Source organism: Carassius auratus, unplaced genomic scaffold (assembly GCF_003368295.1).
Source record: "Carassius auratus strain Wakin unplaced genomic scaffold, ASM336829v1 scaf_tig00214556, whole genome shotgun sequence".
Taxonomy (NCBI): domain Eukaryota; kingdom Metazoa; phylum Chordata; class Actinopteri; order Cypriniformes; family Cyprinidae; genus Carassius; species Carassius auratus.
The window spans coordinates 67,167-139,255 of record NW_020527707.1 but is presented as its reverse complement, the minus strand read 5'-3'; the positions used below and the strand labels follow the sequence as shown (position 1 = coordinate 139,255).

Below are 72,089 nucleotides of genomic sequence, written 5' to 3'. Positions count from 1 at the left end.
ATATATAATTTCTTGAATCATTCTTAAGATTTTCAAACCAGTAAGTGCACTGGTTTGTAAAAAAAATGTACCCAACGTGTACTTAATTTTCTGAAATAACACCACATCATAAAGCTTTTAAGAGGATTACAAATATGAATATTCAAAATGTGCAGGTCTGCTGTAAACAAGAGCTCACAACTGTCTAAATGAGCAACCTAGATCTCTTGAACAGACATCTTATTTTCTATTACAGTTTTTTTCAGTCGCTAACAAGCATTTGTCCAAGCAGTTGTCATATTTTCAAAACTCTAAACACAATTAGCACAGCATCTGTCTATTGTGGCCATACCATTCACACATTTCATGTCGTTTTTACACAATATGGAGTCATTGAACACATTTCCACAATGCTTACATTTTCTGAACAGACAAGCTATACCTCCCAACAAAATTATGGATCGTTTTTGTAGTATTTACAAATGTTAACACACAACATCCCACAATAGCAAAAACAATGTTCCAAACCTTAGATACAGTATAAAAACCTCTGCTTCTGCAATGATATCAGTTCAAAAACAATTTATCTTAGCTGATTTATGTTGTGTAAATTGGGCCAACCACAGCTGATTCCAATCTGGCTTAGACTCAATTGCAGGGGTTATTTTTTTTTCTATTACATTGACACTTATACAATACAGTAAAAGGAGGACTTTGAAGAGTAATATTTTTGGAAACAGAAAAAGACAAACACTGTAATGTATGGACGAGGAAGAGTAAGAGCAAGGGGGCCAGGGAGAAGAGCAGGAGCAGTGAGATGGATATTTTGTTCACTGTAAGCAATACTCTCAAAGCTTTTCTGTTCTATCATACCGTGTTTCTACTGTACCTCCTGCAGTAAACAGTAAAGGAAAAAAATAGCTTTTTACTGGAATGCTTTTGAATGTGAACATTACTGTACATTTGGGACATACAGTTCCTAACCAAGAAATTTAGTGTAAAACAGTGAATTGCATGTTTTGCATGCAAATATCTGTAAAACTGAAACATAAAAGTCTATGCAGTTTTTGTAATGTCAACAATAGCCAGTATTTTGAAACCTGGTGTACTTTGATTGACTGCATGTACCTTTTGAGGTGAAAACAAGTGTTATTCTTTGACAGAATAATTTAATTTTGAGTCAGATTTCCAGTGTTTTGGTAAAGTTGGTGTGTTGACAGAAAGATGTGTTCTATTTTGAAGTTAAGATTTAGTATAAATTTAACAAAATGTGTTTTCGAGAAGAAAATTATCCATTTGGCCAATTGTGTTTTGTAGGTGTGAGTCTGTGTTAAGAGTTTAGAAAAAGTATCTAAAGTATGGGTAAGCGCTTGTAAGCGATTGAAAAAAAACTGTAATAGCATTTATTAATCAAAACAGTCAATTGAAGTCTGCAAACCCACAGCAGGGCTGATATGCAAGCATCTCATCTGCAGCGAGTCAGAGACAGTGCTGTGGGGGAAGGGCGCGCGCGCGATCAGAGAGTGCTGTGGGGGAAGGGCCGCGCGCGCGATCAGAGAGTGCTGTGGGGGAAGGGCGGCTGATCACAGTATGAGCAGCAGAAGCAGATCTCAGCTAGGGCTAGGGCTGGGGCTATAAAATCAAAGTAAGAAACAAATAAATATGTTAACAAACATTTAAACGTGCCAGCTTAATTCATGATTCTTTTAAACACTTTTTGTTATTTTGTATGACAATAACTGCTCTCTCTCTCTCTCTCTCTCTCTCTCTATATATATATCATTTCTTGAATAATTCTTAAGATTTGCAAACCAGTGAGTGCATTTTTCAAAACAATTGGTACAAACCCAGACAAAAACAAAGCCTGTAACTTGCTCAATATCCTTAATACAATATCAATGAACATCAGTGCCATCAGAATGACAAGTCCTTGTGTCATTGTTTACAAACATGATAGTCAAAATGCTTTGTCATTTTGTCAATATAACAGTGAACTATCATTCAAAAAGTGAAACTTTGTATATTATATTCATTCATTACACACAGACTGATATATTTCAAATATGTTTCTTTTAATTTTGATGATTATAACTGACAACTACGTAAAATCCCAAATTCAGTATCTCAGAAAATTTGAATATTACTTAAGACCAATACAAAGAAAGGATTTTTAGAAATCTTGGCCAACTGAAAGGTATGAGCATGAAAAGTATGAGCATGTACAGCACTCAATACTTAGTTGTGCAGCAATGCGGCGTGGCATGGAGTGGATCAGTCTGTGGCACTGCTCAGGTGTTATGAGAGACCAGGTGTCTCTGATAGTGGCCTTCAGCTCTTCTGCATTCCTGGGTCTGACATGTCACATCTTCCTCTTCACAATACCCCATAGAAGACAAGTTTGCTGGCCAATTAAGAACAGGGATACAATGGCCCTTAAATCAGGTACTGCTTTGGCAGTGTGTGCTGGTGCCACATCCTGTTGGAAAATGAAATCTGCATCTCCATAAAGTTGATCAGCAGCAGGAAGCATGAAGTGCTCTAAAACTTCCTGGTATACGGCTGCGTTGACCTTGGACCTCAGAAAACACAGTGGACCAACACCAGCAGATGACATGGCCCCACAAACCATCACTGACTGTGGAAACTTTACACTGGACCTCAAGCAACGTGGATTGTGTGCCTCTCCATTCTTCCTCCAGACTCTGGGACCTTGGTTTCCAAAGGAAATGCAAAAGTTACTTTCATTAGAGAACATAACTTTGGACCACTCAGCAGCAGTCCAGTCATTTTTGTCTTTAGCCCAGGTGAGACACTTCTGAGTGTTCAAGAGTGACTTGACACCAGGAATGCGACAGCTGAAACCCATGTCTTGCATATGTCTGTGCGTGGTGGTTCTTGAAGCACTGACTCCAGCTGCAGTCCACTCTTTGTGAATCTCCCCCACAGTTTTGAATGGGTTTTGTTTCACTATCCTCTCCAGGATGTGGTTATCCCTATAGAGCTGGTAAGTCCCGCCCCTCCGTAAAAACCCCACTGGACCTCAAAGTTGAAAAACTGTCAATGCAAATGGGATTAATTTCATTAATGGGAGAAAATAATTATTTTCTGGTCCCGTTTGAATTGTGACATGAATGTGAACATATGTTGTCTGTGAATTTTTTATATAATCTTTCGTGTGAAGAATGTTACAATTTAGCAGGTAGAAGTTTGATAGGGGTAGACTTTTTGTGACAGCACTTTGTGGACTACAACTCTTTGCTGCTTTCGACATGTTTGAAACGTCAACAACACTAGCACATGGCTCTAGCTCACGGATCCCGCTAAACATGGCTGTGTCTTTGGTGCACTTCACCACCTTCTTTCAGGGAGAGGACAAAATCTTTGAGGTTGGCGAAAACCACAGGTAAGTCAAATTTATGGGGTGACGTCACATAGGCGACATGTAGTCTTTCTCGTTATGTCTTTTCCACAACTGCTAGCCGATAAATCATACCATATACTGTCACTGTTCACATTCATGGCACATTTCAAACGGACCAGAAAATAATTATTTTCTCCCATTCACTTGCATTGACGGTTTTTCAACTTTAAGGTCCAGCTGGGTTTTACGGAAGGGGCGGGACTTACCAGCTCTATTGCTTGTACACTTTTTTTCTACCACATCTTTTCCTTCCCTTCGCCTTTTTATTAATGTGCCGGGACACAGAGCTCTGTGAACAGCCAGCCTATTTAGCTATGACCTTTTGTGTCTTGCCCTCCTTGTGCAAGGTGTGGTCATCTTTTGGACAACTGTCAAGTCAGCAGTCTTCTCCATGATTGTGTAGCCTACAGAACTACTGAGAGACCATTTAAAGGCCTTTGCAGGTGTTTTGAGTTAATTAACTGATTAGAGTGTGGCACCAGGTGTCTTCAATATTGAACCTTTTCACAAAATTCTAATTTGGGATTTTCCTTAGTTGTCAGTTATTATCATCAAAATTAAAAGAAATAAACATTTGAAATATATCAGTCTGTGTGTAATGAATGAATATAATATAGAAGTTTCACTTTTTGAATGGAATTAGTGAAATAAATCAACTTTTTGATGATATTCTAATCATATGACCAGCACCTGTATACTTTGTATAAGTGTTTTTTACATTATGCCTCTGGGATAGGCAACTTCGGTCCTGGAGGGCCATTGTCCTGCAGAGTTGAGCTCCATCCCTAATTAAACACACATGAACAAGGCAATCAATGTTTTCAGGATTACTAGATATATACAGGCAGGTGAGTTTTTATCTGGGCTGGAGCTAAACTCTGCAGGACAGTGGCCCTCCAGGACCGGAGTTGCCAATGTAAAATGCAAGTAGACTGCTGTAATATATAATGTAAATATGCTGTATTGCACGACTACAGTATAGTGAACACTGTGTGATTGCACACCTGTTCAAGGACTATGCATTAATTGTGACAGGAGAGAAACGGTAGAGCATATATTAATAGAATGTGAAGCATACAGAACAGAACGAATCATACTGTTAGAACAAGTTAAAGAATTAGGTTACACACATTTATCAGTAGAGGGTTTACTTTCCTTTTCTGCATCAAAATCATCAGCATGGCCAGCATGAGATACCTTAAAGAAACAGACTTATTTAATTGAATTTAAGAATAACCAAGAATATATATATATATATATATATATATATATATATATATATATATATATATATATATATATATATATATATCATTATTATTATTATTATATATTTTTTTTCAATACATATTAGTAGAAATCCGCATTGAAGCTCCACACCCCAAACAGTTGGTGGCGGTAATGCACCAAATTGGTATGCCAACCGCCAATAAAAGAAGAAGAAGCACACCTGTTCAAATGTTTTAATGACTGAGGACACACACGGTTGTTCTCCCAACATTCAGCTCACCTTTTGACCCGCTTCGGCCATAAGGTCATGATATTGAGAACATGATAGTGGCCCTTATTTCTTCAGAATCTTGTCCTCTTCTACCTCTTCCTCTGTTTTACCTCTGTATTCTTCCACCACACATACTTACTTCTTCTTCCATGCTGTTCACCCTGTTTGTACCTTGTTGTTCTTAAATTACCAGTGTGTAACACTGTGTTGTGTTGTGCTCTGTCTGTATGCTTCTCAGATGAAGCTTAATGAGATGCACTCTGAGCTATTTTAAGGAACTGGTGGATTATTGGATGATCGAATGCTTTACATTCCCCTTCATTAGTGAAAATCAGAATTCACCTCTGCAATTCAACAATTCAGGACAAAAATGTCTAAGAGAAGTGTATAGAAAATTTGCTTGACAGTTTATGACAACTACTATTCTGCATTTAATGACTTAATGAATTAATACCTAGATGTTTTGGGGAGTAAGACTTGGGAGAATTCAGCAGAGAACCATACATTTTGATCAACATGGCATTTGATAATGTAAGAAACAGATAAAACGTGTACATAATCAGTTGCATTTGTAATTTGTTCAAATGATGAGCAATTGCTTTTGAGGTGCACAAGTAAGTAGATAACGTGGAGGTTGAATAAGAATTTTAGTCGTGATCTGAGAAATGCCCCAAAGCGACTAAGAAAAACTTCAAATATAATTAATAGAATATAAAATAAAAAGATTTTTGCTGTACCTTCTTTCCTCTATATAAAAATATAATATAAAGTAATTTAATGCAATGTAATGTCATATAATATAATTATATAATAAATGAAGGAATATAATGTAATGTAATATAATTAATATAATATATAATGTAATATAAAATAATATAATATTATATAACATAAAGAGAATGTTTGCTTGTTTGCTGTAAGTGAATGTGTTGCTCTGGTTACAGACGCGCGTGCTCTGGGTGGGGGAGGGGCCTGGCTGCGCTGTCAGGGAAATGGCAGGACGCAAAGTTGGAGAAAACACTTAAAACAAATAACATCACTTATAAAAGCAAGCGAATCTGCCTGTTTTCACATATTTTAATTGCTTGTATATTTTTATTGAATAAACTCAGATGTATATCACCACACCCACAATAACAGATTTAAACAGTTGCCCCTCCGCTTTTGGAAGGAAATATGTTACTTTTCAAATTCACATGATGTATTGTGTCTGTCCCTTCCTGCGTCAAACTTGTTCCTACAGCATTAATATCCGATGTAAGTGCTGTAGTCATGGTGACGCGGGGCAGCGCGATCTTTACACACACACGGAGCAGACTCTGATGCGAGAGAAAAACGCGAGGATTAAAAGTTGTAAAACATGCTAATATGAATCGCGAGAGCTCCTGCTGCTCAATGCATATTGGTCTAATCTTATTTAATACTAATTATTGGGAATTTATCTGTAATTTAATGTGGATTATCTGTCAATTCATTCACAATCAACATGTTTTTTGCCTCCGCCATCTTTATTGATGACGTATTGGCCTCTGATTGGTCAGATCACCAAGTCCCGCTCCCATAGCGGCTTCCTGCGCTCTGATTGGCCAGAATCCCCAAAGTGTGTATCTTTTCCGGAAGTGCAGTACTCCTAGAGGGCGCTGTGTTATACACACTTTAGTGGGGGGGCATACACACTTCAGGTACACAAATCAATTAAAAGTGATTTTTTGGGACAAGTGAGATTTTAAGCCTGGAAACCATTTTAGAGCATGCTGAATGCCACTGTATAGTCAAACAAATGAGGACATACAAAATGTCCTCAATTTTTTGGGTGGTCCTCAGTTTACTGGTGTGTATTCTGGTGAATGTACCCAAAAGTGATATAAGTAAGTGCACACACACACACACACACACACACACACACACAAAAGAACAAAAAAATAGGGCAAGTAATACACTAAATCGAAGTATCACAGAAGTTTGATATTTTTATTATTATTTTCAAAGATTCTCTGAGATGTAATAACATTTTTCAGAGAATCATGCTTATGAATCAACTTTTTTTTGTTCTTTCTATTTATGACGAATTATGTTCATACCAATTCTCACAATTCTCAACTTCTACCAATAATTCAGTAAAACTAAACAGTTGATCCTTATTTTTCATCATTACAAAAGGACAAATGTAATCAGTGTTAACATTAACAATATAGAACCCAGTAGGCTACCTCTCGCTATTGTGTTTTGAATGGTCCGTCAAACCAGCAATGCACATCAGGCTGAATGAATTGTGTCATACGGAGGATTCTGAATCCATTTTTAATGGTCTAGTATTTATATGCATTGTGAGTTTTTATGCATTTTTTATTGTAATGCTCATATATGCAATATGACATATTTTTGAAAAGGTGAAACAAACCTTTCCAAAGCTTTGAATCATTTGAACCAATTTCTTCACAAAAGGATTCACTTTGAGGAGATCGGATGAAGACAGAGTGGCTGCTGACACCTGATGCTCAAAACAAAGAAAATGTAACAAAACTGGCTAAAAAAAAAAAAAAAAAAAAAAATGCTTTTACAAACCAATTGAAATGTTTCATTTAAAGTATAATATACTACATGCAACCACAAATCAACAAATACCATTAAATATGAAGTATCTGTATAATATGTACTATAGGGCTTGCTTTGTGTTAATGAGAGTTTGGTTAATCAGGCTTAGACTATTAACTACAAATCTTTTTTTTCATTATATATATGTATCATTAAAATGCCTACAAGTTTATAGAAATGATCTAGGATCAGTTAAAAACCATATAGACATTGGTTCATGGGTTCATAGAGATTGCCCTAGTGCTGAACTATTGACATGACATAACAGTTGTGTTTAGGAATTGTGGTTAAAATCTTCACACTCAATCGTTTGAAATGGTTTTGTGTTTATTGGAAGCACAAGTATCATGCAGACGTATGTAAAAGTATAAACGGCATGCAAACAGCTTTTCAGAAGACTTGGAATATAACTTTGCACAGATTGCATGGAATCTAACTCTCTGTTAACACAATCTGTTTTGTGTAAGGGAAATATGACGTCAATTCTGTACTTATCAAGGAATATTACACAGTCTGGTACTAAACACTTCAACTTTATTAATCAAGAGTGATATACAGAGAAGCTGTAGTGATTTATTTAGCGTCCCACTGTGGAGGTTTGTGATAACTTGAGTGAGAGAAATCTATATTAATTTAAATTCAGAAAATGAAGTTCTTGTAAAATATGCATGGTCATTTATTGACTTTTATATTTACTGTCTTTCTTTCTTTATTTATTCAGCACTTTTACACAACTTGTCATTGAACACAGTGCTGTACAAACACATAAGCAATCATAAAAACATACATCATTAACACCACATATAAATAATGAAATAAACTCTCAGTTTGATAACCTAAAAATGTAACTACTATACCCCATTGAATGCTAGAGCTAGGAGGTATTCTTTAAGCTTATGTTTAATAACAGTAAATGTACGTTCCAATCTGATAGAAAGGGGTAGATCATTGCAGAGTTTAGGAGCTATCACTACTTCTCGGCTTTGTTCTTGTAGTCGTTAAAACCAGCTGGTCAGCTGACCTCAAGGACTGTTTTGGTTCATATCATTCGAAGAATCACTGTGGAAACTTTTGTTGCCCTCTGAAGACATCTGTGCATCCAGGTTATTGGATTCTTTGACATAGACCTGTAAAAGAAGCATGTTAAGGTTTAAATAATTATGCACCAAATAATAATTATAAACCTTAACCAAATAATGTTTTTCAAGAGCTGGGTTGTATAAATGTGTTTACCTTGCTCAGTGTCCCGTTGCACCTCTTGCTTTGGAGGTTTTGTCCAGGACAGTTTGACATTTTGGATGCCTCTTACTTCCAGAGCAGACTGCAACTAAACAACAACAACAACAACAACAAAACCAAAAACATTTCCATTCATATTTTCAGATAAGTTAATTGTACTTGTCAAACATGCTGTATTAGGATTACTTCTAAAGGGCATTTATGAAATGGATCTGCAAGCAGCTGACCTCTGATTTTAACAGTCTGAGGTTGTTCAGTAATTTATTCAGCAGATACTTTTATTCAAACAAGGAACACTATGAGTAAAACAAGAGTTAAATATAGTAAGTGACTCAGTTAATGGTTGTGGATTAGTTAGAAGAGATGTATTCAGTTGTTTCTGTAAACTTTAAATGGTCTCAGCAGATAAGGTGAAGCAGCTTGTTTCACCACAGAGGAACAGAGAGAGTGCTGCTCCAGATGACCTGGCCTCCACAGTCACCGGACCTGAACTCAGTCCAGATGCTTTAGGGGTGAGCTGGACCGCACACAGAAGGCAAAAGGGCCAACAAGTGCTAAGCATCTCTCGGGGAACTCCTTCAAGACTGTTGAAGACCATTTCAGGAGACTACCTCTTGAAGCTCATCAAGAGAATGCCAAGAGTGTGCAAAGCAGTAATCAAAGCTAAAGGTGGCTACTTTGAAGAACCTACAATATGACATATTTTCAGTTGTTTCTCACTTTTTTGTTATGTATATTATTCCATATATAATTCCACATGTTAATTCATAGTTTTGATGCCTTCAGTGTGAATCTACAATTTTCATAGTCATGAAAATAAAGAAAACTCTTTGAATGAGAAGGTGTGTCCAAACTTTTGGTCTGTACTGTATGTGTGTATATATATATATATATATATATATATATATATATATATATATATATATATATATATATATATATATACATACACACACACACACACACACACACTGTATACACACACACACACACACACACACACACACAAACACAATATAATATAAAACATTACATTAGAACATTTCTGTAATCTATAGCCTACCAGTCAACAGTTTTTGAACAGTAAGATTTTTTATGTTTTTAAAGAAGTCTCTTCTGCTCACCAAGCCTGCATTTATTTGATCCAAAGTACAGCAAACATTTTTAAAGTTTTTACTATTTAAAATAACTATTTTCTATTTGAAAATATTTTAACATGTAATTTATTCCTGTGATCAAAGGTGAATGTTCAGCATCATTACTCCAGTCTTCAGTGAAATCAAATCATTCTAATATGCTGATTTGCTGATTATCAATATTTAAAACATGAGTACTTTTTTTCAGCATTCTTTAATGAATAGAAGGATCCAAAGATAAGCATTTATGTAAAATAAAAAGCCTTTGGAACATTATACAGTATATCATTCAAAAAAAAATATATATATTTTAGAAAATAACTTATAGATATGAATACTTTTATTTAGCAAGCTTTAAAATCTCAATAAATAACATTTTGAAATATATTCAAATAGAAAACAGTTATTTTCAATAGTCTAGTAAAAATATTTCAGTTTACTGTTATGCTTTACTTTGGATTAAATAAATGCAGGCTTGGTGAACAGAAGAGACTTGACTGGTAGTGGATACTATAGGCAACTTTAATTATTCTCTAATTTCTAGCTTTTAATTTGCTTAGAAATCTATGTCAAACTGCTTGACAATAACAAATAATAATATATTTTTTAATATACTACAAACACTTAATAACTTAATAATTCACATAATAAGGCAGAATAGTTTCTATACTGTAATAAATCTATGTTAATTAGCACTGTTTTTTTGATATACTGTATTTATCACCTGCTGGAGATTACTTGAAAAACCATATATTGTCGCAATCGTATATTAATGTCTTCGTGTTTCCAAAAGTTTCAGTTATTCTCTCACACCAGCTCTTGAAATCATCTATGCAAACACATTTGACTGAAAAAGTGCGGGGACGAATTTCTATGATATTAAAAGTGGGGTTGGGGGGGGTTGGGGCACGTCCCCTGCGTAATCTACGCCCCTGAATTGGTGAGCTTGTACGTTCTAACCTGATGGAGGAGTTTGCTCTCGGGGCCAGCTAAATCAGAAGTGGAGGCAAATTTCATCCTCACAAAGGTTTTTCTCACTGAAAAGAAAAAAAAAAAAAAACACGCAATAAGTAAACACAAGTCGTGGAACTTTTATTAATTCACTTTTATTTATAGAGTACTTTACAACTACACCTGCAGACCAGAGAGCTGGACAATCAAGAAACACTTCATTAAAACACACATCTTAAAACAACACACATCCTATTAAACAACAAAGACTAGTCCAATCTCTCAAAGGCTGAAGACAAGAAGTAGTTTTTGACTTTAACCTTAAAAGCATTTAAAGATGAGACCTCTCTCAGTTCCTGAGGAATATTATTCCACAGCTTCCGCCCTGCAACAGCAAAGGTCTGATCCCCTTTTAACTTTAAATGAGTAGGAGGGACAGTAAGACATAACTTATTATTCAATCTTAGAGACTTAGGTACTTGACGAACAACAACGAGCTCAGACATGTAAGCAGGGGCCAACACATGCTGCTGCATTCAGAACTAATTGCAAACATGAAATAGTGTTCTGGCAGGACTCCACATACAACACATTACAGTAGTCCAGATACAAAACAATGGCATTAATAACCTTATCTAACCTTCTCTTTACAAGATAAATAAATGAGATTCTGGACTCCTGTAAAGATGGACATCAAACTTAAATGAAATCAAGCTTGTGAGACATAGAACTGGGTCCATTTAGAGTTATACTGTTGTAAAGGATAACTTTGCTTCTAAATGTATGTGTACTTATGTTGAAGTAGTTATTGTGTATGTCTTCTACATGTACAACACAAAGACATATTTGTAACTCATAGCCTATATATTGTATGTATTTATTAATGTATTTATAGGGTGCTTTCCCGCCTGGCCCATTGTTTCGGAACCTGGCACGTTCCCCCCTTAGCTCAGTTCGTTTGGGCATACAATATGTGAATACGGCAATCATGCTCGGATCCGCGCCAAAACAATTGGTCCAAGATAGCCTGAATGAGGTGTTCTCAACTTGATGAAAACAAACTCTGGAGCAGTTCGGTTGCAGAGAGAAAGCAATCCGATCCAACGGACCAACGAACCAGGTTGTATTACAATGTATAAAGTGTAACTACAGTGAAACACAGTAGATGATGTCTTTGTTGAGCATGTCTTCGCTATTCAAAATCAAAGTGCGCCTTTTCCTTTTATAATGCCGTCTTATTGCTCTTCGTAGTAGGTGCACTTTTTACAACGTTTTCCAGACAAATCCTAAACTCCTGCTCAAACTGATAAACTAAAAATTTATATAACGACAGCCATACACCCACACACACACAAAATATATATATATATATAAATATACAAACATCAATAAGCCATGTAAGCTGTTGTAGTTCCATCAAAGCTGGTTCCATCCTGATGGATGAAGGCTGATTTATACTTCTGCATCAGACATACGCCGTAGCCTTAATGGCGTAGGCTAAGCGTCAGTTTTCATACTTCTGCATTGTTGTCCACGTCGACGTTATGTACACATGCAGACCGCTAGTCTGCAGTGTTCACGGGCATGTCGCTGGTGTAACCTGCAATACCATGACAAAAGCCAAAGAAGAAGCGGCTCTTCAGAGAAGCATTATAGCCGTGCCGGTGTTCTGTCAATTTGTCCTACGCTGTCAGATTTTCCTACCTCACACTAAAACAGTGGGTAGTACAATTCGACAGCGAAAAATGCTACTGTAAAGTTATGGTTTACACCTACCACAACCTAAACCTACCCTTAAAGTACTGGTAATACAGTTATTATGTGTTATATTCGCAGTTGTAGATAGAAGGGATACAGCTAAAGGAAACCAACAATAAATATTATTTTCTACCAATTAGATTGCGTTTTTATTAAATTCTACACCTACCCTAACCCTAAAAACTACCCTTACAGTAATGCAGATACATTAAATATGTTTGTTTAGCATGAGAAAAAGGATGTGATATTTATGTGCATATGCGCATTAAACCCGGGTAGGAAAATCTGACGGGTAAGATAAAATGTCAGGACACCGGCGGCAACTAAATATCAAATCATTATTTCAAACTACAAAAAGAGGACAACAACAGAACAGGAGAAGATATGGCATTCTTTCAATCTCCACATCAGATCAACACTGTAGGTCGCAGACAATTAGTGATATTTATGATATTAATTTAATTAATAAATTAAAAGACACTTGTTATTTTAGAGAGTAGCACATCCTGCTATGCCATACTACACACAGCCTACAGCGTAGGTTCAACGCAGAAGTATAAATCAGCCTTGACAGCTATGAGAGGAATTCCGGAAAATAAACCGTGGAACTTTGACCAGAAGACAGTTTCCTCGCCCATGACATGTATTAACAGATTTCGCCCATTTAGAAACTTTGATCTGAGAAAACAAACTGCAACAAAAATAAAAAGCAACATTGAAATAATTTTAATTCCTACAGTATTTTGGAACAAAGCCATCGATCTACAGGCGTGAAAGAACCCTTATATTCATAGTGATTTACCTGGAAAACCCCCATAGACTTCAACCTCACAGAGCGTGAGAATCTTCCCATCTCCAGGAATAACAATGTTCACGTAACGTCCCTCCATATCGGGACACGCGTAGCTGTAGGACACTCCTAATGAAATATTAGCAATCACAGCACATCTAGAGAGAGTCAAAGAGATTATGGAAACGTGTCAAACATTTCAAACCTAATTAATATAGAGGGTAATAAAGAACCACGTGGCTTTCTGAGCAAGTCTGAAAAACATTAGTAAAGGAGATAATATCTACTTAGAAAAATGAACTAAAGATAAATATGTCTGTAGTCCAGTACAGAATATACACAATGCAACAGCAGGGTATTTGCACTTATGTATTTGTATATCACAACATCATTTTCATGCCACGTAATGCTACTTCTAATAATACGATTAAGATAATTAGTAATAAAATAAATACTATTGAATAATGTTTTGTGAATAAAGTAAAAATGAGGTTAATAAAACAAGCTATTTGTTATTTTTATTTTAATATTTCTCAAATTATGTCAGTCTTACAACTAAATACAAACAATGTGTTACATATTGCATTTTTCACCATCTTTAATCTGGTTTCACAGATCACTTTGGCCTCAGTTTAAGAGCTATAAGAAACAATATTTTTGTCTTTATTTTCAACTAATTTTGACTTTTCTCAACTTTAATCTCATTTGATTTATTTTACAGTTATTTTTTATTATTAATTTACATTTTATGTGACAACGTAACTATTTTACCTTTTGACAAATTGGTAGCTAAGCATACTTCACATCAACTCATCACCTCTTAAAACTTATGGCTAAACAGAGTAAATTTCTCACATGGGATTGTTGTTGCCATTTTCTTCGAGGGAGTTTCCGATGTGAATCTCTGCTCCGTTGAGTCGTTGTGAACAGCAGTCAGCTCTGCCTGTGATGGTCACGCTGCTGATATAGTAATTATCCAACAGATCCAGCCTCCACCATGGATCCGTTTGTGATTGTGTATGAGTACAAAATGATGCTGTTCCCGGGGCATATTTTATTCCATCGACAGCACGATCAGCCCGAAAGTATTCAAGTAGAGAGGACTGAACAGCACGACCCCTTATTTTCAAACTATCTGGAAAGTGATCAAGCTCTGTGTGAGTTTACATTTAAGTAAGTTATCATAAAATTAAGCAAGCAGACATACACTACCAATCAAAAGTTTGGAATAATTCAGATCTTCTAATCTCTCTCTCTCTCTCTCTCTCTCTCTCTCTCTCTCTCTCTCTCTCTCTCTCTCTCTCTCTCTCTATATATATATATATATATATATATATATATATATATATATATACAAGGCTGAGTCAAAGCTGCATTTATTACATCAAAAATTCAGTAAAAACAGGAAATATATTTCCACAAAATATGAGGCAGTTCAACTGATTTAAACATTGATGATGATCAGAAATCTTTCAGCAAATCAAGAGATTTCATTATTGTAAACTATTTTATTACGTCCTGTGACATACTTTTTGTGTATCTTGGGATATGGTCATGTTTTTCTCTCTCTCTCTCTCTCTTTCTCTGTCAAGCAGCACTCCACATTCACAGCTGATTGCCATTAGCGGCAGCATGGTTTCCCAGTTACACAGCATGCAACAGATATAAAGCAGCAAAGGGACACAATTCAATTCAGTTCAATTCAAGTTTATTTGTATAGAGCTTTTTACAAAACAAATCGTTACAAAGCAACTTTACAGAAAATTGTGTTTCTACAATATTTAGTAGTAGCTAGTAGTTTGTGCACATTTGACAGGATTTTAGAAAATAATAATAATAATAATACAAGACGTAGTCAGCTAGACGATGAACTATCAATATTATTAATTAAGTTATTATATGATTCAGTCACACATTTAGCATAATTGTTAGTTCTGTTTGTTGATTCAGGGTTAGCATCATCTGAGGTCCTCTGAGGGTCAGCATCATCTCTTCTCAGGTTTTTCTGGATCCAGACTGGAGCTTGTGTAAATCCTAGTTACCATGGGATGTAAAAATAGAAACAAAATAGAGACATCATTAGCATAGCTGCTGATCCAACAAAGTAAAATTAGTTTAACCCAAGCTAATGAATAAAAATGCACCTTTGATCAGATGCAACTACACTCACAATTAAAAAGAAAAATTATTCGAATGCTTGGCGAAAGAGATGTGTTTTTAATCTAGATTTAAACAGAGAGAGTGTGTCTGAACCCCGAACATTATCAGGAAGGCTATTCCAGAGTTTGGGAGCCAAATGTGAGAAAGCTCTACCTCCTTTAGTGGACTTTGCTATCCTAGGAACGACCAAAAGTCCAGCGTTTTGTGACCTTAGGGTGCGTGATGGGTTGTAGCGTGGTAGAAGGCTAGTTAGGTACGCTGGAGCTAAACCATTTAGGGCCTTATAGGTAAGTAATGATAATTTGTAACTGATAACTGAACTTAATAGGTAGCCAGTGCAGAGACTGTAAAATTGGGGTAATATGATCATATTTTCTTGACCTGGTAAGGACTCTAGCTGCTGCATTTTGGACTACCTGTAGCTTGTTTATTGACGAAGCAGGACAACCACCTAGAAGTGCATTACAATAGTCCAGTCTAGAGGTCATTAATGCATGAACTAGCTTTTCTGCATCAAAAACTGATAACATGTTTCGTAGTTTGGCAATGTTTCTAAGATGGAAGAATGCAGTTTTTGTAACATTGAATATATGATTTTTAAAAGACAAATTGCTGTCTAAAGTAACACCCAGATTTCTGACTGTAGAGGAAGTAACAGTACATCCGTCTAGTTGCAGATTGTAATCTACAAGATTCTGTGTAGTGTTTTTTGGTCCAATAATTAGTATCTCTGTCTTATCTGAATTTAATTAAAGAAAATTATTTGTCAATCCAATCTTTTACATTTTTAACACACTCTGTTAGCTTAGATAATTTAGAAGTTTCATCTGGTCTCGTTGAGATATATAGCTGAGTATCATCAACATAACAGTGGAAGCTAATTCCGTATTTTCTAATAATATTACCAAGGGGCAACATGTATATTGAAAATAGAAGGGGACCTAGGATGGATCCTTGTGGCACTCCATATTTTACTGATGATAAATGAGATGACTTCCCATTTAAGTAAACAAAATGGTAGCGATCAGACAGGTAGGATCTAAACCATCTTAGAGCCTGCCCTTGAATACCTATATAGTTTTGTAATCGATCTATGAGTATGTCATGATCTATGGTGTCGAACGCAGCACTAAGATCAAGTAAGAGTAGAAATGTGTCTGACGCAAGGAGCAGGTCATTTGTGATTTTAACAAGTACAGTTTCTGTGCTATGGTGGGGCCTAAAACCTGACTGAAATTCTTCATACAGATCATTTTTATGCAGGAAGGTGCTCAATTGAGCAGACACAACTTTTTCTAAAATTTTAGACATAAATGGAAGATTTTAAATAGGCCTATAATTTGCCAGTAAACTAGGATCTAGTTTTGGTTTCTTAATAAGAGGCTTGATAACCGCCTGCTTGAATGGTTTTGGGACGTGACCTAAAGATAACGACGAGTTAATGATTTTGAGAAGCGGTTCTTTGGCTACAGGTAGCAGCTCTTTCAGTAATTTAGTGGGTACAGTATCTAAAAAACATGTTGTTGGTTTAGATACAGTGATAAGTTCATTTAGCTCTTCCTGTCATATGGTTGTAAAGCACTGCAGTTTATCTTTGGGTGCGATGGATGAAACTGAAGTGTTAGATGATGTAGAATCTACATTCGCTATTGTATTTCTAATGTTATCTATTTTATCAGTGAAGAAATTCATAAAGTTATTACTATTTAACGTTGGTGGAATATTTGAATCAGGTGGCGTCTGGTAATTTGTTAACTTAGCCACTGTGCTAAATAAAAACCTTGGATTGTTTTGGTTATTTTCAATGAGTTTGTGTATATGCTCTGCCCTAGCAGTTTTTAGAGCCTGTCTATAGCTGGACATACTGTTTTTCCATGCAATTTTAAAAACTTCTAAGTTAGTTTTTCTCCATTTGCGTTCAAGACTACGAGTTACTTTCTTGAGAGAGTGAGTATTACTGTTATACCATGGTACAGTACGTTTTTCTCTAACTTTTTTCAATTTGATCGGGGCAACAGCTTCTAATGTACTAGAGAAAATAGTGTCCATGTTGTCAGTAATTTCGTCTAATTCATGTGTATTTTTGGGTACACATAGCAGTTGAGATAGATCAGGTAGGTTATTTGCGAATCTTTCTTTGGTGGCTGGAACAATAGTTCTGTCCAGACGGTATCGCTGCAACATATAGTTAATATCAGTTATACGCAGCATGCACGATACAAGGAAATGGTCTGTAATATCATCACTCTGAGGTACAATATCTATAGCAGTAAGATCGATTCCATGAGATATAATTAAATCTAGTGTATGATTAAAACGATGAGTGGGCCCGGTGACATTTTGCTTGACTCCAAAGGAGTTTTTTAGGTCAGTAAATGCAAGTCCTAATGTATCATTTGCATTATCAACGTGAATATTAAAATCTCCCATGATTAGCACCTTATCAACTGTAACTAGAAGGTCTGAGAGGAAATCTGCAAATTATTTTAGGAATTCTGTATATGGCCCTGGTGGTCTATACACAGCAGCCAGAGCAAGAGATACATTAGATTTCTTTTGCATGTCTGACAGAGTAACATTTAGCAGAAGTATTTCAAAAGAGTTAAACCTGTATCCTGTTTTCTGGGTAACATTGAGAATATCACTATATATTGTTGCAACACCCCCGCCACGACCAGTCTGACAGGGCTCATGCTTATAGCAGTAGTTTGGTGGAGTAGACTCATTTAGACTAGTGATGGGAAGTTCGGATCATTTTACCGACTCAGACTTTTTGAGTCTCGTTCAGCAAAATGAACGAATCCTTTTTCGAGTCATTTCGTTCATTTCGTTCATTTTAGCAAAATGTTATTAAAATATTAAGTGCTACCTCCCCAACATATCTAGTACTTATGCAAACGTTAATCACACTACAAACAATACAAAACTAAAATGCTATGAGATAAAGAAAAAATACTCATTCTTTACCTGGGTCTGCAGTCTGTGATAAGCTCATCTCACCTCTTATCTGACAAGAAGTCTTCGGGTTTAAGTCATTCCTTAATCACGTGACAGCCCCATACGCAAAACTAACGCGGTCTTGAGCCGGAAAGATAATTGATTAGTTCATCTCATGAGTCTTTTGGGTCGAGTTTGACTCGTTCCTTAATCACGTGACAGCCCCATACGCGAAACCAACGCGGTCTCGAGCCGGAAAGAGAATTGATTAGTTCATCTCATGAGTCTTTCGGGTCTCGGGTTGAGTTTGACTCGTTCCTTAATCAAGTGACAGCCCCATACGCAAAACTAACGCAGTCGTGAGCCGGAAAGATAATTGATTAGTTCATCTCATGAGTCTTTCGGGTCGAGTTTGCTTTTGCTTTTCCTAGGCAGACTTGACATATTCGTGTAATATATGTATAAGAAGATTGCTCAAAAAAGGACATAATGACACATTAAAAGCAAATAACATTTTGAATTTGAATTATTAATGTTAAAGACAAATGTTAAAGACATTAAGGTTATGATAACTTCAGCTTTAACAGTTTTAACCCAGCTCAGAGTGAGGAGTTTCAGATCCTGGTGCACTGCCAGTGCAGGGGCCATGTTTTGGGAAGACTTTGACGAGAGGGTAGCAAGCTTGAGGCCTTCTGCTACCTCTTCTAAGACCTCAGATGCTATGATGGCCAACCTTGCAGAGCCACTCTTACCCCGCACATCAGACCCTCTGGCCTGGTGGAGGAGATGTTCACCAGTATACACAAGCCTTTCTGAAGTCACAAAGACAAGACTTTGCATTGTTGCCACATCCGTGCCATCTGAATTTTTTTTTCTAAAACTGGGCAGATTATCTCAGATAGAAGAACTCACAGACTCAGCCCATCCAAGGTCAGGGAGCTTGTTTTTTTTATAATGTAAACATGCCTTAAAGCAAGTCCTAAAAAATATAGCCACAAATATAGATTTAAATTAACTTCAAATATAGTTTAAATTAACTTCAAATATAGTTATTTATTTTAAAGCTTATTTATTTAGAAAAAGACTAGCTTGTTGTGCAATATTTTTGTTGTTGTGATTTTAAAAGGTAATTTGTTATTGTTATAAGGCTCCGTAGCTTTAGTATTCTTAATTTTCATTTATTTTTTATTCAAATGGTTTAAAATTATTTTGGGAATAACTTGTTGTGCAATATTTAGTTTTTCTTTTTTTTATATTGTACTTTTAAAGTTCATTTGTTAAGGTTATTAGACCCTGTGGCTTTATTATCTTTTAAATTTAATTTAATTTTTAATTATTTACATTTTTATTATTTTAATTTATTTTGGAATAGTTGTCCTCTTTGTTACAAAGCTTTTCTGTAATAAACAATAAACAATTATGCAAAAGTATGTACAGTGTTTTTAATGTTTATAAAGTGTCATATGTTACAAAAGTATGGTTTACACAGACAATCTGATTTAATAACTGCACAACTAAACAAAAACAAACAAACAGACAGAAAAAAAGATCAACATTTTAAGCATAACCAACTCTTTATTTCCACATTCAGTGTTATGGAAAAGTATCACCATGACAGAAATTAAAAACAATAATTTGAAACCAGAAATGCATCACGTTACTGTAAGAGTAAATAATACTACTAATAAATAAGTACTACGCACCCATTTTGTAAGGAAAGTTGTAAATGAACTAATTACTCTAGCCAATAAAAAAAAAAAACGATAGACTCGAACTATGAACTAATCAATTCTCTTTCAGGCTCATGCTGCATTGGGTTTAACGTATTGGGCTGTCACGTGATTGAGGAACGAGTCAAAAACCCGATAGACCCGAACTATGAACTAATCAATTCTCTTTCCGGCTCAGACTGCATTGGGTAAGCGTATGGGGCTGTCACGTGATCAAGGAACGAGTCAAAAACCCGATAGACCCGAACTATGAACTAATCAATTCTCTTTCCGGCTCAAGACTGCATTGACTGACAGGTGAATTACTGCTACTAGAAAAGAACCCATAGAATAATGCGCATGCGCGACTGAACGAATCACTCCCCGAGACGACTCGTTCTTCCCGAGTCACATTAAAGATTTGTTCAAAATGAACGAATCGTTCAAGAACGACACATCACTAATTTAGACCAAAATAATCATTTGGTTTTAGCCAGGTTTCAGTCAAGCAGAGTAAATCAAAACTATTATCTGTGATAATTTCATTTACAATAACTGCTTTTGGTGTGAGTGATCTAATATTTATGAGCCCAAACTTAAAAAATTGTTTTTGTTCATTTACTTTACATTTTTCTGGTTTAATTACGATAAGATTTTTTCTAGATCCTACATTATATTTATATTTTGACCTCACTATTCGGGGAACAGACACAGTCTTGATAGTTTTTACAGCGAAAGTACTTTTAGCATTTAAGCGGGTGGAACAAAACTCATCATAATGGTTATTTGACAATTGTTTTACTAGTCACATGGAGCGAAGTGTCCTGGAGATGTTGTCAGAGAGAAGCTCCGCTCCGATTTTAATGGGGTGTAATCCATCAGCGCGAAACAGTCTAGGACAACTCAGTAGTAATCCCTCCACTATCCCAGAGATGTTGTTTTATAGGCTCTTGAGCAACTTGTGAAATGTAAACTTAAAGTGTGATTGCAATTAGGGCTGTGCAGCAAATCCTTTATCTGTATCAATCAGACAGGCTGTATTTACACTTGGCATTAACATGTGATCAAGCCGATCGGATCATCAGTCAATCAGAACTCTGTACGTTTACACTTGGTAACATCAACTGACTTATTTTTTTGACTGACTTATGAATACAGTTTTTTTACTGGATAACTGATCGGATCTGTCTTTCCGCACAATATTACAAAATAAAAAAAAATTGCAGAGTACTGTATATCCCATACTCGGAATTGGTGCTCTCCATTTAACCCATCCAGGCGCACATACACAGCAGTTAGTAGGGAACACTTACACACCGTGAACACACACCCGGAGCAGTGGGCAGCTATTTATCCAGCGCCTGGGGAGCAGCTGGAGGTTCAATGCCTTGCTCAAGGGCACTTCAGCCATGGGTATTGAGGGTGGAAGAGAGCGCTGTTCATTCACTCCCTCCCACCTACAACTCCTGCCAGCACCGAGACTCAAACCAGCAGCCTACGGGTTTCAAGTCCAACTCTAACCATTGAACCACAGCTGCCCCAGTAAGTCTTCAGAGAATGGCCAGGTGCAAAGTCAACCTGAAGTGGCGGGTTTTCTTTTTAAAAGCATTTTCAGTCGCAGGGCATTTTACAAATCAAAGATAAGTGTAGGAGTTTCACTAGTCTCCACGGGTGTTCTCAGTCTTTTTTTCTGATGATTTCAATGCATCCTCAACTACCTCTGGAGCAGGACATGCTGATCAGATAACATTTATAAACTCCTTGTTTACACTTTTCTTTTCAATGTGTATCTGGAGAACATACAGATACAGGTTGCATGTTAATGGGAAGTGTAAAACGGAAATCTGAATGCTGTACAGTTACTTGATAAAACAATTAGACTATTTGATTTAGACTGTTCTTTTTGCGATTAGACTATTTTTACTTGTGACATACAATTATTTTATGATTATAACATTTCTCTGAAGGGAATGAGAGGCTGCGTCCGAAACGCTACGGCGTGGACCGCCCGGCTGCGTTGCAGATATCCTGTATATACACACCTGACAACAAGGCCTTGGAGGCTGCCATACTTCTGTTCAACTGAGCCTTGACTCCCAATGGTGAGGGGAGATCATAGGACTCAAGGTTTTAGGATAGCATCTTGATCAACCACTTAGCATAAGCTTCTTCTGGCCGGAGGCCTCAGCCTCAGTGCACCACAGAGGAAACATATAACCATAGCGTGTCTGTCCACTGAATGGTCACCAAGAGGGGCGCAGTAGATTGTAATGGCCGCCAAATAGACCCTCAGGGTGGATTGGGTCAAACCTGGAGAGAGAGGGGTCTGCAGGAACTCCAGAACTGTCCCAACTGCAAAATTAACTGGGTCGTGCTGGCAGTCTTCGCACCAGGAGGTGAAAGGTTTCCACCTCAAGGTGTACAGTTTCCTCATGGATGGAGTTCTGGATTGAAGGATGATCTCAGCAACCTCGGTTGAGAAGCCAAAAGCTACGAGATGTGCCCCCTCAGGGGGCCACTCCCATAACTTCCATAGCTCCGGGCGGGGATGGAATAACGGGTCCTCCGCCTGTGAGAGGAGACCCCTCCTGATGGTAATCTCCAATGGAGCGCCGTCGAGGAGAGAAATCAGATCCGAGAAACATACTCGGCCCACCCAGAACGGGGCTACTAATTGAAGATGGACCCTGTCCCAGCATACTCTCAGCAGAACTCCTGGGAGCAGAGTGATCAGGGGAAAAGTGCACAGACGAAGCCTCGGCCAAGTCAGCACCATGGCATCTAGCCCCAGTGGAGCCGGATGAGTCAGATAAAACCAAAGGGGACAGTGCAATGTTTCTGAGTCACAAACAGATCCACCTGACTAAATATTCTCCATATCTGTTTCACCACCTCGGGGTGCTTCCATTCCCCGGGCCTCTTCATCTTCAGGCAGTTGATATGCTATGTCAGATGGCGGTCACTCCACAGACCGTGGGCAGGGTGGCAACTCATGACCGCACCCCAGCCGGTGAGAGACGCATCTGTCGCTAGCATTACGCGGCGACATATTGCCCTTCCAGTGTCAGCATCCCAAAGTCTTGCTGTTGCTTCTTCTTTTTGACTTGTAGACTCCTGCCAAAATGAGCAACCCAATGTAGGCTTGCAAGTCAGTCACATCGAAGTCTTTCCCCATACACACGCCTACCCTCTAAGTTTATCATTTAAAGTACATTCTTTTCAATTGATGTCTGATGAAAAGATAAAATGCTGATTTTATATCTTGGACATTGCTGACAGCATATCTAGTGGGCCCTGGGACCATTTTCATGACATTAGCAGCACTAAGTCTACCCTGTTGTTCAGTTGGTGAGCTGGACCATGATAACTTTTCATTTTTGGAAGGTAATGGGTTTGTGGGTGGTTGACAAACAACAGTAGGGTCAACATTAGAAGTCTCCTTCTCATCTGAGGAGTTTGCACAAATACACAGATACACGATACACAAATATTAAAATATCTTCTAATTAAAACAGTAAGGGTTCCTACACAGTTTAGAAATATGGAAATTGATTTAAGTAATTTGCAGGTCTTAAAGTATGAAAACATGACTGAATTAATTCAAGGCACACATTTTCATAACATAACTATGTCTCTTTAGAGCGAGTCTTTTTTTAACTGTATAATGACATGGGTATGACACAGAAATTACAAAGAGAGGGAGACTTATAAAGACATAACCCATGTCCCCATTTTTCAAAACGCTTATAAATCATCCAGAATACGTTTTTTTGAGAAAGTAAAAATGCAGAAAGTTTCCTGTGAGGGTTAGGGTTAGGTGTAGGGTTGGTGTAGGGCCATAGAATAGGTAAGGTAAGGTAATTTATTTATAAAGCACAATTAAAAACAACAGGTAGTTGACCAATGTGCTGTACAATTTGAAAACATACTAACATACAATACTATACAAATATCTAGCTACTCTCATAAAACAAACAATAAACTTACTCAGCTATTTAATTTAGACAGGAAAGCCAGAGAAAAAAGATGAGTTTTTAAAAAAAGATTTAAAAGATACCACTGTGGAGGCAGTTCTAATATGCAAAGGCAGACTATTCCAGAGTTTCGGTGCCAACACAGAAAAAGAATGATCACCCCAAAGTTTGCGTCTAGACTTTTGGACAATTAACATTTTCTGGTCAGAGGACCTAAGTGATCTTGATGGAGAATATATCTGCAATAGATCTGAGAGATAGGATGTTGCCAGACCATTTAGAGATTTAAATACAAACAACAAAATCTTAAAATCAATTCTATAGCGGATAGGCAACCAATGTAAAGAAAATACAATCGGAGTAATATGGCTCCGCTTCTGAGATCCTGTCAGCAATCTAGCTGCGGGATTTTGAACAATTTGCAAACATCTAAAAGTCGACTGATTAATTCCTGCATACAAAGCATTACAGTAGTCTAAACGTGATGTCACAAAAGTGTGCATTACTCTCTCTAGATCCTCAAATGACAAAAATGACTTGACTTTTGTCAGGGTTCTTAATTGAAAGAAGCTTGATTGCACTACAGCGTTTACTTGTTTGTCAAATTTTAGGGAGTTATCAAAAATTACCCCCAAGTTTTTCACCATGGATTAACAATAAATAGATAAAGAACCTAGATCAACCCAGGGTGGCTCAGAAACATTAGAGGGTGCAAACACAACAATCTCAGTTTTACCTTCGTTTAGATGAAGAAAATTTGCAGCCAGCAAAGTTTTCAAATCATTCAGACATGTTAAAAGAGGCCCTAATGAATGATTATCTTCCTTTTTTTAGAGGCATACATATCTGTGTATCATCAGCGTAGCAGTAAAATGATATTTTGTGTTTTTGAAAAATAGCACCAATTGGAAGCATATATAATGAAAACAAAATTGGTCCCAAAATAGACCCTTGAGGTATCCCACATTTAAGAGGGGCAGACGAGGATGTAAATTCCCCCATGGTAACTGAAAAACTTATGTTTGTTAAATACGATTTAAACCAATTTAAAACAACGCCCTGAACTCCTACCAACCTCTCTAGCCATGAGAAAAGAATCTCGTGGTCTATAGTATCAAATGCCGCGCTCAAATCAAGTAACACCAAAACTGCTGCCTTTCCAGAATCTACAGTCATTAAACATCATTAAGAACTTTGAAAAGTGCATATTCTGTACTATGTTGTTCCCTAAAGCTAGACTGAAATTCTTCATCAAAAAGCAAATTTTCATTTAAAAAAGATTCCAATTGAATAAGAACTGCTTTCTCTAGTATCTTTGAGAGAAATGACAATTTTGAAATAGGTCTAAAATTATTTAACTCATTTGAGTTCAGACTAGTATTTTTAATTACAGGCTGCACCATAGCATGTTTAAAAATATCAGGCACAGATCCTGGTACCAAACAGCTATTTATTATATTTAAAACACGAGGACCAACTGTATCAAAAGCCTGTTTGATTATCTTTGATGAGACTATATCAAGTGGGGAGTCTGATGGCTTTAACTGATCTACTATTTTTTTCAAACTAGGAAGATCAAGAGCATCAAAGTGATCAAACACCACAGGAACAGGTGGTATAGCTGTGATATCATAAGTAGCCCAAGGAATTTGAGACCTAATTTTTTCAACAAAGAAACTTTTGAAATTTTCACACATATCCATTGACATATCTGGCACAATTTCAATGGACGGATTTATAATAGAGTTTATAGTGCTAAATAGTACTCTTGGTATAAAATAGTTTATCTCAATTATGTTGGAGAAATACTGTACCTTTGCTGCTCTAATAGCACCTTGATATATTTGCAGAGAGTCTCTTAATATATCATAGGACACTTGGAGTCTGTCTTTCAGCCATTTACGCTCTGCCCTCCTACAGATTTGTCTGAGTGCACGTGTATTATCATTTAACCAAGGTTCTATCTTAGTTTTTATACGCCTCACCTTCAAGGGTGCAATATTATCTAAAATAGTTATGCATACAGAATTAAAAGAAAACAACAAAGACAAAGGATCTGAAAAGGATAAAAGTGGATCATTCACATTATAGTTATTTTCAAACATCGTGGCGAACTAGTTAATGACGCTAGTGTTTATCCTACGACATAGGCGTACACTTGGAAGAGGTTTATCAGTCTGGCATGGAAGAGAAACCCCAAAAATAAGTGGTTTGTGGTCAGAAAATCACAAACATCCACTTAACATACAGAAATGCCATATGACAAAACTATATCCAGTGTGTGTCCATGCTCATGTGTAGGTACATTTACAGATTGCACAAGATTAAAAGAGTCAATGAGATTTAAACCAGAGGGTCCGCTGGACAACACACATGAATGTTAAAATCCCCCACAATTAGAAACTTATCAAATTTCAATAATATTTCCCCTAAAAATTCAGAAAACTCCTGAATAAAATCTTTGTTATATTTAGGAGGCCGATAAATCAGCCCACAAAACACTGGCTCATCCAATTTAAGATGAAAAGTTTACAGTTCAAAATTGCACACACAAAAAAGAGTTCAGTTTCCACTAGACGACAATGAAAGCGGTTTTTGAATACAGTTGCTAGACCTCCACCCTTGGCTGTAGACTGAGGAGAATTTATAAATTTACAGTGTGAGGGAACAAGGTCTGCAAACGGACTTAAGTCACCAGTAGATAGCCACGTCACAAATAAAACATCCAGTGATTTCGATGTAAGGAAATCTCTCAAAATAAACGTCTTAATTCAGAGTGATCTTGCATTAATCAGTGCCAATTTGATTAATAAAGAGTCACCTGCTGCTGACTGTGATGCATAACACAGTGGTCGAAGGTTTTGGAAATGTACTCCCCTACCTTTACGGAGATATGGTGTCGTATGTATAAGTTGTTGATTGGTGATGATTGTCGGTACAATTTGCTGAAGCGATACATATGCTGTGAAAGAATCGATGATCGTCCCACAAGCCACAGCCACAACAGTCAAAATTAGACCTAGACTCCATCAACAGTTTTGCCTTGAGTTTAACAGAACGCCCACCGTGTTTCCCACGTCTTCTTCTTCGCTTCTTCAGCGGAAAAGCGCAGGGGACTGAGAGCCGATACAGCGCCCGTGGCACAGCAGACAGATCTGGATGAGAGTATGAACACGATCCTCTTCGTTCCTAACCCGGCGATATATCCACACGCCGATATGTTAATAAGCATTTGCCGATCATAAACCAAAATAGCAGTAACATCCTTGACCAGGAGTAAGACGAACAAAATATACACAAATAGAACAGGTAGCAGACGGCCAGCCACACACAACAACGCCATCTTGGATGCACTTGGATGCATCTATACAGTTTGTACAGTATAAAAACCATTACGCATATGGGATTAACACACTTTTCACAAAAACGTGTGTGTGTGTGCGTGCGTGCATGTGTGTGTGTGTGCACAGAAAAAAGAAAAGAAAAGCTACAAACATTCATGTCTCATATTGTAACCATGGGCGGAGTTTGGGGGGGGGGGGGCAGACCAGAGCCAAATAATGCCTCTCTTGTGCTTTGAAAAATAAAAATAAATACAGAATTCATATTTTCTAATTTTATTTTTCCTATCATATAATTTTTGTGGATATAATGAGTAAGTTTAGAATTAATTATTTTTAATTACTATATTGAAAAAGAATATTATTTTGGTGGACTTCAAAGTATCGCGGTAAGATACGTGAGTGGACTCTCTTCTCATTCGGTTCCCGCTTTAGTCTACATGCTAAAGAAACAATATGGACATTCATCTTTTTTTTAATAAACCCACTAGTAAAAGTGTGGAGTTTTCTAACTCTGGCACTTCAACCATCAATTCCACTGCTGCTACTGACACAGCAACCGAGGCCGGTGTAGCAGTCGATTCTGTTCCCCTCTGAATGTCTGGTTCCCATCGGGTTGCCAGGTCCGTGTAATAAACCCAACAAAATAGTTAATCAAACATTTAGCCAAAGTAGCCTAAATTCCACGGATTTGGCAACGTACCCGCATGCAAAAACACCAAACACACATGGATGTAGGAAACCAAAAAGTGACAAATTTCTTGCTACACTGCAGCATAGTAAAATGATTCTCACACTCCCGTTTATGTTCTTTTTTTAAATTATTCATCTTGCAGTTGTTCCGTTATTTTTGTCTTATGTTTTTACATTTAAAGTTGAAAAACCTCTTGTCTTGAATTTATTTTCAAGTTTAAGATTTAGGACGGTATTTTGAATTATTTGACTTGCCGTACATCCAGTCACGCTTCTTGCGCACGCTAGTTCTGATCGTACGTATGGTAACTCGGCAACTATGCAAGAATTGTAGTAGGCTATGTTTGCGTAAAGGGAAACAGACATTCCGAGGGGAACAAAATCGACTGCTACACCGCATATGGTGGTAGGTGCCCCCCCCACGCACAAAAGTGAAACTCCGCCTATGATTGTAACCGCTAATGTTTTATTAATTGCCTTTTAAATATAGTAATAGTAGAATGTGTATGATGTAGTATTTTAGTTGACATTACTCTTGCCAAGTTCTGATATCTGAGAGATGCACGGAAAGGCAACCGCAATGCTGTAGATTAGCTTTTTTATTTACATTCGTTCATTCACTTTACACACTCATTGCATAACCTTAGGTGTTTGTGCATAATAATATTGTGCTATTCCCCTGGCTCACCTGTGAATTTAGGTTTATGTAAGGCCCTTATTAATATATATATATATATATATATATATATATATATATATATATATATACAGTATTGTTCAAAATAATAGCAGTACAATGTGACTAACCAGAATAATCAAGGTTTTTCGTATATTTTTTTATTGCTACGTGGCAAACAAGTTACCAGTAGGTTCAGTAGATTCTCAGAAAACAAATGAGACCTAGCATTCATGACATGCACGCTCTTAAGGCTGTGCAATTGGGCAATTAGTTGAATTAGTTGAAAGGGGTGTGTTCAAAAAAATAGCAGTGTGGCATTCAATCACTGAGGTCATCAATTTTGTGAAGAAACAGGTGTGAATCAGGTGGCCCCTATTTAAGGATGAAGCCAACACTTGTTGAACATGCATTTGAAAGCTGAGGAAAATGGGTCGTTCAAGACATTGTTCAGAAGAACAGCGTACTTTGATTAAAAAGTTGATTAGAGAGGGGAAAACCTATAAAGAGGTGCAAAAAATGATAGGCTGTTCAGCTAAAATGATCTCCAATGCCTTAAAATGGAGAGCAAAACCAGAGAGACGTGGAAGAAAACGGAAGACAACCATCAAAATGGATAGAAGAATAACCAGAATGGCAAAGGCTCAGCCAATGATCACCTCCAGGATGATCAAAGACAGTCTGGAGTTACCTGTAAGTACTGTGACAGTTAGAAGACGTCTGTGTGAAGCTAATCTATTTTCAAGAATCCCCCGCAAAGTCCCTCTGTTAAAAAAAAGGCATGTGCAGAAGAGGTTACAATTTGCCAAAGAACACATCAACTGGCCTAAAGAGAAATGGAGGAACATTTTGTGGACTGATGAGAGTAAAATTGTTCTTTTTGGGTCCAAGGGCCACAGGCAGTTTGTGAGACGACCCCCAAACTCTGAATTCAAGCCACAGTACACAGTGAAGACCGTGAAGCATGGAGGTGCAAGCATCATGATATGGGCATGTTTCTCCTACTATGGTGTTGGGCCTATTTATCGCATACCAGGGATCATGGATCAGTTTGCATATGTTAAAATACTTGAAGAGGTCATGTTGCCCTATGCTGAAGAGGACATGCCCTTGAAATGGTTGTTTCAACAAGACAATGACCCAAAACACACTAGTAAACGGGCAAAGTCTTGGTTCCAAACCAACAAAATTAATGTTATGGAGTGGCCAGCCCAATCTCCAGACCTTAATCCAATTGAGAACTTGTGGGGTGATATCAAAAATGCTGTTTCTGAAGCAAAACCAAGAAATGTGAATGAATTGTGGAATGTTGTTAAAGAATCATGGAGTGGAATAACAGCTGAGAGGTGCCACAAGTTGGTTGACTCCATGCCACACAGATGTCAAGCAGTTTTAAAAAACTGTGGTCATACAACTAAATATTAGTTTAGTGATTCACAGGATTGCTAAATCCCAGAAAAAAAAAAAAATGTTTGTACAAAATAGTATTGAGTTTGTACAGTCAAAGGTAGACACTGCTATTTTTTTGAACACACCCCTTTCAACTAATTGCCCAATTGCACAGCCTTAAGAGCGTGCATATCATGAATGCTGGGTCTTGTTTGTTTTCTGACAATCTACTGAACCTACTGGTAACTTGTTTGCCACGTAGCAATAAAAAATATACTAAAAACCTTGATTATTCTGGTTAGTCACATTGTACTGCTATTATTTTGAACAATACTGTATGTATGTATGTATATATATATATATATATATTAGTGCTGTCAATCGATTAAAAAAAATTAACTAATTAATCGCACAATTTTTTAAAATTAATCGCGATTAATCGCGATTAATCGCAATTAAAAGACTGAAACTTTTTGGATATGTAAATGTAAAATGTAAATAATTAATGTAAACTCAAGACAAAGAAACTATTTAAATTCAAAATATGATTGTTTATTGGAATTTTTGTTTAACTTGTAACACAGATTTTCTCATGTAAACAACATACCTGCAATAAACCATCAATATCCTCCAAATTAACTGTTGGCTTGAAAGCCATATTTATTACAGAAATAAAAACACAGGCATGTAAGTACCATTTGAATTTCAAAACAATCAATGCCAATAATAGACAAAAATGATTTCCATGTTGAATTCTAAGTGGACTGCAAAAAAATTCCAAAGTATAGTCATTGCCAGTGCTTTAAGTGGGCCGGTACACACTGGTACTCAGTACCGCCACTTCCAAATATAGCTCTTGAGCGTACCGCCACCTCTCCGTGCGCCCAGAACGTGCTTGTAGCGTACCGGTACGCTCATTTGGCCATCTGTTTTAATAGAGGTTTTAATCTTTTACCTTCACTGCCGATTTTCAGAGCGCCCTTCACAATGCAAGCTTCCTAATTCATCCCACCCAGAGCAGAAACTACATTACCCATTCACCCTTAAGTTACACAAGTGAATAGCGCATGTGTCGCTTTTCCCACTGTTAAGTGTCAACAACTCAACGTGGCCGGAGAAGGTGTGTGAAACTCGTTGTGAGTTATACTAAAGCAAAATCTTGAGTATTTATTGTCTGATAAACATTAAAAACTGTCTGCGGAGGTTGAGTCGTCCTGCAGCCCCCGCTGGCTGCTCATTGGCTGCAGCATCTTTTTTCTAAGTTCTAAAAAAATACCGTAGACGGCAAGGCACAAATTTAGATATTCATTTATCTAATTAATCTATAGCCTATGCACAAAAACAATATGATCTTTTTGTCCCCTTTTTGTTTTAAAGCTTGATGAAGAGAGAGAGCGCAAGTTGCTGCAGCTGCGAGGAGGACAGTGATGCACGCGCACAGGAGTGATTGACAGTTCGCGGCACTGTGTACAAAAAATACTCCGCTACACAATTATTTCGTTTATTTTCGTTTAAGCTTATTAACGTTAGCGTTACAGAAAGGTCTGATTTACGCACTGTTACAGTCATTGTTTTTTTTGTTTTTTAAACAATGACATTTGAGTTCATGATTTTAATGTTGCTGTTTCTTGTGGCAGACTAAATGAAGAGTAATGTTTCTTGTGGCAGACTGAAGAGTAATCTGGCAGAGTTTTATACTGAAACTTTCCGTCTAAAAGTCCTTCCTTGGTCTTATCCATATTTCTTTGCACGTTGAACACACATAGGCCACAACTGGAAATAAAAAAAACTGCAACCGCGTTAATTGCGTTATTTTTTTTTAACGCGTTAAATATTTCAAATTAATCGAATGCGTTAACGCGCTAATTTTGACAGCACTAATATATATATATATATATATATTTTGGTATATGGTATTCTTTTGTTTTATAGTGTTAAATTGAGGGTTTTGTAAGACAACATTAAGATTTGTTCAAACAGCAGTTTAATTCGGAACTAAGTAAATGGCTCTCTTTATGAATGGAAAATTGAATAATTGGCTTCTGATTCATTCATAATGCAGATTTATTCAGAAATGACTCACCATTGTGTGCTGCTCGGAGACACTCAACAGTTCTACTATGGCTTTAAATACGTATATAGCCTTATAGTTTTGTTTGCAAAATTGGCCAAAAACAGACATAGCTACTTTTCTGTAAGTGTTGTATAAAATCAATTTTGCATTTGCACCCGTTCTATCCGGGGAGAAAAAATCAAAAATAAACAACAAAAAACCGGCACTGTGATACTGAACTCGCTGCATGCGTGTTGTCATTTTCCTTGATAATATTCCATGTCCTCAAAAAACTATGTGCATTCTATAAGCTACATCATGAATGGAGTTGTTGCCTTGCATCATGTTTTTCACTAAATAACTGTAAGTGAGTGGGACTTGAAGCGGCACTGCTCAGACCGATCTAGAGAGCAGACGTTCCATATGCTTTTCAATCGCTGTCATCGTTGGACTTTTGTCATATTCTAAGCGGTCTGCTTCGAGTCAATCACTTCTCGTGTGGAATGACGTATCTAGTGTTCAATAACTAATTAGATTGATTAGATTTTCTAAGATTTTTTAGGTGTCAAGAAGTACCGTTTACGAAGACTTCAACTTCACACAGAGAGAGATTCTTCGAATCTCCAGGAATGACCATATTCACATAACGGCCTTGCATTCCACCGCATGAGTAGGAAACAGACTGACGTGCTGAAATACCAGAAATTTCTGCACATCTGGAGAGAAAGAGAGAATATGAAACAATCATTCTACATGAACTTAAGCAGTATCACATGAGCAAGAGTCTCATTCTCGTTTTTTAAAATCCTTTTATATAACATTGTACAATATGTTCCTATTTTACAATTAAATAACTGTTTTAAATTGTTACATTTATATATGTAAAGGCAAATTGTTATCACTTGGAATTGTTGTTGCCGTTGTTCTCCAAGGACATTCCAATGCGAATCTCTGCTCCGTTGATTTGTTCAAAGCAGCAGTCCATCCTGTTAGTGATGATCACTTTTTCAATGATTTGTAAATCCTTCATATCCAGCCTCCACCATGGGTTCGTCTCGGTTTTAGTGTGTGTGCAGTAAAAATCTATATCATCAATTGCAGCGTCAGCCTTTAAGTAATATGTAGATGACTGTACAGCCTTTCCCTTGGTTGCAATATTCTCTAGAAAGGATAACAAGAAATGCAAATACCCATATTATTCTCTTTTATAATACATCTGCACTGGTATTTTTAACATTGCATTACAAAATAATCATACTGTACATAATAAGCATAACATTCTTAGAAATGTATTAGTAATCTAAAATGCGTTGGTTTCTTCAGAGAGCATGTCCTTATAATAAATGTATTAACAGATTAAAGAAACGTTAAGTACCTTTCAAGTTGTTTGTCATGGCGTGAATGGCAACGGTGCCTGTTTCAGAAATAAATAGAAAATGGTTATATATCTGGAACATTTTTTACAGTAAAGTTTATTATTAATTAACTGAATATTATTATAATTTTTTTTTCTTTTTTTTTTTTACATGACACATCAATGTACAGATAGTAGTAGACCAACTTTTATAAATGAATACTCTAAACAAGATGACATAATCAGTTTAAGGTGCATCTGTGTAGATTTATCCAAATTTGTTATAGTATTAAAACCAAACCTACGCTCAGGGTTAACCATCAGCCCATGCAAAGAAATAATTTGCTTAAAACCTTATTTGAAAAAGAGATGATAAGATTAATCAAAAGAGGCACAAGCAAAGGATGCACTCTTATTTTATATAATAGAAAATCTGTTGTGTTAGAATATGGACTGAGCTGTCATAGTAATAAAAACGTTAATTACTCAGCTTCACAGTATTAGTTTATTTTTTTAAATATTTTTTTACTGTAACTGTAAGTGGTTACCAGTCAAGACTTTAAGAGAAAACATTGTCTATTATTAGTAAAAGAGATACTCACCAAGAAGTAAAAACAGGTTTAACAGGATCAACATCTCACTTTTAAGCAGGACTACACTCCTAATAAGAAAGATTATAATAATTCATCTTTAATTCCAGTCAGCATGACCAATGATGTAGAAAGGACGCAACCTACCTTTTGTTTACTCTTTCTTATTTTGTTGGCTTAATTGGTTCCATAAGATGTTTCCCTTCATCTCTTCTCTCATCAGCTTTCTCTTCATGTCTGTATTTTATACTCTTCATCCTTTAACTCCGCCCTCCGCCTTCTTGAATTAGCTCAAGTGAAATTGGCCATAGCAAAAAGTGTCATCACGAGGGACATCTATGCAAACATGGACGAGTATTAGTCTATAAGGCCATTTCAGATGCAAAAGGTGCTCATTTGTAAAGCAAAATGAGCTGGGACTGATGTAATTGCTTGGATTCTTATTGTTGGTCATCATTAGTTTGTTTTACGGCTATCAGATGGGGATGTGAGTAAAGTCCAGCATGAAAAAAGTAAAAGTTTGCATTTTAATTGACTGCTATTAGACACTGGAGCTTTAAGGTTTAATTTACTCTGTTGTATGTACTGATTGGAAGAACAATGTTACACTAGACTTTTGAGGGGTTGGGACTTTTTATAGTATATTAACCATATCATAATATGATTAATCTCATTGCCCAGGGATGTGGTGGTCTCAACTTTTCCACCATCTGTCCATCCAATCCTGAGCATTTCAGAAAGATTGTGTTGGATACTTAACTAAGGAGCCTGCTATGGCCCAATTCTTTGGTCTATCCAGTTCCAAGGAACTTTCAACCAAAACCACAATATATGCACTTATATTTCTGTGCATGACCAGGCTTTACGAGACATAAAAGGGTTGCTCTGAAAATGATGTGACTGTTCCACCTGAAGGCCAAACATTGTATATGAATGGTTGTTAGTGATAACATTTAGGTCAAAAATCATCACACTGATTCTTAGATTGAGTGTTGTTAAAACATATCTGCAGCAACTTACCGGGAACGTTCTCATAACTAAAGTTCTTGCAGTAACGTTAGTTGAATGTTTTCTTAATATTATCTGCCATTGATAAACTTTCAAAAAATATTAACATAAATAAAAACTTATCCTTGCATTGTAAGTAGAAAGTTTTAAAAACTTTAAAAACGAATGTTGCCAAAATGATTCTTACATAATTGTGTATCCAATGTCAAAAAATGACATAAATTGCATTTTTTTAAGTAAAATTGTATGTGTGTGTGATGTGTGTGCGCCATGTTAATCAGACTAATCAATTTATACTATTATAATTATATTACTCTATTTTCAAACTCAATATCTCTTGTTGTAGAATCGCTGCTGTCTCTTTATGAATTAATGGAATGTTAAAGCCAGACAATGTAAAGTGATAAACTGCAGTGAATACTAAGCGCTAAAGTAAAAAAAGCTAGTGCTAAAGCGCTAAACAAAAAAAAAAGAAATGTATATATATATTTTTTATAATAAAATGTTTAACTTTTATTAAAATATGATAATTTTATAAAATGCGGAAGCAAAATTCTATATATATTAAAAAAATATTCTGAAAGCAGTACATGATATCCCGTAATATTTTAATATATATTTTATTATAGCCTATAATTTAATTAATGTCATATTTCTTTATATATATATATTTTCATTATAAATATGATGATTATCTATAAGGTGAACACCCAGTTTGATGCTTTGTCTCAAAAAATAAAATAAGTCAATTTTAGCGATTCTCATTTGCTTTATAAATCTAGACCATTTTAAAAACATTAAACATACCATCATACCATACTATATTTATTAAAGGTAGTGTAATAGATATATTACCTGTGCCTCAGTGGGCAATAATAGTATTTTATTCAACATATATTCATTCACAATTTTCACAGTCTTGAATTTCCGTTATCACATTTTTATGTTTCAGGTTGATATACACATTCTGTATTTAACTGACTCTTCAAATATTGCTCTTTCCCCTGAGCTAAACAGAGATTTTTGCAGCTTGGACCTAACTGACTGAGGGCATTATGAGCTTCATGGTGATGAACTTCAAGACCGAGTAACAGCTTTGAATCAGAGTAGTTTCTCATTTGGTCAAAGGGCTTCGAGTTCACCATTATGTGTTGTCCTAGCTCACATGTGAAGGACAAAAACACTGGGGGAAAGACAAACATTAGCAGTGCATTTGTAATTTTGAGGATCTTATTATTGGAGGCCAAACTTCCAAATTCATGCGGTGGAAAGGGCTTCATTTAGACAGTGGCAGCACAGTAGGAGTCTGAGGTTTTGCAGTGAAATTATTATACATTTCCTGCAAATGAAAAAGCTTTTCAGCTACCCTTGTCAAAACATTTTTTTGAAAATGTGAATATTTTATTTTAAGGTTTGTCACACTCACTTCAATTGCGTTATTGCAACCCAAATTTATTTTCAAAAATAAGTTTTGATGTAAGGAGGGATAAGTGAAAATATTACATGTCGTAATCTTTCACAACATACATCTTTGAATTCAAAATGCGTATTACATGTGGAACCCCTCTCAGATACTCTTAATACATTATTATTATTATTATTATTTTTACTATTACAGCTGTCGAGATTATTGAATCGTGGAAGTGTTGATTATAGCATCATTTTTTCGATCTTTTCCCATCACATGAAAGTCTGCAGTGATGAGCATTGAGTGGACAGAGTCTGTTTATCGAGTGAATGCAGTCATCTTGTTATTATTGCAATGCGTTTTCTCTCACAAAATGCTTTCACCACAACTAACAGCAAACACAATATCGACATGAATACAGTAAGAGCTTTGTTGTGCAGCATAACCGCATCCGTCATTATAACAGCAGTTTGGGCAAGTGTGCAGATATCCTCGCGATGTGTGATTGACAGCTCCGAACCATATAAAAGGAGATTCTCTCATCGCTCTCTGTAGTTATATCACAATTTAAATAACAGATTTGTTTCATGCTGTGCTACTAAGAGAAACAACGTGAAGTTGATCGTTTAGTCACTGGCTTGATTCACTGATGCATAAACTGTATTAAACAACTAAGAAAGAAAGTCTGTGTGAAATTGAATAATTAGCTACCCATCAGAAATCACTGATCACAGATCAGGCATTAATGAGCACTGTTACTCACTGTTTGTGACGGTGCTGTCGAATCCTAAAAGTCTGTTTGTAACGCCTGTGCTGACATTGTGACAGAATTATATGTAAATATTTGGGTGGGCAAAGCAGAGAAAGGGGAGGTAACCTTTCCCAGTATGACAACATGAGTGGAAGATTCCAGATCGGCCCATCTGAGCTCTCGTTTTCTTAAAGGAGGAGCAGGACACCAAGGGCTTGGTGCTCTCAGCTCTCAGCTCTCAGCTCTCAGTCCCTCCATTAAAGCTGTGTGTACGGTGTACTGTCCATGTCCAGAAAGATAAGAAAAACATCTTCAAAGTAGTCAAATGAATGTACTAATATAATTATATAAAAGGTGACTTGGAAATTACTAAGCATTTTATTTTATTTTTTTGTTACAGTCTGATGGCTGAACAGAAAACAAACCTGATCATGGGAGCAGATGAAGAAAGATCGCAAACATGTGGAATCATCTGAAAGCCCACCACGTCCCGGCTTATAAAGATACAAAGAAAGAGTGCACGGATTTGAGATATCTTTGTTCAATAAATGTTTTATTTAAGCAACTGTTTGTATCACTTCTTATTACTTAGCTGTAATTAACACGTTTTTAATTACATAAGGGTGAGGAAATTAAGAATTTTCTAGATTACATATAGATGACATTATATGATTTACAAAATTTTGGGACACTGTACAGATTGTGAATAAAAATAAAATGCAAAGATGTGGAAGTTACAAATTTCAATATCGCAACAGAATACAACATAGATGCATATTATTGATGGATGCGATGTTTATGTTTTTCGACCCTGCTTGAAGAATTCATCTACAGGTCAACTGAGAGAAGGCCCACTTTTGGAAAAGTGTGAAAGCCCTTAGGAGCGCAAACTGTTCTTTTTCTGAATGCTGTTTGATATAGCATAGTGTTATGTTATAAAGGCTTGATTTATTCATTTATTTAATTTCATTTTCTTAACAATTAAGATGCTGCATGTGTTTAAAAGGTCTAATCGAAGTGTGCGTATGTCCACCGACTTCCCCACAAAAAATCACGGCCCCTCTACATAAAACTGACTTTACTGAGCTATATGCGTTTAAAAGTAGCATATTACAATGGTACAATGGCATTGCTCAGTTCAATGTGTTGGAAAATCTGGCATTTTGTTCCGTGTCAGCATCTAAGCTTATCTAATATCGTCATTCTCTAAGTTCTTTAAATTACATTTCGCTTGTCACACAACATGTAGTTAAGATGTTGACTCCTAAAATAAAGGCTCATCACCTATTAACAGTGTTCGTACCTTGAAGGCCACCCTTTGTGAACACCCTCCAGAAAGAATGAGAAGGCAGTTGATCCCTTGTTGTTTTAAGCAGCATCAAGTTATAGGATCTATGAAAATAGGGGTTCAGGAGAAATATTTTAATATTTTTTAAATAAAACTTTCACTTTAAATATGCATTTTAGTGACCAGTGTTGTAAGCAGTATCACAAATTTTGCCCAGTTTCTCAGACAAGGCTTAAGCCTAGTCTCAGATTAAAATGCATATTTTACCTGATATATTATATTTTTGGGCAACTTAATGGATTGTTAATAGTTTACGAGGCTGTTGTATAGCAAATGTCTTTGCTTGTGTTTGTGTGTTGTTTACAAGGCAAGGCAAGGCAAGTTTATTTATATAGCACATTTCGTACACAATGGTAATTCAAAGTGCTTCACATAAAAGAAAGTAAAATAAATATAAAGAAAAATAATCACAAAAATAAAACAAGCAATTTAAAAACTTGAAAAATTGACTTTTAAGACAGTTTAAAAATAAACATTGATTTACAAAGAATTAAACAGTTAAAATAGAAAATGATTTTACATAAAATACAGTGAATACATAAAATATAGTGCAATCAGTTCGGACATTGCACCGTGCTCATTCAATAAATGCACAGCTAAACGGGATGAGTTTTGAGTCTAGATTTAAATGTGACTAGTGTTTTAGCACATCTGATCTCTTCTGGAAGATGATTCCAACTGCGGGCAGCATAGTAACTAAAGGAGGACTCCCCTTGTTTTGTGTGAACTGACTCTATCCTAATGATCTGAGTGCTCTCTGTGAGAGCATATCTGTGTATTTCGGTCCTAGATCATTGAGTGATTTATAATCAAGTAAAAGTACTTTAAAATCAATTCTATATGTAACTGGTGTGATATGCTCAGATTTTCTGGTTCTAGTCAGAATCCTGGCAGCAGCGTTCTGGATGAGCTGTAGCTGTCTAATGGTCTTTTTGGGAAGGCCGGTGAGGAGTCCATTACAATAGTCCACCCTGCTGGTGATAAAGGCATGAACAAGTTTCTCCAAGTCTTGACTGGAAACAAAACATCTAATTCTTGCAACGTTTTTTAGATGATAGTATGCTGATTTAGTTACTGCTTTGACATGCCTACTGAAACTAAGGTCCAAAATCATTATTAACTTGGTGAAATGTTTGCTGCTATAGTGCTTGTAACGCGCTATCACAGTAAAGGTGGATCTTAATGAATTAGAATGTTGTGGAAAAGTTCATTTCAGTAATTGAACTCAAATTGTTGAAATCATTTATTAAATAGATTCAATGCACACAGACTGAAGTAGTTTAAGGGCCATATTTTAATCATCTAAATGCAAAGTGTAAAGCGCACGCCGCAGGTGCACTCAGGGCGTGTCGAAATCCACTTTTGCTATTAAAACAACGGAAAAACGGTTTGCGCACCCAGACACATGATCTAAACGGGTTGTCCCTATTCTCTTAATGAGTAATGGGTGTTTTTTGGGCGTAACATCCAATAAACCAATCAGAGTCTCATCTTCCATTCCCTTTAAGAGCCCGTTGCGCTTGTGCCATTACGGATTTACTATTTACACGGCGGAATTTGGCAAGCGCAAATGCATTTGCTAATTAAACGACGTGACGCTGGATGGGAAAATGTGAACGGCACCGGACTGAAACTAGCATTGCGCCGGGTGTATGATAGGGCCCTAAGTCTTTGGTTCTTTTAATTGTGATGAATTTGGCTAACATTTAACAAAAACCCACCAAATCACTGTCTCAACAAATTAGAATACATCATAATGCCTATAAAAAAATTAAATAAAACATTTTAGTGAATTGTTGACCTTCTGGAAAGTGTTCATTTACTGTACATGTACTTAATACTTGTTAGGGGCTACTTTTGTTTTAATTACTGCCTCAATTCAGCGTGGCATGGAGGTGATCAGTTTGTGGCACTGCTGAGGTGGTCTGGAAGCCCAAGCTTCTTTGACAGTGACCTTCAGCTCATCTGCAGGTCTGGTGAGTTTGTTGGCCAGTCAAGCTTGCCAACACCATGGTCATTTAACCAACTTTTGGTGCTTTTGGCAGTGTGGGCAGGTGCCAAATCCTGCTGGAAAATGAAATCAGCATCTTCAAAATGTAGGTCAGCAGCTTGAAGTATGAAGTTCTCCAAAATGTCTTGGTAAACAGGTGCAGTGACTTAGGTTTTCAAAAAACACAATAGACCAATACCAGCAGATGACATTGCACCCCAAATCATCACAGACTGTGGAAACTTAACACTGGACTTTAAGCATAGCTTGGGCTATGAACTTCTCCACCCTTCCTTCAGACTCTAGGACTTTGGTTTCCAAATGAAACAAAACTTGCTCTCATCTGAAAAGTGGACTTTGGACCACTGGGCAACAGTCCAGTTCTTCTTCTCCTGAGCCCAGGTAAGACATATCTAACGTTGTCTGTGGTTCAGCAAATTCCTTGACACGTCTGTGTGTGGTGGCTCTTGATATCTGACCCCTGCCTCAGTCCATTCCTTGTGAAGTTCACTCCAATTCTTGAATCCAGTTTGCTTGACAATCCTCATAATGCTGTGGTTCTCTCGGTTGGTTGTGCATCTTTTTCTTCCACATTTTTTTTTCTTCCACTAAACTTTCTGTTAACATGCTTGTGAAGGGTGTTGATGATTGTCTTCTGGACAACTGTCAGATCAGCTGTATTTCCCAGGATTCTGTAGCCTAGTGAACCAAACTGAGAGACCATTTTTAAGGCTCAGGAAACCATTGCAGGTGTTTTGGGATGATTTAATGATTGGCATGTCACCATATTCTAATTGGTTGAGAGTGTGAATTGGTGAGTTTTTGTTAAATATGATCATATAATCATCACAGTTAAAAGAACCAAAGACTTAAACTTCTTCAGTCTGTGTGCATTGAATTTACTTAATGCATAAGTTTCACAATTTGAGTTGAATTACTAAAAATAACTTTTCCATGATATTCTAATTTATTGAGATGCATTTTTATACAGCTTCAGCAGCCCTTGTCGTTTAAAATGTGTATCTTGATTTGTTTAAGTCTCGATCAACTTGCATCACATGTTTGCATTGATTTTCAACCGACTCAACCAATAAGTACATTGTTACATTCCTATTACTCACAAAAGCAGCATAGGGAAACTTTAAACCAGAGGTGTCTAAACTCGGTCCTGGATGTCCACTCTTCTGCAGAATTTAGCTACAACTTACCTTGAAATTTTTGTTATGCCTAATAAGACCTTAGTTAGCGGATTCAGATTAATTTAATTAAGGATGGAGCTAAACTCTGCTGGACAGTGACCCTCAGAGCAAGATTCGATACACCTGCTTTAAACCATCACTTTTTTATTCAAAATATTTAATGTTTCTTAATTTATGCATATTGAAGTCTGTCTGTGTGTAGTGTACACAAATTTTTCCTGATTTTATAGGCCCATAGTGAGACACTTCATACACACAAGAAGGGCGAGCAAGCTGGCCTCCTAATACCAACACTACGATCATTCACTGCAGGACACCTTTCTTTTTTAAAATGTTCAAGAAAAAAAGTAATTGACTGTAATTGACAATATATATATATATATATATATATATATATATATATATATATATATATATATATATATATATATATATATATTATTATTATTATTTTATTTTATTTTTTTCAAGCTTTGCTCAGCGGTTGTTTCTCATGAGATATGAGTATATTTTCAACTTTGTATGGCAGTTTCTTGGCACCTTTTTGCAATTGTTTTGCCCTGATTGTATACATATACTGGCATTCACACATTAGCATGCACAGGCAGGTTCCGTACTGTTCTTTATATTTAAAATCTTTTTTATAAACACTCCAAGAAAAAAACAAAAAAAACAAATGAATGTTTCATTTGAGGTGTTATAAAATAAAGTTTACATTATCATTACGAGAAATTTAATGTAAAAACTTTTGAACTTAAGTTGAAACAGCAAATATTGTAAAGTCAATTTAACTTCAATAAAGCACTTCAGCACTCGGCAAGATTTAAATGAGTTGAAATTATTTGTACTTTTAAGTTGATTTAATATCAAATTTTAAGGCTGCCACAAAACGTTAAAATTACTATTATTATTGAAACGGCTGGAAAATGTTTATCAAGACAAATGATTAAATAAATATCTAATAAATACCTACAAAAAAAAAGTCTTCTTTCCCTGACAACCCCTACCCACAACAGGTGTTTGAACTCTCAGTGACATTTTCCCACAGTCACATGACATCGCACATGAATGAACAGCACTCTCTTCCACCCTCAATACTCATGACTGAAGTGCCCTTGAGCAGGGCACTAAACCCCAGCTGCTCCCCGGGTGCTGGATATATAGCTCACCACTGCTCCAGGTGTGTGTTCACTGCTGTGTGTGTGTGTGTGTGTGTGTATGTGTGTTCACTGCTCCAGGTGTGTGTTCACAGTGTGTTCACTTCTCACTGCTGTGTGTGTGCACTTGGATGGGTTAAATCCAGAGCACCAGTTCTGAGTATGGGTTACCATACGAGTCAAATGTCATGATCACTGCAAAATGATCAATTTCTCTGGATTTATTATTTATATGAATTGTTTCAGTATCCTGCAAACGATTGACATTTCTTCCAAATTTCAAATAAAACAAATATTGTAATTTAGAGAAATTATTTCAAGAGAAACAGACGATCCAAAAGTGAAAGCAGGTACAGAAACATAAACTTTATTGCTCAAAGAGAACAAAGGCAGTCTGCCGTTCACGGTGGACTCAGATCTGGAAGAAACTCAGGGTAAACTACCCGTTTTAGACTTACATTCTACTCATTTACTAACTACTTTGTTTTCTTAATACCCTGCTCTATTTTTTTTTCTATTTTATCAGATTTCCTTTTATTTATTATGTAATAATAATAATAATAAAAACCTTGCTACATGTACTGTGTTAAGCTAACTGAGACTTGTAGTAGCACTTGCATATCATTGCTCTCTTGTTGATTTTGATGGCTTTCATTGTCCTCATTTGTAAGTTGCTTTGGATAAAGGTTTCTGCTAAATGACTAAATGTAATGTAAATGTGAATTAACTTGTCAGGCTAAGTCAGTAGAAGAAAGTCTAGGGTTGGCAGCCACATGCAAAGAAATAAAGAAACATCAAAGCTGATCCGAAGAGAGTTGTTAGTTTAGGTTTCCCCATCATCATCATCATCATCATCATCATCATCATCATCATCATCATCTTCTCTTTCTTACAGCACATTAAACTGCAAATAAAAGAGTTCATTAAATCATAAAAACATCACTTTCCAGTTCATTTATAATATATGCATTTCCATTTAAATAGTTTTAATTGAAAATCAACATTCCTTTTCAGTTTTCCAGTGTTTGTATGAACACACTCACCTGGGTCAGCTTCCTTCTGCATCACTTCCTGTTCTGGCGGTTGAGTCCATTGCAGCTTCACGTCAGAAAACCCTCGTTGCACCAAAACAGACTGGAGCTGAAATGAGCAGATCTCTTAAAAGTGCTCTCAGTGAGCTCAGATATCTGTGTTTCCTGAGCTCTCTCACCTGTGACAGGAGCTGGACTCTCACCGCAGGATCAGACAGACTCCAACTGGACTTCAGTTTCATCTTCAGGAAAGTTCTCTTCAGTAAAGGACCTGAAAGGGCACATGAGAGTGAACATACAGAGAAAGAAGGGAATTTTGTGTAATTAGAGGTTGTGTAGTGATCCCCAAAAATCTAGAACAAAAGTAATCTAAAACAATACCAACAAAAAAGACCTAGACCTAGATTAAATTAAATACAGGTACAATACAATAAGACATGGTTTAGTGACAAATAAATGTGTTTCATGTAGTGAACTAATGAAAGCTGAGAGCATGCAACTGTTGTAGTTTCACATTTTCAACTAATAAATTGCATAAAAAATAATAATAAAGCTGTTAGTAGCCGTTTCCCAAAACATTAAATCTGTTTGATCACACCTTCTCCATAGACCTCCACCTCACACAGAGTAAGAATCCTTGAATCTCCAGGAATGATCAGATTCACGTATCGACCCTCCATATTGTTACAAAAGTAGGTGGAGGAAACACCAGCTGGAATGCTAGAAATCACAGCGCATCTAAAGAGAATCAAAGAAAACATTATTTAGACTTCTAGTCTTTCTTTATGTGTATTTTCAGGGATTTTTATGGATATTAAGCCACTGAAAGAGGATCTCACATGGGATTGTTGTTGCCGTTGTTCTCCAGAGAGTTTTCGATGCGAATCTCCGCTCCATTTATTCGTTCAGGACAGCAGTCTAGTCTGTTTGTGATTACGACACTACTTACTCTGTACACAGAACTCAGATCCACCCTCCACCAGGGGTTAGTCTGAACATTGGTTGAAGAACATGCTGATGACTGTTTTATGATTCCTGGATTGAAATCAATGGCCTGTTCACTGATCCAGCTGCCATTGGTTGACGACTGTTTGACGTTTCTTCCAGTCGCCAAATTACCTGGACGATGTCATAGTGTCAAGAAACGATTTTAGTCTGCATATTTGATACTCCTTCAATTCATTTTGGGAGGAGATTTTCTTCAATCAGTCATCTAAAGGCGGGCGTACACGGTGCGATTTTTGCTGTCGTACGAGTTCGCATGCGATTTTTTTTTTCAATCGTGTGGAAATTGCATATTCTTGTATGGTCGCAGCTTGTATCATTTGCGATGAATTACGAGTAGAGTGGCTTACGAGCACTTCCCGACCTCCCGATCATTTTTAAACATGTCCAAAAAGTTTGTGAGCTATCGGTTTGAATTTGTGCCATTTGTGTGGTTGAACGAGCCGATTTGTTGATTTATCTGAAGTTGACCAATCACGAACTAGGAAAACCACAGAAGAAGAAAGACGAAGACGGCAGCGCCACAGCGAATGTGGACTATTTACCAGGAGGATAAACTCGCTGAAGTCTGACAACAGCAAGCGCTGTATGATGTTTCTAGCAACTTATTCCAATGCCTTTTTAGTTCTCTCTCGCTCTCTCTCTCACACACGCATATGTAGTTTACAGGGACACTCCATAAACGTAACAGTATTCTATACTGTACATCCCCGTACACTACCTCTATCCATCACGGAAAATGCATGTTTAAAATTTCTATTAAACACCGTATAATATTTTTTAAAGCCATTTGGTTTACGAGGGCACAGTAATTGTCCTCACAAACCATGTTTACATTTTAATACCTATTTCAGATATATAAACCATATACAAGAACACACACACACAGGGTAAACAACCATCCCAGTTTCCTATTGCTGAAAAATAACCTGTACGTGTAGGAAACAGTCATGGCTCGTATCAATATTTTATATGCAGTTATGAGAGAGGGAGAGCAGTTATATTAGGTGCGTTCGACTTGAAGCAGCGCTGCACAGAATGATCACCTGTATGACATCAAAGTACCGCGAGAGTGATTCGAATGCATTGGGTATGTGTGCTTTCTTAACACTCTCGCGGTACTTTAATGTCATACAGTGATTCTTCTGTGTGTGCAGCGGTGCTTCAAGTCGAACGCGTCTATCGACTTTGTGCAATTGCTTCTGGAATTCGCAGGTTGTAAAATCGTGTCGTATATCAACTCGTCCGTACGATTTTCAGATAAACTCACTCGTGCCGTATGCATGGACCTACGATCTTCCAACCATCCGAATTTGCACCGTGTACACCTGCCTTAAGACAAAGTCCTATCTACCTGAGTGGAGAAATCCTGAAAACTCAAAAACTGCCTGCCACACATGCATTTAAATAACATTTAAAATCAGCAATCTAACACGACTGTCCCATAAATGTTGTGATATGCTCAAATAACATTATAAAAGCTTTTATTCCAGGCTGGTCCAGTCAATGTGAATGTGTATCCTGTCTCAGGAGTAAAGACAGATGCAGTGACGTGACGATGCTTATTTATGTGTGTCACATCCACACAAGGAGAGGAGAAGACGGGTAAGTACTTTCGTGAAGCTTTATTAACATAGGATTTCAACAGAGCAGGTAAGTGTGGTCACAGACGGTGAATCTTCAAGCACTGATCAATAGGTGAGTTCAAGCACAAAGCTAGGCCTGACAACAAAGAGTCACTTCCCTTAATCGCTGTAACTGAATCTCCACAGAGTCACAATACGGTCCACAAGAAGCAGGCAGAAGATCCACAAAGAGCGTCCATGTAAGCTTGATTCCAGCCGGTGAGTGAATGAGTGAGGTGAGTATTTAAAGGTGTGGTGATTGCTGGTGCAGGTGCAGGTAATCAGTATTCAGGTGACGGTTCACGTGAGCGGTGCATGGGAGATTGAGTGGATGGTGACTGGCAATGGTGACTGGGGCTAAGGGAACGAGCTGAGGGTGTGACACTACCCCCCGCCCCACGGGTGACTCCAGGCATCCTAGAGCGGCGACGGGGACGACCACGACCTCTGGGAGCCGGGCGGTCCGGGTGTTGTCGGTGGAAATCTTCGAGGAGAGCCGGATCCAGGATGTCATTGCGTGGTATCCACGACCTCTCCTCGGGACCGAACCCCTCCCAATCTATGAGGTATTCCAGGTGGCCGTTCCGCCGCCGGGAGTCGAGGATCTCTTGGACCTGGTAGATGTTGTCTCCGAGGATTTCGGGTTGGTCTGGAGGGGGAGGCGGTTCTGGTTCTGTGGAGGAAGGAGAAACTGGATCAGTGTGACGTTTTAGCAGTGAGACGTGAAACGTGGGTGAGATCCGGTAGTGTGGTGGTAGGTCCAGGCGGTAGGTGACGGGATTTATCTGAGAATGGATGGTGAACGGCCCTATGTAGCGGGGACTCAGCTTTTTGCAGGGCAGTCGGAGGCGGATATCCCGAGTGGAGAGCCAAACCTTGTCTCCAGGTAGATAGACGGGATTAGGCGATCTGCGTCGGTTAGCGGTCTCTGTATGCCTCCGAACTGCCCGCTGGAGATGGACGTGAGCTGAGTCCCACACCCTCTCGCTCTCCTGGAACCAGTGATCTACCGCGGGCACTTCAGAGACTTCTCCTGACCAGGGAAACAGCGGTGGTTGATAGCCTAAAACACATTGAAAAGGGGTTAAGCCTGTAGTGGTTTGGCGAAGGGAGTTTTGGGCATACTCAGCCCACGGCAGATACTGGCTCCAGGTATCCTGGTGTTGGGAGCAGTAAGTACGGAGGTACCGTGAGATCTCTTGAATCTTCCGCTCGGTCTGGCCGTTGGTCTGGGGGTGATATCCAGAAGATAAACTGACGGATGTTCCGAGGAGTTGGAAGAACGCTCGCCAGACCCTGGAGACAAACTGAGGTCCTCTGTCCGAGACAATGTCCTCTGGAGTGCCATAATTCCGGAACACGTTGGTGAAGAGGGCTTCGGCGGTCTCGAACGCTGTGGGAAGACCCTTTAATGGGATTAGTTTGCAGAATTTAGAAAAACGATCAACAACAACTAGAATGGTAGTGTACCCCCTTGAGGGGGGAAGGTCAGTGGCGAAATCCACCCCTAGATGGGTCCAGGGTCGGCGAGGAATGGGTAGGGGTTGTAATTTACCCACGGGGAGTTGACGAGGTGTGGTGGTAACGGCGCAGACCGAGCATCCGAGGATGTACCGGGTAACGTCACGAACCATGTTAGGCCACCAGTACTTCTGCTGGATGAGCGAGAGGGTTCGCCTGCTGCCAGGGTGTCCTGAGCCAGGTGACGTGTGCGTACTTTCCAGTAGGGGGAGTCGCTGGTTGGTGGGCACGTACATTAGACCCGTGGGTACCTCCGGAGGTGCAGGCTCCTCGAGGGTGGCGGCTCGAATTTCCTCGTCGATCTGCCAGAGGATAGGCGCGAGGAAAACGGAGGGTGGTAGAATTGAATCAGGCTTGTTGGTGTCTGGATCTGGTGAGTACATACGGGACAGAGCATCTGCTTTAGTGTTCTTGTGACCGGGTTGATACGTGATCTGGAAATTAAAGCGAGCAAAGAAGAGTGACCACCGAGCCTGACGAGCATTGAGTCTTTTGGCATTCTGCAGATATTGGAGATTTTTGTGGTCGGTGACAACAGTGAATGGGAACTGAGCTCCCTCTAGCCAGTGCCGCCACTCCTCAAGGGCAAGTTTAATGGCCAACAACTCACGGTCTCCGATTCCATAATTGCATTCGGCAGGAGAGAGTTTTTTAGAGAAGTACGCACACGGATGGAGTGAGCAAGGTTCACCAGACCTTTGAGACAACACGGCTCCAATGCCGTGATTGGCCGCATCAACCTCTACGACGAACGGCTTGGACGGGTCAGGATGTCGAAGAATGGGTGCCGAGGTGAAGAGGTGTTTAAGATGGCTGAAGGCCTCTCGAGCTTGGGGTGTCCAGCGCAGCCGGCGTTGACCTCCTTTTAGAAGGGATGTTAGAGGGGCCGAGTGCAGGCTGTAGTTCTTGATAAAGCGCCGATAGAAATTGGCAAAGCCAAGGAAACGCTGGAGTTCTTTCACCGTTGTGGGCTCCGCCCAGTTGGCCACAGCATCTACCTTGGCTGACTCCATCTGAACTCCCTCCGCAGAGATCACGTATCCGAGGAAGGAGACGGTAGTGCAGTGGAACTCACACTTCTCAGCTTTTAGGTAGAGGTGGTGGTCTCGGAGTCGTTGTAAGACGTGGTGGACATGAGTTTGGTGTTCTTCTATGTTCCGGGAGTAGATCAGGATATCGTCTATGTAGACAATGACGAATTGGTGGAGATAATCACGGAATATTTCGTTCATGAAGCTCTGGAAGATGGATGGACTGTTAGCAAGCCCATAGGGCATGACCTGATATTCGTAGTGCCCGGCAGGGGTGATGAAAGCAGTCTTCCACTCGTCTCCCTCTCGGATACGGATCAGATTGTAGGCACTGCGGAGGTCGAGTTTGGTGAACACCTTGGCTTCACGCAGTTCCTCCAGAGCCGCCGGAACGAGTGGTAATGGGTAGGCGAACTTGACGGTGGCGTCATTTAGCACTCGATAGTCGATGCATGGTCGAAGTCCGCCATCCTTTTTGGGGACGAAGAAGAAACTGGACACAGCTGGAGATGTGGACGGTCTGATGAACCCCTGATCGAGAGCCTCCTGGATGTATTCCTCCATCGCCACCTGCTCAGGACGGGAGAGTGGATATATTTTCCCATGTGGTAGCTTGGCCCCTGGCAGCAGGTCGATACAACAGTCCCAGGGCCGATGTGGTGGTAATCGGGTGGCTTGTTCCTTGCTGAACACATCGGAGTAGGAGGAGTAAAGGGCAGGTCTTCCTATGGAGGTGGAGTGCAATTGAAGGTGCGGTGGCTCGGACTGTGAACTCTGGATTGGTGAACGGTGAATGTGACTCTGGCATCCCGGATCCCATGCCTGGATCTCCCCTGTGCTCCAGTTGATTTGTGGGTTATGTTGGACCAGCCACGGCCTACCCAGGACGACGTCCACGGTAGCGCGAGGAAGTACGAGGAGGGCCAGTTGTTCCCGGTGTCCGTGGGGCAGAACGAGTTCCAGCTCGTGTGTCCTTCTAGTTATTTTGCCTCCCCCTAACGGTGATCCTTGGATGGTAGTGATACGGTAGGTGGTCTCATTCTGGGTGATGGGTATACGGTGCTTGGTTACGAAGTGAGATGAGATGAAGTTGCTTGCGGCTCCGGAATCCACCAGGACATGGATGGAAAGATTACGTGAGTTAATTGTTATCAGGGCTTCGATATGAGGTATGTGAGATACAGATGGGGTAATGGAAACTGTACTCACCATTGGGCGAGGCGGACGGACTGGGCAGGCGTGGATCAGGTGAGTGGCCTCGCCACAGTATAAACACAGCCGCTGCTGGATGCGGCGTCTCCGTTCAGAAGCATCTAGGCGGTAGGAGTCGGTGATCATGGGCTCCTCCTGGTTTCGTTGAGGCGAGGGCGTTCTGGCTGATGGAGAGATGGTATATGAAGCCGGGGAGGCACAAGCCGAGAGGTGCTGAGCAACATTTATAGTTTTTCTGATGAATGTCTCGAGATTGACATTATCGTCGTAAATGACCATTTGCTTTCTGATCTGGGGCTTTAAACCTTTACGGTATGCAGCTAGCAGGGCAGTTTGGTTCCAACCACTGGTGGCGGCTAATGTCCGGAAACGGAGAGTGTAGTCGTGAATTTCCGTGGCTCCCTGGCGGAGATTTAAGAGTTCATCATGGGTTGAAAGAGGAGTTAGAGCCATCCCGAACACTTCCTGGAGGTGGGTGGCGAAGGCATCGAATGAGGATAGAACCGGACTCTGGGAGTTCCAAAGAGCCTCCGCCCATTGTAGCGCTCGTCCGGTGAGGAGAGAGATCACAAAGGCGACTTTGGTGGCATCATTGGGGAATTTACTGATATTCGCGTTGACGAACAGTGAGCACTGCAGTATAAACCCACTGCAGCCACTCGGTTCACCCGCATAGCACGCGGGACGTGCAAGGGGCGTGCTGTTGGTGGTGGTAGCACTAGTTTCGGTGGGTGGTGAAACAGACTGTAATACTTGGCGGAGAGCAGTCACCATTTCGGTGAACGGGTCCGAAGCCGCTCCCTGAGCAGCAGCGTTAACATCCATGGGAGATATGAAGTTCTGTTTTCGGGGCTGGAATCCTGTCACATCCACACAAGGAGAGGAGAAGACGGGTAAGTACTTTCGTGAAGCTTTATTAACATAGGATTTCAACAGAGCAGGTAAGTGTGGTCACAGACGGTGAATCTTCAAGCACTGATCAATAGGTGAGTTCAAGCACAAAGCTAGGCCTGACAACAAAGAGTCACTTCCCTTAATCGCTGTAACTGAATCTCCACAGAGTCACAATACGGTCCACAAGAAGCAGGCAGAAGATCCACAAAGAGCGTCCATGTAAGCTTGATTCCAGCCGGTGAGTGAATGAGTGAGGTGAGTATTTAAAGGTGTGGTGATTGCTGGTGCAGGTGCAGGTAATCAGTATTCAGGTGACGGTTCACGTGAGCGGTGCATGGGAGATTGAGTGGATGGTGACTGGCAATGGTGACTGGGGCTAAGGGAACGAGCTGAGGGTGTGACAATGTGGAACTATATTAAAAAACACTTTAATGAAATGAGAATTTCTTAAAAAGTCAAATTTGCATGGAAAGGGTTTAGACAAGGGCCCTTAATCACAATAATAATAATAATAATAATAATAATAATAAAATATATGGCTGAGAGTAACTCATAACTCTCCTATTTAAGATAAAACCTTAAAAATAATGGGCGTCAGTCCTAAATGTATTACTCCTAAATTTTTGCTCTAATTCACATTGATCATTTGCTGAAGAAGCTTAAATCAAAACTAGGGTTTTTCTATCGTTTAAAAAATTGTTTTCCCTATGAGGCCCGAAAGAAGCTGGTTGAGAGTACTTTTTTAACAATAATTGATTATGGTGATCTTTTTTACATGTATGCAGCTTCCACTGTACTAAGGAAATTGGACTCTGTCTATCATGCAGCGTTACGTTTTGTATGTGGTGCAGAATACCGTACGCATCATTGTATTTTGTATGAATCTTTATCATGGTCCTCTTTGTATCATAGGAGAAATTTACACATGTATGTATTTATTCCAAAGGCACTCCTTGGTAAATTACCATCTTACATTACAAACTTTTAAACTTTTTATACTAATGGTTATGGTACCAGATTGCAGCTGCATCTTTGTTTAAAAGTCCCAAGAGTATTCACTGAATTTGGAAAGCATGCTTTTTCTTTTTATGCCCCTTGGGTTTGGAACGACCTACAAAATGTATTGAAATTTGAGTCTTTGCCAACTTTGAGCACTTTTAAATTTATTCTGTATTCTACATTTAAAGAGTCTTGTAAATGCTTTTCTTGAACTTCGATCTATTTTTGATTTGTTGGATTTTTTGTGTTTTAGTTATTTATTTGTCTGAAACTATGTGTGCTGCCGTTTTTGACCAGGTCTTCCTGGAAGAAGAGATTATTATATCTCAATGGGATTCCTGGCTAAATAAAGGATAAATAAAAATAAATAAATAATAAATGGTTTTTCACAAAGCATTTTAGTGCTAAAACTAGCTCCTAAATATGTGTAACGGTAGGAGAAGTGAAGTGAAAACTCCTAAGTCACTAAGACCAAAGCATAAACTATTCCTAAAATGGCTGTTGCCTTGGATTGTTAACATTTTAGAAACATTTGATGATAATGAGCTTTTAAAAGGGTATATCACTTTGAAGAGATACTCCACTGCAAAATGAAAATGTTGTCATAAATCACTTACCCACATGTCGTTCCAAACCTGTAAAAGCTTCTTTCATCTTTGGAAAACAATTTAAGAAATTTTGGATGAAAACAGGGAGGCTTGTGACTGTCCCATAGACTGTCAAATAAGTAACATTGTCAAGGTCCAGAAATGTATAGAAAGCATCGTCAGAATAGTCAATCTGCCATCAGTGATTCCATCGTAACATTATGAAGAGACGACAATACTGTTTGTACGCAAAGAAAACAAAAATAACAACTGAATAAAGTCGCTATTTTTGACAAAACAATCATTTTGCAGTTGAGTATCCACCAGCCATTCCTCACTCAAGCCAACCATGTGTGACACTGTGTGATGCATTTTATGGAAGACTGTTTCCTGAATCTGCGGACTAGCCTACAGTGGGTCTGTGATCTAAGGCTGCTCTATAAAGTGGGGCAGTTCCATCTTTGCAAAGACAATCTGGCTTTTCTGGCTCACAGCTTGTAAGTACATTTTTTATTTAAAGAATTTACAACTGATGATTCAAACATGAGTTTTGGGCAGTGTAGAGTAGCACTGAGTACGGTGAGGGGTGTAACATTTCCGTGACATGCTTTAGGTATTCAGCAAATCAGAACACACCTCGCTTCTCAGAATGATTATCTTTGTAAAAATCAATGCATTTCAGAAAGGAGGGCCATAGAGGCACAAATGCACAACAAAATGTTAACAGCTCTTCTTGCATCCAGTTAGGTTTTAATTTACATTGCGTGTCTTACTATCAGCCATGATTATTCCACTCTGTTAATTAAAAGGCTATTCATATGCATATCTACTAATTGTTTAGAAGAAGCATACATGTAAGATGCTGTGAATTATCTGAACATATACTTGTTTAATTAGTGACACTTAGCCTTCATTTTAAAATATTTATTTGAATGTGACAATTAACATTTTTATTTGAAACCTTTATTTCAATCTGGTTATAAAATATTGTGTTCTACACTATTTCCATGAATAAATATCACTATATGCATAGTTATTAAACATGCTGACAACATCCATAGCAATGAGGTCAACCCTTTCTTCCTTAATAAAAGTTTGTCTCAGCAGCTTTGTGAATAGGTTTTAAGAGAAAACTCTCTTAACTAGCTAAACTAGCTAAAAACCTTCACTGTTATTTAAGATAACTCTTTGTGGTAAGATAAAATGTTTTGTGAATACAGGCCCAGGTTGTTAAGTAGCTCTGAATTACCTGGAAAAATAACATAGACTCCCACTTCACAGGGAGTAACACACTTTGAAGGTCCAGGATTATTCACAATAATATAACGTCCCTCCATCCCATGACACGAGTAGCTGTAGGTAGCTCCTGTTGGAATAGTAGAAACTACAGCACATCTGGAGAAAGATGAAAGAGTGAGAAGGCTGTTATTCATTCTGTGATCATCACTGAATACCCGGTCTAGTGCTCTGAGAGAATTACCTGTGTGACGCGATCTGACATTTTAGAAAGATATTACCCTAATAGCACACTTCCATCATATGGACATACTGTAAATGCAGACATCAATAGGGCTGTCACAAAAATAAAGTCTAATTTCAAATATTTGTTGAATTAAAAAAAAGGCCAATTCAAATGCAAAACCTGTGCATTGAAATTTGATGTGTGTCAAGAGCCGTGCGACATGATGATGATGTAACTGTTGCAGTTTGTTGTAAGTTCGTTATCTGGTACAGCACGGTGTGGGTGCTATTGATAGGAGAAACAAAACATTTCAAAGCTTCGAATCAATTGAATGAATTGAATTTTATAACGGGCCAATGCATTTTTAAAATAATTATTATTAATTTGCAAGGGCTATTGTTTGTTTTCAGGAGAGTTTGTCTAAACATGCCCGTTAGAGATGATTAATTACTACTCCTCTTTTAATTACACAAATGTCTCATTTAAAATGTCTATAAATTGATCAGACTGATCTGAGATCATATAACCATAGACTCTACCATCTGGTTATAAAATAAGATCGTCATCTGCTTGGAATAAATTGGACTTAAGAACAAGGTATATATCCAACATATGTAATTTTAAGAAGACTCTAAAACAGATTATTATTAATAGCATTACACCAGTTAATTTGTGACTTATATAGGTACTGACATTTTCAAATGTTGTATGTGTGTGAATGTGTATATGTGGATAAATGTATACATGTGGTTATGTTATATGTAAGTTATATGTATATTATATTTGTGTATTTTTAATTGTACATACGTTTCAGCACATTATGGGCCCCAGGAAGACTAGCAACCACATTGTGGAAGCTAATGGGGACCCAAATAAATAAACAAATAAACAAATAAACTCTGACACAGTGGTTCTGCGGGGCGATCTCAGTGAACTCACATAATTAACGGGTTCACAGAGATCGCCCCCTAAGGCGAAATAATGAAATTTCTAAACAATTGTGACGTGACGAAGTCTCGTTTATTGAAATCACGTGACTTTGACATTTTGATATGCGCTTGATATACCACTGTTTTGAAACAACTGATTCACAAAGATTTCGAAGTTTCATAAAGCAGTGTTTCAAAAGCGGCCATCATTATCAGGTGCGTTGTTCATTTGAAAAATGGTGGGAAAAGACTCTGATTCTGAGAGAATCTTGCTTATGCCAAAACATCTAAAAGTGTGTGGTGTTTTCTGGAGCATCAGAGGTGAGAATATTGACAAAACCACACCCTTTGTAAGTTGTGTAAGAAACTGTGCTAATTCACTCCACAACATCTAAAGCCCCCTTTCCACTGCACACAACATTCGGACACGATTGTCGAATTTCTCCCTCTAGCGGCAGTCGCGCAGAACTTTCAAACTGGTCGTGCAGCAACCGTTACCTTGGCATATTCACCATGGTAAAATTAATCATTTTAATGAGCATAGTTAATGTATGAATGCATCGTCACAAATCAGGTGACCCCCAAAATAAAAACAGTAGGTTATATGGGGCTAATCAAAGTAAATAATGGTTTAATAATTATTAAATAATTATTTCTGCCATAAGTATTATAAACCACCATTTTACAGAAATAGTGTTTAAAGGATAATGTTAACAAAATATAGGTAATTCTGACCCTGCACCGATAGTTTTGATTAGAATACATCACATCTGGCGGGCGTACGCATATGGTCTAGTCGCAGAAGTTCAAATATTTGAACGTATCCGAGGCTTCCGGTTTTGGAAAATGACTAAGTTCCACTTCGTCCTTTTTTTTTTTAAGGTGTTCATGTGGAAAGTGCAGTTTGATGACGACATCGCATGTTGTTTACTTGATGTGCTTACGCGCCGATAGCTAAGTTAACAACACAGAGATATTTGAAGCAGTTTTACTCACCGCCTGCGGTTCCAACACACGATTGTGACCCTTTTTCGTTGGGACTGCATTCCCATTAAGAAATAAACGATATGCAAATCCGGCGTCAAACTGGGCCTTGTTTGTAAAACAAGCATCTTCGAAATGCAGGGAGTAAACAAAAACACTTGCACAACTCCGTTGATGCTCTGTAAAAATAAACTCCATCCACTGGTCACTTAATGCTGTTTTTTTGGTAATCTGTGCAGGGTTGTCTTACCCTGGCAACCAAAAACACATTTCTTTTGTGACAATTCGGTCTCTCACTCTGATCAGTGAATGTCTTTGCTCTACTATACGGGAATGCGCGCTCTTCCGGGAGAAGTGCCCTTAGGACCCATATAAGGAAATTCCGCTCCATTTAACGTCACACAGACCCATACTCAAAAAAAACTTTCCGAAACTTGTGACAAACCGGAAGAGATATTTTTGGAACAAAAATACTCCTTCAAACGTACAACTTACTTTTTGAAACTTTGTCCATGTTTAGCATGGGAATCCAACTCTTTAACAGTGTAAAAAACTCACTATGCATGAAATAGCATTTCTACCAGAAAGACTCGGGAGATAAAATGTACGAAGCATATATTTATTGACAGCTCAGCAAGCACAATTATAAATTTCTTTGGCGGAAGGCCCGTCCAAGGTTCGTAATCCGAGGGTAGCGGATCTGCATTTCCTGCCTGAAGACGAAGGCAGGGGCGCAGCCGACCCCCAAAAGTAGGTGGATTATGAGACCTCCAGACGGGACCAGTCTTCCCCCCAAAAATAGATGAAGTATACCCACCAGTTGTGAATCCTAAGGTTCCTGGAAGAAAATAAAAAGAGAGTTAGCATGATCAGCATGATGACGTAAGATTAAGCCTCTTATAAAGTTTTTTTTTATTTTTTTATTTACAGAAATAGCCGCAATAGGCCAGACACAGACAGCCACGATAGGCAGACACGGACAGCCACAATGGGCCGACACAGACAGGCCTTGATAGACCAACAGAAATAGCCACGATAGGCAGACACAGACAGGCCTCGATAGACCAACATATGTAGCCACGATAGGCCAGACGCAGACAGCCACGATAGGCAGACACGGACAGGCCCCGATAGGCCGAACATAAATAGCCACGATAGGCCAGACGCAGACAGCCACAATAGGCAGACACAGATAGGCCCCAATAGACCGTACATAAATAGTCACGATAGGCCAGACGCAGACAGCCACGATAGGCAGACACGGACAGGCCCCGATAGACCAGACATGAATAGCCACGATAGGCCACATGCAGACAGCCACGATAGGCAGACACAGACAGGCCTCAATAGACCAACAGAAATAGCCACGATAGGCCAGACACAGACAGCCACGATAGGCAGACGCAGACAGGCCTCGATAGACCGTACAGAATAGCCATGAAAGGCAGACACAGACAGCCTCGATAGATCGTACAGAAAAATAGCCATGATAGCCAGGCACGGACAGGCCTCGATAGACCATACATAAATAGCCACGATAGGCCAGATGCAGACAGCCACAATAGGCAGACGCAGACAGGCCTCGATAGACCGTACAGAATAGCCATGATGGCCAGACACAGATAGGCCTCGATAGACCATACAGAAAAATAGCCATGATAGCCAGACACGGACAGGCCTCGATAGACCAACAGAAATAGCCACAATAGGCCAGACGCAGACAGCCGCGATAGGCAGACACGGACAGGCCTCGATAGACCGTACAGAAATAGCCATGATAGCCAGACATGGATAGGCCTCGATAGACCGTACAGAAATAGCCACGATAGGCCAGACATGGATAGGCCTCGATAGACCGTACAGAAATAGCCACAATAGGCCAGACATGGATAGGCCTCGATAGACCGTACAGAAATAGCCACGATAGGCCATGAATAGCCACGATAGGAAGACGCAGACAGGCCTCAGTAGACCGTACAAAAATAGCCAGGATAGGCCAGACGCAGACAGCCACGATAGGCAGACGCAGACAGGCCTCAATAGGCCATACAGAAATAGCCACAATAGGCAGACACAGGACAGGCCTCAATAGACCGTACATAAATAGCCACGATAGGCAGACACGGACAGGCCTCGAAAGACCGTACAAAATAGCCATGACATATACAGCCTTAATAGACCATACAGATGTAGTAACACCACCACCAGTAATTGCATGAATTTACCCGATTAGTTACAGGAGAGCTTTCTGAGCTTCAAGAATGGTTTTGGAATCAGGTCTGATGTATGATTCGAATGCTGAGGAAGACCATCTGCCCGTGATCTTAATAGCTGATGTAAAGATCCCTCGTTCAGCTGTTGAGGTAGCTGCACCAATTCTGAATGAATGGCCAGTATAGAGAGAGGGGGATAGACTGCAGCTTTTGAGAACAGAAGTTAGGTGAGATCTAAAACAGGCCTTAGAAAGGGGTGCTCCGTTAGGTAAAATAAAAAGTGGTGCGTTTTTTGAAGTTCTAGGTCGGATTTTAAGATATTTCACCATGGCAGAGAAGGGACAGAATTTATTATTGATTTTAGAAATTGTTAAGGTGACACCAGAATCTAGCACATCGGTTTTTGAGTGCTTGAGGAAGAGAGTGAAGAATTTAGGTCCGAATCGTATATCAGAAAAGGAAATACCGCGAGCAGGATCAAATTGATTGGTTTCGGAAGTGAATTCCCCTAGACGCATAAACCCATAGAAGGCAGAGAAGAAAATTGAGGTACACAGAGAGATGTCCATAGCACACGGACGTAATTAATTTATGTAATATAGGCAGGGTAATAGGCAGACGTTTATCTTTAATTTTTATGGAAGATTTAGCTAGCCCTTTGAGAAGTAATCGAATGCAATAATCAGAAAAAAGGCTTTGAAAATTGGGATTATAAAATTTAGCGTAGAATTGGATGCCGGAGTCGAGGAGTCTGCGAATAGACGAAATTTTGAGATTGCGATTTTTTAAATTAGAGACGAGAAAGGAGCAAATGGTCGAAATTAGAATAGGAAAAACAGAAATTTGGAAGGAAAAACAAAACATTAGAAAAGCGGACCATGCAGACGTGTAGGCTTTGAGTGTGAGGGAGCGACGCCTTTAGAAATGTAATTTCTAGCTGACGTAAGCAGGTCATTTAGTTCAGAATTATGTCTGCTAACGGAGGGCAGATTAAAGGATCCGGGTTGGCTGAGGGGCACAGTCTGAACGTCTGAAATCGAAATCGAGAGACCACATCAGCAATAACATTGAAGTGACCGGGTATATGTTCGGCTTTGATAATAAAATTGAAAACAACTGATTGCCAAATTAACCGTCTCAGAAAAGGCATGATCATAAGGCAAGAGGATCTCCCTTTATTAATGATGGCGACTGTGGCTTCATTATCGCATAGCATCAAGATACGTTTACATGACCATTCTGGGCCCCAGATGACAATGCAAACCATTGCCCTTGGAAGAACCCCCCGAAACCAATTGAAGGGGCCGCGTCTGTGAATAATTGGAGTTGGAGCAATGATTCGAAATCGTCGTTGTAGAAAAAAGAAATACCGTTCCACTCATTAAGCAGTCTTTTCCAGAATTTAATGTCAGATAAACAGCCTTCGTCTAGTTGGATCTGATCGCTTAGTTTTTCCACGGAATGTGCGAGAGTTAACAATCGTGAGATAAAAGCCCTGCCTTGAGGAATGATTCTCATAGCGAAATTTAGGTGTCCAAGTAGTGAAAGCAAATCGCGTTTTGATATGGAATGTAGGGAGGGAAAAGATTCCAAAAACGACCTAATTCTTGCGAGTTTTTCGGGGGGAAGAGAAGCTTGCTGTAGCACTGAATCTAGGGTAATCCCCAGAAATTCTAATGAAGTAGAGGGTCCCAGAGTTTTCTCAGCGGAAAGGGGAATGCTGACGTCGCTAAAAATATTTCTTATAACGTCCAAAACGACGGATTGAGAAGATGGATAATCAATCAACAGAAAATCGTCGAGCAGATGTAAAACGAAAGGGAGCTTGCAGATATTCGGCAAAATCCAGCACATCGCTTCGGAGAGGCTATTAAAAATGTGAGGGCTAAATGTAAGATGTAAAAATGTAAGCCTAACGGCAAAATAGAATTTAGAATTCCATTTAACGCCAAAAAGTGGCCAGTCAGAGGGATGGATTGGCATAGTTTTAAAAGCATCTGTGATATCAGCTTTCGCTAACCAAGCACCTTGACCGGCTACCTTGATTAAATGAATGGCATTATCAACCGAGGCGTAGTGTAAAGAAAAAGGTGCTAAAGGTATGCATTCGTTCACGCTCGCTGTGTAAGCGGAATGAGGGGAAGACATATCGAAAATAAGACGTTTTTTACCGGAGTATTTCCGTGTTGCGACGCCGATGGAATTGATGCGAAAGGGCGAAAAAGGAGGGGAATCAAAGGGGCCAATGACGTAACCTTTATTTACCTCTTTCTCTAACAGATTAGAAACCACATCTGGTTCAGTAATAGCTGATTGCAGATTTTTAGCTATAAAGGACGTGGTGAGATTAGAAAGGATGCCCACCCGAAACCCTTGAGACAGACCAGTGATTAGATAATCGACAAAATTCGGATCGGGATGAGAAGAGAGGTAGTTAGAAAGAATGGAAACATTAATGGGGGTAGAGGGGTGGCTTTTCAGAATTTTGTGCGAAATGGGGCTTTTCCTCGGATTGGAGGTTTGTATCTGCGTGGACAGACAGATTTTGGGTGCGGATCCTTGCAGAAGCTGCAAATGTGTTCATATTTACATTGAGAAAAGGAACAGACAGATTCATTGAAGTTATGGCAAATAATAGCGCCTTTTTGTTCTGTGTTCAAGCATATCTTGCTGTTATGTGGAAGCCTTATGTTTTCAGCACCTTGGAAAGCGTGCGGCATTTGGCTGGCAAATGCTTTGGGGCAGAAAGGCGCCGAGTGTCCGTGAGCACTACAGATACTACAAGCCAGCGTTTTAGCACCGCCGAAATGACGAACGAGCAGTTCGATGTCCATCACGGACCAGTCTAGTCTGGTGTTAAACAGTGAAATAAAGGAAGCGGATTTAGCGGAGAATGATTTATGATATTCGTAGAATAATGTGCCCCCGTAACTGAATAAGTCTGCCATCATGGCTAAATATAAATTCAGTTCTTCCCTTCGATCTGGGAAAGCTTGGCACAGAATGTCTCTGAATACGCTAAAAGCGATGACAAACTCTGCGAATGTAAGATTCCTTTGTAACCTCGGATCGGAAGTTTTAAGCAAGACTGCAACGTCACCACAGTCGACCACCTTCCTGTCAGCAGCAGACGAGGGAAGCAGAAGTGAAGCAAGGTTTAAATCCTTACCTTGAATGATGTTTGTTCTGATATGGGGAGATACCGTAGCAGCGGCTGGAGAAACGAAGCGCCTACCGAATAGCTGGCCGGGGGTTGCTGTAGAAAGGTTAAATAATGGGGTTTCGGTTGGAGCAGGGACATCTTGGAATGGAGTCTGAGCCGGTTGGTGAGAAGTTGGCAGGGCTGAAGAAGTAGAAGCGACGCTCGAGGGATCGCTTGATCTACTGGCAAGAGGACGGAATTGAGGAGTTACAGCGAAGGTGACAGCCGGATCCGGGCCATTGGAACTAGCAGCTGACTGTTTGAATATTGCCATCCTTGATTCCAGATTTTTTACGGTTTGGGAGAGGCTTTGAACCGCTTGGAGGAGTTGAATGTTGACTCCGTCAGGTTCAGTAATGTCCGGAAGAACAGGTGCCCGAGCATGCAGCGTGGTTCTTTTGGCTGGATGTGGTGACGATGATTTCGCTGTTCTCTTCCTGCCGGCTTGTTTTGAGTGGCCGGGCGCTGGAGGAGTAGCGAGATTGGAGACGGACTCGGGTGGGTAACCCAGGGTATTTTGAGCGAGAAGAAGAAGATCCTCTCTTGACAGGTCATGGCTGACGGGAATGCCAGCTGATTCTGAGTACTGTACACGTCTTCCGTAGACCACGTAGCCCATGGCGATTCACGATGTTGGAGGCGTGTGCTACGCCGAGTTGGACGAGGAGAGGGCGGGACAAACTCGTCATCGGAGTCTGAGTAGTCACAGACGATTGGAGTTTTCTTGGACATGGTTGTTAGCAGTAACGCGAGCAATTGTTGTCGCGTCGGCATCTGCGAACTCAAACATGTGTAAGTACGATCTTTTATACAGGAGTATAAGGACGTGATTGGATAGTGATGAAGGTAATTGGTGACGAAGTGATTGAGTCTTCCTGGCAGAACTTAGGCTAAAGCTTCCATTTCACCCCCCCCTTTAAGGAAATTATATTTAAAGAACAAATGTTTGAAAAGTTATTCACATACAAAAGTGAATGTCATTAAATTTAAATAAAAGATGCTTGATTTGGTTTATAATTGCTTATTGTGCTCACATGTGCCCTCTTGTGGTATTATAGTTTGTTTAGGGTTAAGAGTTACACTGTCATTTGTCTTTTGAAAATTTGTTGTGACAAAAATTGACAGATTGTTTACGAGTTTCACATATTTGTGCTGTCGAAATAAATGCTATTAATGCATACATTTATTTACTTTATTTATTTATTCTTCAATTTAACAAGTTAAAAATAGTTGTTATTGGTTATATCTGTTGTCCGTTAATTAAAGTACAAAAGAAGAAGAAAAAAAGAGGAAATCAATAACATTTGTAGATTAAAAGATTCAGTTTATGTATATTTCGTACTTGTGTAGGGCACAGGTAGATAACTATGTGAAAATTAAGTTCGCTTACATTAGAAGTTGTTATTATTTAAAGTCAAATACATTTTTAAAATTGATAGCTCTCAATTAAATTGTAATGTTGAATGGCTAGTCAAGACATCAGAATTGGTATTTGTGATACGCGGATTAAAAAGATGCCATTAAACAAATATATAAAATATACTGTCTTTGTTTTTTATGTATTAATATGAAGACTGATTGTGAAATTATTGCAAAAAAAGTATATTTAAAAACTTGAATCTTAGGTTGGATTCATCAATTAATTTAAGAAAAACGTCATAATCGTTTTACAGGACAATATACAGTACATATATATTCAGTAAAGTTTTTATCCATTAAGTTAATTTATCTTTACTACTGTAGGAATTTTTATGAATACCTGCAATCTGATTCATCCTTTGCTCTTATTAAAATAAAATACATATGAGCGGATATCAGATCTTAAAAGAACTAAGGTCAGACTTCTATCACAAGAGTACTACTGGGGGTGCTACAGGGGTAAAGTAGTGCTGGTGTTGTCCAGGGTTGAGCTCCGGCGCACATAACAGAAGGCTCTCTCAAAATGTTATATTTTACAGTTTGTCAATTGACATAAGATTTTGTAGGATTTGTAGACATGTGCACCCCTCGAAAGCCTGAAAGCACAGAGAACAAGAACCCCCACCCCCACCCCACATAACAGATCCCCTGTATGTGTATGAAGCTACTGAACGACTGACCAAAATCACAATATAAGAATAAATCAGAGAGACTCACACTGGGTTGCTGGAAACATTTGAAGAAACATTCCCAACCCGAATCTCTGCTCCGTTTAACCAGCTTTCACATGAGGAACAGTCGGGTTTGCTAGTGATGGTCACTCTGTTCACACTGTACGTCTTCATCAGGTCCAGTCTCCACCACGGGTCAGTTTGCCACGGAGTACTGCTACAGGTGTAGATTGACCCATCCAGAGCTTTTTGGGCATACCAGTCGGAATATAACATTGATAGCTCGGCCGTTCCCCATGTTGCTACATTCACTGGAATAAGTTCAAAGGAAAACCTTATTTGAAATTGCAATTTAGCCCTGCTGGGATATTTAAGTCCATGAGTTTTCTAAAAAAGTTTGTCTAAAAAAGTTTCACAGCAGTACAAACTCACTAACAAAAGATGAAATAGTGTTTAACTGACAAAATCTCACCTTCTTTTTCTGCCTCCGTTTGAACTGAGAAAAAGCCTTAAAATGAGAAACACAGAATGATAAGTATTTTGCAACTTAAATAGATTTTTCTTATGAATATAAACATGTGTTCTGTTAGATTTATACTTTACAAATATTTGCCAGTTGAGTAAAATTCTGTATGACTTCTAAAATCATGTATTAATGTTTTATGTAATTAGCTTCTCAATAAAAAGTGTATTGTTTAAGGGTATTTATATAGCATTAAAAAAGAACCACACATTCAGTTATAATTGAGGGTCTTCTGTTAAGTGTTTCTGAAGATGAAGGTGAAAGCAGACTGAAGGTTATTAAGATATTAAACAGATTGTGTTTTACTTACCCAGTAAAAAACACAGACTCTTGTAGAAGTCCCTCATGTTCATTTCAGGTGGTTTGTGATTCTTTCTGCTTTCATTTGAGGAAGTTTGAATGAATGTTGTTCCTGGGAGACATATGATACTGTTTTCCTCCCACTTTTCACTCTGAATGGTGCTGGAAAAATGTTTGCACACACAAACACACACAAATCAGTAGTTTGCATCTTTTAGCTACAAATCAAGTGAATGCATTTTCACTGAAAATATTGATAACTTGCAACTTCAACTTAGTAATTAATGATATTAAAATGTTAGTGTTGAAATTGTGGTGGTCACTTTCATCTGAAGCAAGTCAAAGGATGAAGTTCATGTTGACATGCTAACATTGAATATTACGTGTAAACAGCAATAGTAAAATCCACCAAACAGTTTGTCAGCTGTCCTCTCCTGAGAGAAAACTGAGGGACAATCTTCCTGAAATACATTAGAAAACTGAAACTGTGTTGTTATTCCATATCATTCTTACTTGTATGACATTATTTTAGTGAAGGATGAGGTTTTGAAGTGAATGAGAACTGAAATAACAAAAAAAAAATCCTGACAGTGCCACAGAGGGGGTTCATATGACCATTTCTCCAGTCTAGATCTGTCATACTGCATGTTGCTGCACCTGCCATGTTTCAGTTTGTTTTAACTTTCACATCTTATGAACATCTTAAGATCAATGAACAATTGCATTTAGTTTTTTATGCATGAAAGCTGCCTGTCAAAACTACCTGAAATCACACAAACCGAGTCCTGCATCAGTTCTGACATGATGAGAAGATCTGTCTCTGATCATCTTTAAACTTTAGTTGTTCTTATAGCAATTTAGTAAATCTTTGCCCCTCATTACCATTTGCCTCCACATCTACTGCTGTTCACGTCTTAGAATCTCACTGGTTTTTCTTATTCACTTAGTTTCTTTGAGTCGTTTGCCTAGAAAGCCTGTTCAAAAAACCATGAACATAAATGTAAATGTTCTCAAATTGCTGACTCAAGAACACAAACATATGAGATAGCGCACTCTGATTGCATCGGTACTGGCGTCTTGAGCTTTGAAAGCAACAGCTCATCATGTTTTACTTTTTCATGTTTAAGCTTCACCATTATTAAATTTGCTGCAATTCATACTTGCTTTTTTCTACAAATGCCTGCTCAGTGTTTTTCTTGGCCCTGATGCACTTGTTTGTGCAATTCATTTGACTAGGCGTAGATTCTTTTGCCTATGTAAATCATGTGGATGCCTTTTTTTTTGTTATTGTTGAAAGAAGCTGAAAATTACACTTGATATAGATCAATGAAATGTGATATTCTGATGGATCAAAAAGGAGCAGTGAGTGTTTGCAATCAGACCAAAAACTATTTTTGGATGATAAACTTTTAAGTTGATCCACTGAAGGATTGGTTTCAATGGCCCAGAGTTTTTTTTTTTTTTTTCTGTTTGTTTTTTCAAAGTGGGCATATCCGGTTTCGCCTGACAGCAGGCCTGTGGAGACCCACATTGTCTCACATTTGGTGTCAAAAGTGGGATGGCTACTCGTAAAACAGCACAGAGAGGCAAGAAGCCTAGGGTGGGGCTTCAGTCCCAGACCAAAGCTACTGTATCACAGAGTTGGATGTGGCCTGTGACACTGCTGAGTCTACAGAGGAGGAGAGAGAGGAAAATCCCCCACCAGTTCGTCCAAAGTCCAAATCACCTCAAGAGTCTGTCACTTCTGCTTCAACATGTAGTGGTGGGATGTTTGCAGTGATGATGCGACTTCTTGAGCACACAGGAGCAGAGAGAGCAATGGTGTGTAATGGAGCTACGGAGTCTGCGGGGAGTCGATTCTGCAAGCTGTTTAGCCAGCTGAGGTGTCGAGAGTGACCAAAAGTCCACGGATGGAGTTTTCTGTTTCGAGCATCTCACCAGAACCTCAAGGGTGACCAGAAGACAAGTTGAGTTATCAGCTGGTTCCACTGCAGTCTGGGCAAGCACTGGAAGCCTACCTGGCCATTGATGAGGACCAAGCAGAAGTTTACTATGACCTGAAAGAGGTGCTATTGGTAAAGTTCAACATCTACCTTAGGCTACGTTCACACTGCAGGCTGAAATGACCCAATTCCGATTTTTTTGCCCCTATGCGACCTGTATCTGATCTTTTCATGACAGCCTGAACGACACAGATCCGATCTTTTCAAATGTGACCCAGGCCACTTGGATATGTGGTCCTGAATCCGATCCGTATCCGATCTTTTGAAATGCGAACTCCGTCTGAACAGCCAGGCCACATGTATCTGACCCGCACGTCATTGATACACTACAAATGTCATAATTCTGCGTTGAAGTAGGCGGGAACGAGAAGATAAACAACAACCATGGATGACGATGCTGCTGAGACTTGTCAATGGAAGGGAAGTGAGATCACAGATTTAATTAATAAACGATCTCAACCGACTGGCTGAGGCCAGCCTAAAAAGATACTCAGGAGAGCTGACGGGCCACTGTTGCATCATGAAAGCTTATCTCTTTCACATGTTTTTAAGCCTTACCGATTGTCGATTTAAACATTAAAGCATTCAAAAACAAGACGCGGAAAAGCTGAACAGAGTAATGTTAGCTGGTTACTCGCACACTGTATTCGGTATGCACGAGAGAGAGAGCTGCGTATCATGGACTGCAACACTGAAATGAACAAATTGTAAAAAAAAAAAATATATTTTTTTAAAATGTTACAATGTTATATCATAATGTTATTGTTGTTTTACTTCCTTCTTTTATGTCATTTTAGAATTACATTCATTTTGCAATCCGTCCCTTTGCGCCACCTGGCTGTAGTTTCGCGAATGATTTTAACACACGACTGAATTAGGCAGTACGCAAGGAGGTAATGCCCAATTAGACAGTGGCCCGTCAGCTGTCCTGAGTATCTTTTTAGGCTGGCCTCAGCAAGATCGTTGGGGGTCCCCCCTCAGCCGTAGGCCCCTTTATTCGTCACAACCTTTCACCCCATTAGCGACGGCCTTGGGCCTGAGTAATTTTGAGCATTATAGAATTGTGACTTTAAAGGTTAGTGATTTAGGAGGTGAAAATACTGTGAAATTACACATGGCATGGATTTTAGAGCGTATAACAACTGAATGTTTATGAAACATTAGCCAATAAAACATGTTTTTTTAACAACGGAACCATACAACATGTGAATAAATAAAATGCATAGTTTTCATAACATTTCATTATTCAAAAAAATCCATAACGTTTCTGGTGTTTGGATTTCTACTTCGAAATAATGAGCTACAAGTTTAAGAATAGCCCTGGACTAGTCTCTCTTTCTCTCTCTCTCTCTCTCTCTCTCTCTCTATTTAACAGCATTAGCTCAATGAAATATTTCTTTCTTCCGTTAGAATGAATGTTTTCCTGCCTTGCTAAATTTTGGGCTCGTGATCAATAAGTTGTATTCGCCTCAATCTCATTCAGTAAAGTCAAACCGCAGACAGTGAAGCTGCATCACTGAGGGTGAGTCCCGTGCGCTGTGAGGCGGGAACAGAGGATTCTGCTTGGCCTAAAAGCCTTCCACAAACATCCACAATCACAAATAACAATGATTTTCATAAAATAATGATTAATTATTAATTGATGATTTGTTATTATAATTACGGTCTTGTGAAAAGAATAATATGTGCTGCGAGAATATAATGAATACAAAGAGTAGTGCTGCTGAGTGCAGGCATGTTACAGCCCAGTAACACACCGTTCCTCAGAGCCAAAACACAGACCGAATTCAGTTCAGCTGGAGGGGGTTTGGTTTTTGGGGATAGTTATGAATGACTTGTGGGGGTCGAGATAAAGGTGTGAATTGCTCTTTCATATGGACAGTGTCTTATGAGGCTTTCACTTGCTTAACTGGTTTATATAGGACTGTTGTTTTGGTTATAGACAAAAAAAATGGTCTGCCCCTACATACTGTAAGTGTCACGGTTTTACGCTGCCTGAAGGAATACGGAGTCGAGGATAAACGGAATAAGGTTTTTAATATATCCAACACAGGGGATATCCAACATGGAGCACAGAGGTAGACACACGTAAGTAGCAAATGAAGACCCGACAAAACAGAACTGAAAGGACAAGGCTTAAGTACAAAGGATAATGGGGAAACACAGGTGGATGGAATAACTAAATTAACAGGGACATGGAACACATGAGGAATAGAATAGACACACCTGGGAACTAATCAAACTAAACACGGAAGACAGAAACTGGGTCACTGGGGCAAAAACACTAAATGAGTCCAGGTGTGTGACAGTACTCCCCCCTCCCAGTAGGTGCGTCCTCGCACCGTAGAAACAACCGAGGGAGGCGTGGGTGGGAACTTGGGAGGAGGTTCCGGTGGAGGACGGACTCCCAGGAGGGGGCCAGCAGACAGGGACCACAGAAGGAGGAGCCAGGGAGGAGACGACGGAGGGAGGAGCCAGGGAGGAGACAGGAGCAGGAGGAGCCAGATGGTCCACCAGAGACCAGCCAGGACGGAGATCCAAGGTGGAGTCGACGGCGGGAGGAGCCATGGTGAAGGAGGGGTCGACGACACCAGGGGGTCGACAGGCGGAGACTGCACCGGTGGGTGAGGAGCCCAAGATGGAGCAGCACAGCCGCAGAGCCAGGGGGACGTCGAGGTTCCGGAGGGCCTAGGTGGAGCAGAAGGCTCAGGCGACCAAGGCGGAGGCAGGGTCCTGGCAGACCGATGTGGAGCCGGAGCGACCGAGGATGGAGGTGGAACCGGAGGGAAGGAGGAGCCTGACAGAGCCGGAGGGATGGAGTGACAAGGTGGAACCAGAGGAGTGGAGTCCCGAGGCGGCGGATGGTCGACGACTGACCAAGGTGGAGCCGGAGGGACGAGGGAGCCCGGTGGAGCAGGTGGGATGACAGGCCACGGTGGAGACGAGGGAGCTAAGAGCCAAGGCGGAGCCGCTGGGTCGAAGGACCGAGGAGGAGTCCAGGGCTCGGAGGCTGGAGGCGGAGACAGGGCCTTAACACGCCAAGGCGGAGCTGGAGGCTGGCAGTCCAGCGGCGAACCACCGCGCCCCGATGGCGCGGACTGAGGGTGAGCTGCGGGACTGACTGGCATCAGCAGGGATGACGAGGAACTGGCTGGTCTAGGAGGAGGAGAGAGGAGAAGGATGGGAGGAAGGACAGGAGGATCAGGGCTGGACGGAACCAGCGGAAGTGGAGCAGAGGGACCAGCAGGTTTGGGAGGAGGTGGGAGAGGGAGGCTGGGAGGGAATACAGGAGACACAGAAGATTCAGGGCTGGGTGGAACCAGCGGAGACACAGATGATTCAGGGCTGGGCGGAACCAGCGGTGAAACAGAAAAATCATGGCTGGGCGGAACCAGCGGAGACACAGAAAATTCATGGCTGGGCGGAACCAGCGGAGACACAGAAAATTCAGAGCTGGGCGGAACCAGCGGAGACACAGAAGATTCAGGGCTGGGCGGAACCAGCGGAGACACAGAAGATTCAGGGCTGGGCGGAACCAGCGGAGAAACAGAAGATTCAGGGCTGGGCGGAACCAGCGGAAATGGAGCAGAGGAAATGACTGGAGGAGGTAGGAGTGGGAGACTGAGAGGGTATACAGGGGAATCAGGGCTGGACGGAACCAGCGGGGAAACAGGAATATTAGGGATTACCTCCGTAGACCAGTCCATCAGATCCAGAACTTGCTCCATATGACTTTCAGAGACTGCAAACAGCTCACCCTCAGTCGCAGGAGTGTGGGCAGGGCTTTCCTCCACGCCCTCGATCTCCACTAGGACTCCCACGATGCACGGTGTTGCCGGCTCACACCCCTGGTCAGTCGCGCTCTCGAGATCCGGCTCCCTGTCAGTGGATGGCTCGGACTCTGCGGCTGCGGTGAGCTCTGGCTCCGTGCGGCGTGATGGTGGCTGGCTGGTCTCTGGGTCGGGAGTGGGGCTGGCGAGGTCCTCTATGGGGCAGACGGTGAGAGGTGACCCATTTCTCGCCAGAGTCCACTCCACGAATGCGGCGAAATCCTCTCGAGGACCATCTTCGGACGACAACGCTCTGCATTTGGAGTTCAGGCTGGTGTTGTAGAAGGTGCAGAGCGCGTTGTCCGGGTAGCTGGTGGCATTAGCTAATAGAATAAACTGTCTGGTATGGTCCTCGAGAGAACGTCCTTCCTGCTTCAGCAGAAGGATGAGGAATTCGGGACGATAGAGGGGATCCATAGAAACACTACAAAACAAAAAGACTGAGAAAAAACGAAAGCAAAACGGAGGGAAAGACGCAGTTTTCTACTTTCTCTTTTGAGGTCGGGTCTTCTGTCACGGTTTTTACGCTGCCTGAAGGAATACGGAGTCGAGGATAAACGGAATAAGGTTTTTAATATATCCAACACAGGGGATATCCAACATGGAGCACAGAGGTAGACACACGTAAGTAGCAAGCGATCACAAGTGAGCACAAGTGAGAAGACCCGACCAAAACAGAACTGAAAGGACAAGGCTTAAGTACAAAGGATAATGGGGAAACACAGGTGGATGGAATAACTAAATTAACAGGGACATGGAACACATGAGGAATAGAATAGACACACCTGGGAACTAATCAAACTAAACACGGAAGACAGAAACTGGGTCACTGGGGCAAAAACACTAAATGAGTCCAGGTGTGTGACAGTAAGATTTTTCTAGTTCTAGTCCTTCCTTAGTTATATTAACTAATCAGAGGTTTATATTAAATGTACATAATCAAATTCTCCATTTCTGAAGGAATACCTCTCCAGAAACACCACAGGGATGACAGCTTCCTTTACATCTTTTCAGCAAAAAAAAATGAATAATAATAATAATCAAAATAAGAAGGGGGGGGGGGGGTTGAATAAAATGTAATTATAAACAGAATTTTAATAATGTTTTGTGAGCAAAATATTTAAAATATAAACTGATATGAATGAACTGCAAGAGGGGAAAAATGTGTCCTTTTATTTATTAACTTTTTTGGATTGCTGCTTGGATTGCAAAAATCTAACTCTGCAGTACTGAAGACTTTTCAGTACTGCTGGGGACATTAGTTCCCACACTCACAACCGGCTGTCACCTGTTAATGCAGAGTGTCTTGTTTTTTTCTAATTAAACTCTCATTTAATGTGAAAGATTAGAGGTTTTACGTTAATTTAATTATGATGCAGGGGATGTGTGTGATCTTCCGTAATATTTTTTGTAGTATTTGGCTACTGTTCTAATCATAGCCTATCCTACTGTTATAAACGAAAACTAAACTAGCCTACTATCCATGTTTATTGAGTTAATGTTCAATTACATTAATTTCAGTTAAGTCACCAAACATATTC

The 72,089-nt window shown here is 39.2% G+C and overlaps 2 protein-coding genes across 2 annotated transcripts; both read right to left on the bottom strand.

Moving 5' to 3' along the window:
• Positions 1-14,155: 14,155 nt before the first annotated feature.
• On the bottom strand, positions 14,156-37,485 carry LOC113092309 (fucolectin-like). The gene is made up of 7 exons (XM_026257890.1): positions 37,426-37,485; positions 34,394-34,582; positions 34,259-34,317; positions 33,678-33,716; positions 33,205-33,463; positions 32,879-33,018; positions 14,156-14,505 (listed from the first exon to the last, which is right to left on the bottom strand). Exons 3-7 carry the CDS (start codon positions 34,290-34,292, stop codon positions 14,222-14,224), a joined length of 756 nt encoding a protein of 251 aa, XP_026113675.1. The 5' UTR covers positions 34,293-34,317; positions 34,394-34,582; positions 37,426-37,485; the 3' UTR covers positions 14,156-14,221.
• A 6,521-nt stretch (positions 37,486-44,006) lies between these two features.
• Positions 44,007-64,768, bottom strand: LOC113092311 (uncharacterized). The gene is made up of 9 exons (XM_026257891.1): positions 64,726-64,768; positions 64,365-64,400; positions 63,939-64,203; positions 54,262-54,407; positions 44,978-45,257; positions 44,737-44,876; positions 44,318-44,409; positions 44,151-44,247; positions 44,007-44,011 (listed from the first exon to the last, which is right to left on the bottom strand). Exons 1-9 carry the CDS (start codon positions 64,766-64,768, stop codon positions 44,007-44,009), a joined length of 1,104 nt encoding a protein of 367 aa, XP_026113676.1.
• Between the last annotated feature and the right edge of the window lie 7,321 nt (positions 64,769-72,089).

Coding starts and splice junctions, on each gene's coding strand:
- LOC113092309 (XM_026257890.1), bottom strand. CDS start 34,292: ATGTTGATCCTGTTAAACCTGTTTTTACTTCTTG. Junction 33,717..34,258: donor AAACCTGTTTTTACTTCTTG/GTGAGTATCTCT, acceptor TTTCTGAAACAG/GCACCGTTGCCATTCACGCC. Junction 33,019..33,204: donor AACGGCAACAACAATTCCAA/GTGATAACAATT, acceptor CTTTCTCTCCAG/ATGTGCAGAAATTTCTGGTA.
- LOC113092311 (XM_026257891.1), bottom strand. CDS start 64,768: ATGAACATGAGGGACTTCTACAAGAGTCTGTGTTTTTTACTGG. Junction 64,401..64,725: donor GAGTCTGTGTTTTTTACTGG/GTAAGTAAAACA, acceptor TCTCATTTTAAG/GCTTTTTCTCAGTTCAAACG. Junction 44,877..44,977: donor AACGGCAACAACAATCCCAT/GTGAGATCCTCT, acceptor GATTCTCTTTAG/ATGCGCTGTGATTTCTAGCA.